Genomic DNA, 72,089 nt, shown 5'->3' with positions numbered 1-72,089 from the left:
AGGCCTCGAAAATGTGAGAAGGTCCCATTGCCCTTTTTTTCATTTACATTAGCAGTAAATGAATTATGCAATTAGTGTCTTGAGAAAATAGATGCAGCCGGAGACGCTGTTATGCCGCTAGTGTCTTGCTGTAAAGTCTCTGCAGATTAACATTTTGTGGACTTTTTTTCCTTCCGATGCTATTGTATCATTCTAGTTCTCATTTATTGTGTAATTCCTTTCAGTCTTCATTTTCTTAGTATAAACTGGGGTAATACTGCCTCACAGGAATATTTTGAGGATCATATTCTTAATAACAGTAAAAATGCTTTGAAGGAATGAATATATTTTCTATTTGTTGCAACTCTTCTCAGCTTTAAAATCATTCATTTTCACCACTCTCTATGTCAAAGAGCAAGTTACGGGTGTAACCCCAATTGTTACTGTTGTATACTGCATATAGTATAGGCCTTTTCAATAAATTCTGCACGTTTTGTATGTTATGTGGTTAAGTACAGAAGGATGATTCCTCTTTCAGACAGAGTTCCTGTTTACCCTCCCTTTAGTAACTGGAGGAAACAGTTCACATATGATTCCTTCAATTTCTTTGGTCTATTTTTCCCATCAGCGGTAGGGATAGTAACAAACCTTAGCTTTGACCTGAACTTCTGCGTGCTCAAATTATAGTCAGCTGTCCACTCTTCTCAGAGCTAGTCTAACTGAAGACTCAAACACTGAAAACACTCAGTTACCTTTTGTAAACTTATTTACACCTAACAGCACTGAGGTACTAAAAGGCTACTCGTTAGTACAACTGCTAGCATGACATACCCATCATACTGGTACAATTGAGAGGGGAAAAAAACCCACTGCCTTATAAAACTTAGGCCACATCTAAGGCAATACATATTGCTCTAGTTAGAGCAACTAGTTTCTATAGTGAGAAAACTGCATTACTGCAGTACGCAAGAGGCACAATGTTCAAGGTTTTGACCAAGTATAATAGTTATACTAGAGTAACACATACTGGTTTGTTAAAATTGATGGGTAAGAGTAGCCTTCTTGTGGCTGGGGGGAAGCTTCAAACATCTGCATTTGTAAACATCTGTAGTGTAAACTATGTCATGTTGGGATATCAATAGGGGAGGCTTGTGACTGAAATAGCTGCAAAAACAAAAGCTCCACATGTAAATACAGTGTTATACATAGTGGAATATGCCACTTTATGCCTCTTAACTTCCAGTGAATTATAAAATATGTGACATGTTATGAAGAATGGGCATTTTACGCATAAGGTCACATAACAATAATGCTTATCAAACGAAAAGCAGGTTCCCAGTAACACATGGTCACAGAGGAGGGCCTACAGCACAGAAAATGCCTTACGGTTGGAGTTCATTAAGCAAAGGTGCATATTCCCCGATGGCTGCCTAATACCATGCCTTTTGCTGTGACAGTCCACCTGCCATGTGTATCTGGCCAACGGTCTACCAACCAAGCCAGCTGGCCAGACAGCTGAATTTGGGAGGACTGATCAGGAAGGAGACCACTAGAAGTTCATGGTACACCAGCATGCAAACAGAAGAAGCAGGAAAGGGGTTAAATGAACAAGGCCTATATGATATTACTCTCGCAAAACCTGAAAGAGGCAATATACCCTAGAAATAGTATAACAGTTCTCTAAAACAAACTTATGACAGCTTAAGTCTACATGTAGGAGCTGACATTTTTTGATTGTTCAAGAGAGTGAAGTAACTTTAAAAAACGTTAAGAAGAAGAAAGTTAAGAAATTTCAAACTTAGATTTTTAGGGGTATTTTGCAAGTGGACAGTAGAAAGAGTCTTTGAAAGACTGGCTAGTTTCTTTCCCACACATCATTGGCCCTCTTCTTCTAGTAGAGCTTCCTAACGAAAAAAAAAATACAGTTGCATTGACTCTATATACTTTTTCATTCCCTATTTCCTTCTGCATTAACTTTTGAAATCGGATAGCAAGTTCAACCAAGTCTACCAAAAGTGCCGGGCGTCTGAAAATATAAAGACTGTGGTTATAAACAGAGATATAAATGAATGCCCCTGGTACCTGGTATCATCTGGTATCCGGCAAAGTCAAATCAGCCTTCTCATGCCTTACTCCTCCCTTGTCCCACAGAACAGCACAGTTAGTGGACATGAAAAAGAACCTGAGGCGTTGAAGAGTGGGAAAGGTTAGGGAACATAACAGAGATTCAGATATTGGTATATAGGATACAAGTTTGCAGAAGTAAAGATCTTAGTTAGCTGTTCCCAGAACACTTATTTGTTTTTCTTCTTTCAAGTACTTGGAGACGGCCTGGTACAGCATGAACCTGCAACAAAGGTAACTAGTCTCACCCTGTAAACAAGAAAACGTAACTACTAGCTGGTGTGCTTATGGCTGGGTATGCTGGGGTCATCACGTTGTCTTTTCTGAAAAAATAGCCAATTCTGTTTTTATATTCAAAGTCTGAATGATTTTATAACCAAAGTGCTCTTTTGAAATAAGATACTGATTTTCAAAGTGATGGGTGAGAATCAAAATAATTTGTATCCCATCTTGGATGCTGCTACTGACTCCGTATACTTTTCTGGGTAATTGAAGCACTCAGTACCTAAAGGAAAAATGGTGGCAAGTGGAAACAAAGTTTGAAGATGCTGCCGCTGCTCAGAGATGGTTTGCCACCCACATTGGAACTGCTCTGGTGTACAGGACCAGGAAACAAAATCACAGCTTCATGTGAGGTATTAGCAGGCTGCTTACAGCAATGATTATCATGTGCAAACCAAGTAGACTCAGTAAAGCTTGGAGATTAAAATATTTTGAAACTATTTTTATTTAGCTGACTGTTGCTGCTGACCTTTCTTCAGCTTCTCTTCATTCCTTTGATCTTGGCCAAAGCCTAGATATGCCAATGACTTATTTTTTTAATTTTTAATTTATGAGCTAATTTTCAACTAAAATTAGAACTAGAAAGTAAACTTAGAATACTTAACAAAATCAGATAATTATTAATATCATCACTTCAAAAAGTAAGACCATTTAAAAACAAATAATACCAGAGCCTCAATGTGAGAGTTAATATACTAGAAAGATATTCGTCCATTTATAAAAGCTTCACTAATGTTACCTACCTATCTAGAATCAGGATTTACTGTTTTTAGCTCCATCCTCAAGTACTGCACCAAACAGCCTGCTAGTTGAAATATAGGCTACTTCAAACATAAATCTTTACAGGGACTTGTTCATTTCACCTGGGTATTTACAGTATTTATTTTGGCTTTAAAAAGTTGTAGACTAATTGAATACACACGTATGACAGACAGCTAAAACCAGAACTTAGTTGAAGTCATTGTTAAAACAGTTACCACTTCCTGCCATCAGCAACAAAGAAGGCTTTACTAGATTCACAAATTAAAATAGCAAGAACTCTGTCTTTGGTATGTCTAGCCTCTTGGCTTTCAAAGTGTGTCACCCTCCTCCTTGCCCCACCCCAAAAAAAGCCAAAAAAGCCCAAACCAAAAACCAAAAACCAACCAAAGAAACAACCCAAAACCCCAAACAGCCCACAGACCTATAACTATCAGGTTCCTAATATGGACATGGGCTAAAGCTACAAAATTTAATAATTACAGTAACCTGTAATTGCACCTTTTTGTTCTGCAGGAGCAGAACAATCTGAGATTGTTGAAAATAGAATGGGAAGAACTGAAAGCATAGGTCAAAGATAAATAAATTCATAACAAAGAAGGGCCATCTACATTCTATTCATATCAGAAAATGTCCTTCCTTTTCCAGACACAACAGAACTATGGGAAACTAAAGACCGGCAGTATCACCACAGCATGAAGGTATCAAAGGCAATTTAGAGAAAACAATCTACTTCTTTCATTACTGGAGTCTAAAATATGACTAAACAAATGAAAAATGTAGAATTGACTGCATGACAAGCTCCTCTTCTTCTCAATAGAAAAGTTCCTTCTTTATTTTAAAAATCCTCTGAAAGAATTGTATCATATGTATATGATCATTCTGACTTGAAAGAAAAAAGGCTATAAAAATGGTATGTTAACAAGAAAACAGCCATGTTTAAAACTATCATCTGACAATTTGTGTCAGACTATTTGTGGCTTGAAGGATCATTACCGTAAGTGTCTTCTTTAACTCTGGATACTAGATATATTATTTTTATTCACAAACACATAAGTGCTTCCTGTGATTAAGTAAGTCTCCAGGAATTAAGTTCTTTCTTCTACTCCAGAAAATAGTCTAAAGCAGTCTACTGTTGTCTCTGCAAGAAATAGTCGCAGGTTTGTCTTCATCTTGAAAACACCAAGGGTTATTGCCTAAGAAAAAATAAAACGTTTACTTCAAATGTTTACACTTTCTCTAGCTAAACATTGAGAAGATAACATTAACAGACACTATGCTTATAAGGCAGGCAAGGTCTACGCCCTGCAGCTGCTTTTGGAGAGAATTAATGCCTCCAACAAATCAAGGGCAATCTAAACAGACCAAACAAAATCATAGTCTAGAGAAAATTGTGAACTTTTCTCAGCAGTCCTGATGGATGTTAACTTTAAAGCCTCATTATAACCATTTAAATGACACTATTTTAACTAATTCTTCGATCTTTTCAGCAAAACATTCAGCAATGTTTCTGTTCAGATGTTCAAATCACGTCCAGATACTCTGTCCAGACAAGGCAGAAATTTGTAAGAAGTTTATTTAATTGTACTATGAGGTGTAACTAAAGTCTTGAATCATACTTGCCCAATTATCAGTTTGTTCCTCAATTTAATTAAACTCATATAGTTAAGAAAATTTATGTATACACTTGTACCAATTGAAGCTGTTATATTTGGTTTAACTTGAAAGTAATTTAATTTACACTGATGTACTTAAATATTTTTAAGGGATTGCATAAATAATTTAAGAAATTTATAAATAAATTATTAGAAAATCTATGCTTAGTTGGTCAAAGTTAGTAAATTTATTTAACTAGCTGCTAGGGTTTTTTTTTATTCCATAAATCCAGTTTCCATGCACTGCAGTTAACAAATCCACCTGCATTTTAAGTATCTAAAGATTAATGACATTTAAAGCCAACAAAACTTTGTATCTTACTATGATGTAAGTAGCTACACACAAAATTGTTTTGAAATAACTACTCCTGATCAGCTGCATGTGAAGACAAACCTAAGCAAGTAGCAGATTTAAACTCAACTGATTTCTAACAAGAGTACTCTGAAAATGGCACACAGGCTAAACAGATAAAAAATTTAGAGTAACTTTTTTCTCCTAGAACTGCATCTTTTTCTCTTATTTATCTTTTAGCAATGTCTAGAAAATAAGTGACTTTTTTGCCACCTTTGTTTTCTTCTAAATCTTTATCTTCCCAATCTTTAGCATTGTGCAGCTGGCTGGCTGATGAGGCCCAACTAGGAGAAGAAGGGCTTTCTGGGTGTGGTAAATAAAAGAACTAGGAGGAGTGCAGAAGGCAGCAAGAAAGATGTAGCGTTTAAGTGACAGGATAATGACTAGCTTACCTGTATAAATTGCTATTGACGGCTTCTTAGAGAATGCAAAATGAAATGGAGTAACCGTAGGGGTAAAAAATGAATGAAAAGCGGGCCAACTAGGCTATGCCTGCTGCATGTGACATCTACTGAGGAGAAAGAAATTCTTTGTTGTTGTGTTATACCTAGTATTGTGGTCTTTGAGCTCTTCAGGACATATTTTAGAATTAATTGAAGAGTAGAAGGAGAAAAATCAAAGTACTGAGTGTGGTGGTGGGAGTTGTTTAGAAAGAAGATTAGAAAAATGGAAGAAAACAGTAAATAACCTAGCACATAGTTAAAGGTTAAGGATATTTCTTGTGTCTATCTTGCCTCACTAAAGACTCCTAGATACAGTATGTAAGGCTTCACTACTTCAAAAAGGAAAAAGCTTCTTTGTTCAGAAGAGCTTCTAAATGTTAAGAACAGTGATACATCTTTTCTTTAACATAAGATACTGTGATAAACATGAACCACTACCGCTGTTAAAAAGATGTGTTTAGATAAATAACCTGAAAACATAGACATTGAAATGGATTGTGCTAATTGCATAACAGTGCAATTGCATAACCGGGATCATGTATTATGTTTTGTCTACAAGCATAAATCCAACTCGGGAACAGCCAGGGGGCTAGGGGTAGGGTGAATCAGTGACACCTTAGGCACAATAAATACGCTCTCACACACCTTGGAAGCATGCAGAGATGCCAGAAACCTGTAATACAGTTTCAGAAAAAGACAGGTTATTCCCATGGGTGATAGCTTTTCTGTAATAACAGAAAAGCTGTCCAGATGCCCTTAAAATGTCTTGTGTCACAGGTATTTTTCTCGATACAGACTAAAAGCTACATGTAACAGAAGTCAGTATTACTTATGGTGTGAAATGCTGCTAAGATAGGAATGTCATGCATACTTTACTAAGCCAGAAGGAATTGGTTAAAGGTATAATACAAACCAGTTCAGCTGTGAAAGAAAAATCTTTCTCTAGCAGGGATGAGGAGAAAGATCTCCAGATACTGCTGCAGCAACTTCTAACCACTCTAAGTTCCTGCATGTGCAGCTGTGTTGTGACCTAGTTCAGCAAGTATCATAGGATGGTTTAGGTTGGAAGAGACCTTAAAGACCATCTAGTTCCAATCCCCCTGCCCTGGGCAGGGACACCTCCCACTAGATCAGGTTGTGCAAAGCCCCATCCAGCCTGGCCTTGAACATGTCCAGGAATGGGGCATCCACAACTTCTTTGGGCAACCTGTTACACTGCATCAGCGCCCTCATAGTGAAAAATTTCTTCCTAATATCTAATCTAAATGTACCTTCTTCCAGTTTGAAACCATTACGCATCATCCTGTCCCTACGGGCCCTTGTAAAATGTCCCTCTCTGGCTTTCTTCAAGGCCCCCTTCAGATGCTGGAAGGCCACCATAATGTCTCAACAGAGCCTTCTCTTCTCCAGGCTGAACAGCCACAACTCTTTCAGCCTGTCCTCGTAGGAGAGGTGCTCCAGCCCTCTGATCACCTTTGTGGCCCTCCTCTGGACCCCCTCCACGCCCTTCTTGTGCTAGGAACTCCAAATCTGGACGCACTACTCCAGGTAGGGTCTCACCAGAGTGGAGTAGAGGACAAGAATCACCTCCCTCAACCTGCTGGTGCTGATTCTTTTGGTGCAGCCCAGGATACGGTTTTTGAGTGGGCCTAGTTTTTGGCTGCCATGGTAGACAAGACGATAGGATCACAGCAGCTCTAACTCCAGTTAATTGAAACCACTGGGAAACCATACCTTCAAAGGGGATTTCCAACGCAGCTGAAAAACTCTACCAAAAGCATCTAAGTGAAGGAAACTGAGGAAGCCAAGAAGGCTATTAAGTAAAATATACCTAAAAAGGTAGACTTCTTCCAAGTGTTGTAATTAGGAGTTCAATTCATATCCTACTTGAAACAGAAATTTATTCTGCTTGAATCTTAAGCCTGCCTCATGTTGCAGTGACTCCAAGCAAGGTTACTGAATGTGAGGCACCTTCATTTCTCAAACACAAATGAAAGCGCATGTGCTGGGGAACAGCACTTTGGGACATATTTAGAAGACTTAGGGAATGGAGGCTATCTTTTGGGTCTAGGCCAGTGTTTTAACTGCTGTGTTCAGGAAACAAACCAATTCATATTAGTGAGCACACAGGCAAGCATATTTGCGACAGACAGGAGGCAGGAAGACATCTCACACCTCTAACTAAATCATGCAAGTGTAAAAAAAAAGCTAAGGACTGATCCTCATTGGAAAGGAGGCAGGTTTAATATAAAAACTACTGGTATTGAAGTGCTGGGGGGGGGAAAGAGTGTTTATAGCAGACCACCTGATAGTAATGGATTATGGTAAAGTTTGCACATAAATGCCTTTCTGGCAAAAAGGTGTTCATAGCAGGTGCAAGTATGTGTGTATCACTTAATTAACCTAAAACAGTCTCCAGAATCTGCTAGCAGCCACAAGGCAGCTCTCCAAGGACATCTGACATGCTGCGCTGCATGTAACTGTGAACAGGATAAAAGTGCTGTGGGTCTGCAAATGGAATCATATATGACAACAATCGTATAATCTTGATAGTACTGTTTGTAAAATTCTTTAGCACTGACTCTGATTATTAATTTATGCTAATGTTCACTCTGTCATATGTTCACAGTTAGTTTTGATAGCTAAAATAAGCTACTACAAATATACTTAGTATAAGTACGGTCATACCTTTCTACTTTGTAGATAATCTTGCAGAACATGAGCATCTTCTTAATGAAGCAGAGGCCCTAAACATTTGGAAGAATGCCAGGAAATTGTGCTCATATTTAAAATGTCAGAAGATCTGGGGCCAAAACCTGCAAAGGAAGCTGTGTATGTGCAATGTGATCAATATTTAAATGTAGAAACAGTCACAACAGTAACTCTAACCATGCAAAAGTCAAAGTAGTAGTTGCCATGTGAAATGGAATACATGGACGTTCTCCCTCAATTCTTTTCCTGAAAGAATAGGTAGTTTTTGTTAATTTCTGTACTAATGGCTAAACCAACTTATTGGACTTATGGGGATACTATTTTATTTTCATTTGCTAACAAAAGTTGATTATTATTGTTGATGTTACTACAGGTTAAAAATCAACACTTTTCATGAAAATTAAATCATGCAAATGACTCAAAGCAGCAGCCTGGAAAGGTATTTTCTAGCAGAATAAAACTATTTTCTATACATGATGTTTTACAGAGGGGTAGGAAGGACAAGAAACAAAGAAAAGAGAAGGATGACAGTCGCTGTATCTCTGTGAATAATCAGGAACTTGAAGAGAGGGAGTGGATAGCAAAAATAGAGGAATTTGACTAACATCTGCCCTCTTTATTGATGTTTAGCTTTTTGGATGGTTAGTAAGAATTGAGTGCATTCTGTAGCTAAGCAACTGGAATTGTTGGAATATATTTAATTTATTTTCCTCCATCTCCTTTCTTCCCTGACCATTTTTTATACATCTCCAAATAAATAAAGTGTAGCAGTTTGTGAGAGAAATTCTGTAAACAGAAAGGTGTTGTGGTTTGGGTTGGACTGGCCTAAAATGAATGACAGATGCTCTGTGATCACATTCTGTGATTCTGTGATACTCTCTAACTTCTCTCCCAAGTGAGAGACGAATGAGAAAGAGATGAGTTGAAAAGAAAATTAAACTACTTTAATGAAATATTAATAATGAAATTATTAATGAAATAAAAAATAATAAAAAGAAAAGATAATAATAAGAAAATAATGAAATATATACAATATACACAAAACTCTACCGAGCTCCCAGGATGATGTCACCAACAGGCACTGGGAAAGTCCCAGACTGGACTCAGCAACAGATGGGAACTGGATTCCAGATCTGGACTCAGGAATGCGCGGATCAGGATCAAAGGCAGGCAAACAGACAGAGTCGTCCTCGGACACTGGCCACTGAAGAAAGAGAGCTGACCCTTTGATCCCTCAGCTTTTATACTGAGCATGGCGCAGATGGGATGGAATACCCTCTTCATCAGTTTTGGGTCACCTGTCCTGTCCCATACTCCCTGCAGGTGCAATCCCTCAACGCCTTTCTGCCTCCAACCCTCCAACAGGGCATATAACAAAGTGAGCTGACCTTGGTTGTTATAGCAACAAGTATAAGTAGGAGCCTCTCTGCATACCATTCCTTGATGTTCATTATAGATATCAGATAGGAGCAGACACTGAAAAATATGACGTTAATTTCAGAGAGTTAGAAGAGCCTTAACTGAAAAGTAAAATTACTGAAAAGCAAATTGGTTCTCTTTTACCTCAAACCAGGATAAGAGATGCTAAATTAATGTATTTCCTCTTATTTGTATTTAGGTGGGGTTGCATTACTAAAGGTTATACTGATTCTGTGGATCATATTGATATGAAAGGTGTAAATTTTGTATTTAAATATCTATATTGACCTATTGGAGTTTTGCAACAAGCTCTAAAACCCAATGAAAACAGTTTCGTTACTTACCCATGCAACTCAAATTATTCATCTAAGTCACATCATTTGTACACCTAACACTTGGCATGTATTATAATTCTTATCAACTTAGTCATATCGCCTCCTTGCTGCAGGTAACTGCTTTGGTCCACAATTTCTGCATAAGGCCCGTCCCTTCTGGTTAAACAAGGTAGTGGCTTTCTACTGTTTCTTTCCTTAAAATTAACAAAACCCTAACAGTAACAAAAATCCTTCCATTAGGGTCTGAACTATCCTTGGTAATGTTCTAATTACCTTAATTTAAAACAGTTACTTTCATTTTGACACTCTTAAACCTCAGTCCCTTGATCTTAGAGTGCTCTCATCTACCACAATAAAATATTCTCTCTCAAGCTGACTTAGGCAAGCTTAAGTGCTTCAATAAGGAACACAGTGTAATATAACCTTCTCATAAGCTTTGAAGCTTTTCTTGTCTGAGCAATTCCTAGCGCATTTTTTTTAAATCTAGGGGCAAAAACTATTCTCTGCCATCAACCATGGATGATGCCTGAGAGCTGGGCTAGTGTATTCGCCTCATCTGCCCTCTGCTGCTCCTCAGACAGCAAGTCACCGTGCGTGGCGGTCAACCCCACAACCCGCTTGGTGGGCAGAAGGCGCAGCTCCAGGAAACCCCCACATCCCAGCTGAAGGGTGGTGGGTACATTGGCTGCTGAGTGCTGAGGCCACCAGCTTTGCTCACCCTGGAAGAGCAACCATTAGGTAAGCTACAGGCCCGAGAAGTCTCCAGATGACTGACTGTGGCTCAGACGTTGGCTCCTGGCCAACACAACTCTTCAAGCTTCAATTGATTTGACAGTGACTGTAACCACTTTCCTCGAGTATGCCCACAGTGACTCGCTTCCTTCAAGCCTCCCCTCTGTTGATGAGCAAACTGCGTTTTCACGGTGATCTTGACCTCTTTCACTCTTGCGGGGCGCTAAACAAAAACACGTCCCAAGGTCTGCTGCCAGGCTGTCCATCAGCAATGATCCCGCAATCCTCCTTTAGCGTGACAGAGCACAACTGCGTACCCGTTTCTCCGAAATGGGAGAGGCAGGTAAGCTGCTTCCTCTTTCCAAGGCCGTCTTCGGCTGCGGTGTTGCGTTGTTTACAGCACGCTTACATTCAGCCACTACTACTTTCCTTTGCCACTCTAGGAACATTCGGATGCACAAGTTACGTGATGTTTGTCTTGTATTTTGGGTTTTTGGGTTGGGTTTGGTTTGGTTGCTTTTTTGTTTGGTTTTTTTTTTTTTTCCCGGATAGCGAGCGTGAGGCACGTTAAATAAACGGCTCGCGTTAATCGCTTTGAAAACAGCGGGTGTTGGCCTCTGGAATGGAAGAAGACGACCATCCCCCAGCCAGGGGACAGTCCGGACAGAGACGAGCGTCCCCCCCGCAGCAGCGCGCCCACCCTCCCTGCAGACGCCCCGGTGCCACTTATAACGGCGTAGTTAAGACTAAGAGCGGCGGCCCTGTTTGTCGCCGGGCTGTGGCTTCGCACCGAAAAACCCAGGGCAGACACACAAACCCCCATCCCCGCCGCGCTGCGCAGACCGGTACCGCCGGGCTCACGGCCGCGCCGCTCGGGTCATGGCGCCCCGCCGGGCCGAGCCGGGCCGCGCCCTGCGCCTTCACACAGGGACGGCGGCCGCAGCTGCGCCGGCCCCCTTCCTGCGGCCGGGACGGAGAGCGGGCGGCGGCTACCGCCAGCCCCGGCGCGGAGCGCGGCCCGCTCCTCCTTCACCCCCCCCCCCCCCCGCCCCTCAGCGGCCCGGTGGCGCTGCCCGTCGCCCCTAGCCGTGGCTCCTCCTCCTCCTGCCGGTCGGTCCCAGGGCGCAGGGCTGACATCACGCCCGGGGTTTCCATCCGACGGAGGGAGGGGGAGGCTGAGCGGAGCGGCAGCGTGATGGCGGCGGTCGGCAGGACTTAAGCGGCGGTGGCGGAGCGGAGCGGCGACCAGCCCGGTTCTCCCTGCGCCCCTCCCTACCCGGTTCGGGGCCCTCATTGTTCGAACGGAGCCCACCCCACCGCGCGGGGCTGCGAGGAGCCGGCGGCCAGCGGGAGGAGCGGCGGCCCAGGCCCCGCCGCGGCCGCAGGAGCAGCCCCCGACCCTGGGCTGCGGCAGGGAGCTCCCCGTGGCGCGTAGCGCAGTCGCGGGCCGGGGCGGCCCTGGGAAGGCCGGGCCGGGCCGGGCGCACGCAGGTAGGCAGAGGCCTGCCATGGCTCCTCTCCCTTTCGCCGGCCGGGAGTTGTGTGGCTTCCGAAGATGGAAGGAGGGGGCGGGCGGTGCTGAGGAGATGGGGCCTGCGGCCCGCTGTCGGCCGCGAGGAGGGGGGCGCTGGATGCCCGGCGCGGGGCTGGGTTCTCGGGCCCGCTCGGCGTTTTCCGCGGAGGGGGGGAGCTGCGAGGGCCGAGGCGGGCAGCCCGTGGTCGAGCCGCTCTCGCTGGCTCCTGCGGGGGGAGCCAGCGTCGAGCTGCCCGGGAGGCAGCAGAAGGGGCCGTGGCTCTCTTCTGGCCATGGGGGGCGCCGGGGGAAGCGAGCATGGAGGACAGCGGCGGCCTTGGAGACGCTGCCGGGGAGCCTTGGCCGGCAGCGGCGCCTGTGCAGGCCGCGCCGCTAGCGGAGGGCCGTCTCCGGGGGCGGGACGCAGCCCTGGCCCGGGCCCCCCCCGGGGGGGGCCCCGGGAACGGGCAGAGGGAGAGCGACCGTGGGCGGCAGGCGCTCGAATCGCCGCCGAGCAGGAAGCGGGCGGCAGGGAGCAAGTTTCCCCCTGTTCGAGGTGTTTCCCAGGGTGCGGAGGGTGCCGGGCCCGGAGGCGAGGGGGTGTTTGTCCCCTCCCCGCGGGCGGCGGGGAGCCTGCGGTGGGGCGGCGCGGAGCGCGGCCTCGCTGCCGAGCCGTGGGGAGCCGCCCGGCTCGCCGCCGCCGGGTGCCCGACCTCGCTTGGCGGCCCCTGCGGGGTTGCAGGGCTGCTTGCTATCACTTTCCCCTCCCTCATCGCCTTTGTTTGCTGGCCGGAATGGCTCGGGTGCCTGAGATGGTGCCTAAGCGCAGGGCATTCCTGACCCCCCGAGCGAGGATTTTACCCCCGCCGCCACCCGAGGAGCTCTGGGTTGGGCAGTTGTGCGTTAAGAGGAGAGCACCTCACGGCAGGCAGCCCCTAATCGCTTTCATACCACTAAATCTGTGAAAGGCGCTGCTCTTTATCTGATTATCAGTGAGTTTATACTTGCAGGCAATTTACTGTGAGCCTAAACTTTCTCTACCTGCATCGGATACTGCAGTGATCTGATTTAAGATGCTTTTTTATGTGAAATAATGGCCATTCCATCTGTGGGATCTTGCTGGTTTGATTTAGTGGAGACACTTGTTTTAATCGGGACAGTCTTTATCTTCCTGCCTCTACCCGCAACTGGATGTAAGCATTATGTGTGTACGTGGAAGTACTTCCACTACGTTTTGTGCATGAAATACATTTTACTTAGCAGAACATTAATATCTTGGATTTTACCTACATGTTCAGGTAGGCAATTTTTCTTTAAAATTTTGATCTACTTTGTCCTGAAGTCAGTACTATGGCAGAAGTTAAACCATGGGGTATAGTGCAGACATGCAGTAAACTGTTCTCCTCACCCTACAGTACTAAAAATAATGTAATTTCCGTAACATTTCCTATTCTGCAGCTAGTGGTTCATCAGAATTTTCCATCTTTATAACACCATCAATGAAAAGTTGCATAAAGAAGCATAGTATCCAGTATGCTGGGACCCAACTGCAGTTGAACAAAAAGCTAGACAGTCTTTACTTTCATGCATTTTGTGTATTACATTTAGTTCTTTCATTTTTTTTTTTAACTGTAACTAATAAAAAGACCTGTTCTTCTCTTGAGAGGAACTTTTTCTAGTTTTCACAGACATCAGGAAAGATTTTAAATTTTTTTTTTTCAGAGAAGAAAATGGTGATAAAATGATCAGTCATTAAAAGATAACACACAAAAAGCTATTTTACAGTTGAAAATGTGACATCAAAGATGATGCCCCCTTTCAGTGTTAGTGAAAGACCACATTATTCTTGGTATCTTTTTAGTTACAAACTTACTTTAAAATTGTGTCAATGTTTTCCTTTATTATTTTAGGTATTTTGGGAGCAATCTTGAATACCTGCAGAGAACACTAGAGCAAACACATCACCTGGAAAAGATACAGAATACCAAGAAGTGGATTCTTGATATCCACCTTGTAACCTGAGTGGACTTTTATTTATCTTTTAAACTTCTTAAAATTTACAATGAATGGGCACAGTGATGAAGAAAGCATAAGAAACAGTAGTGCAGAGTCAAGGTAAGCAACAGCTCATTTCAGTTATTCTTGACTGTGTATTCTCCTATATTTTGTTTACTAAAACTGCTTTATATTTGAACTTGGTGACAAAGCTTCCTGGTCAGCAAGCAGACCGTAGTTAGGAGGACTAGACGTACTTCCTTACAGGTGCTTAATCTGCTTGTTACATTCACATTGCTTCAGCTAAGAATTGTAGTGATCTTTAATACACCTTACGTAATAAAGCTTAAATAGTATTAAAACCGCATCAGCATCCAACAGAATAGTATTAGTCTTTTGAGAGGGAAAAAAAAAAAATGTCTGAAGTGTCATAAGTTGAAACATTGGATTAGAATGTTAAAACAAAGCTGCTGTCTATGAAGTGGAAGGCACATATGCATAATATGTGTTGTATAAAACCCTAGCTAGGGTGGAGCAGGATATAGAGTACTTCATGTTTCTTCCTTCTTTGGAGCTGTCGGAGCAGTATAACTGAAAGTGTTAAGTTTGTATTTGTTTTCTGAAGTGAAAGTACAGTTTTCCAGCTGTTTTTTTAATTAAAAAAAAAATCAGTCCTCTCATGTTGAATGCTTCTAGTATGTGCGGAGTGTTCCCACGTATGGGAGAGACAGATTAGAACTTCCCTGCATCCATGCAGAATGACAGCCAATTTGTAGGAGTGGAATTAAGTTCTCTTGCTAGAACACTGCTAAGTTCAAGAAGTCCCTTCTGTGCTAGAAAGCTTAGATTTCTAAAACCAGAAATATGATGAATGCTGAAGGTTTAAGAAGTCAAAGTAAGCTTGCAAATAAAAAGTGGTTTTAGACTTCTCTTCCAAGAGGTGGTTGTGACTGTGCTGTTAGTCTCCCCATCTGTCTTTCTGCCTCTCACAGCCTGTTGAACCAGTTAGCTGATTCTGTCAGCTAGAGGGTCATAAAGAAAACTATGTTCTGCAGACTTCATGGAAAGTTCCAGTTGGGTAGAGAGAGATCTAAATTATTGCCTCCAGTGAAGATACGCAAGAAGAATATAATTGCCAGCTGCTCAGTCAACACGTGCTGGCCATTAAGCTTGCGTGTAACAGTGTGGGACGAAGGGGAAGAGAGAAGCGTTTAAATGACTTTAGGTGCAAATCACAAGGAAATCTATGAACAGTAAAACTAAAGAAACTTTAATAACTTTTGTGTATTTTTATGTCGAGCTTCCTCTTACATAGAGGAGTGTCCTAGAAGGACGGTAAACTTCCAATCTTGTGAATATACATAATCATTTTTGAAGATTTCTGCTTACAATAAAGTCAGTACTGTTCCAGTTAGCAAACAAATAGGGAGTTTCTTCTAGTAAGGGCAAAAACATTCCTGGTTGTTTAAAAAAAAAAAACAAACTAAAAAAAAGCCTCTTCAGATAAGAAGAGAAACTTGAACAAATAACATTGTGTGAGCAAGGCCAGTCTTCTGAACTACAAGACCTCTAACAAGCATAAACTCACCAGGGACAAGTCTGATGATTTTTGTGTGTGAATTTTCTTACTGCTCGAAACAACCCACCTTACTAAAGATATGTTGGAAGACAACTTTGTATCGAACTGTAAGTGCCCATAAATATAAGCATATCAAAGTTATTTAAAAGCTGTAGCAATTCATAACCTAAACATAGTGAAGTTCCCAGCAACTTTATTAAAAGTAAATATCAGGAGGTTGTATAATACTCAAAACTTGATACTTGCCTGTGAAGTGAGACCTTGTCCTTCATCTTAAATGTCCCGCTGAGCACATCTGAAAGCTTTAAAAAGTTTTAAAATGCTAAAAACTTTTTTTTTCTAGTTTTGTATCAGTCATTAACCCCATCGCCTAATTCACAGCTTATATTCATGTTTGCCATGTGTTATCATTTTGGCATTTACATTGCCATGTAAATGGAAGGTGAAAGCTTTCCATTTTAAATGATGGAACTCTCTTCAGTGTAGCCTAGTTCCATTATTTAAAATAATTATTGCAAAAGGAGTGTCATCTTTATATGACTTTCACCTGTTGTTTAGTCTTTTTTTTCCCCATCTTTTTTTTTTTTTTCTTCTTTGTAAGTTTTCAGAACTCTAGATGGCTTTTACTCGGAGGGGAGTTGCCCTAGAAAGCTGCAACTGCAGACAGATTAGCTAAGTGTAACTTGGGAAGTGTTCCTGTAGTTAGCCTTCAAATCTGGAAATGTGAACTTTACAGAATGGAAGTAAAGATCAGTAACAAAATATGTTTACTAAGCTTCTAGTGGTCTCTTTCCATTCAGAATGCTAGGGAGGGAAGTGGAACAAATGAGGAAAGCAATTGAGAATTGCTGCTGGGAATAAATTGCAGACAAGTTCAGATTCTTAATAGTTGGCAGAAAAGAAGAAGACATGAAGGTGAGTACAGTGATAATCTAAACAGCAGCATTGATGATAACTACAAGAAATCTTTGAAAATTTGTGTCACTTTACGAATATGACACTTAACAAATGCAGTAAAACCATTCGTTTCCCTTTGATGACTGGTGAAAACTTCCATGGCTGTCCTTCTGGAGTGATAGTCTTGATAACAATTAAATATAGCCTGATGCAGGGGAGCAGCCATCATTACTTTACAAAGTAAGAGAAGCAGTGGATCAGGGCTGGATTTAGAAATATACATAGGCCTCATGCATACTGCGTTGGCTTGTTTTATGGAAACACCATGACTTGAAAAAGTTGTGGAAAGACTGTAGTCTTCTCAGCAGTAGGAAGGGCTGGAAAAGGGACTAATCGTAAACCTTCGATTTTATGCACTGCTCAGCATTGTTGTAAGGAATTGTAGCTGTCCTTTACTCCCTCTAACTGGCTGTGAAGGTGAATTATTTCTGAAGTGTGTGAAAGGAATGGCCGATGTGCCATGCTCCTGCACTCCTTTCCAGCATTGCATCTATTCATCTGTCTGGTAGATAAGCAGACAACTTTCCCTTGCTGCAGGTGTTGAGCCTGGAGTTCTGTTTTGCTACAGGTAGAGAAGTGCATCTCTTGTATTTTCATGATTGAATAACTGGACGCAGTGTTTGGATTTTCCTTCCCTGTTTCAGCAAAGTCTGAAACTATAAATCAGTACTAGAACCAAGCATGATGGAAATTGTGGACCAGCATAAACACTATTTCCTAATCCTGTTGCTCGATGTTCTGATTACTGTGTAATAATTACAGTGGAGTCTACTCTCCAGCTTCTTGTTTGCTTGAAATCACTACTCTGGAATATTTTTAAGTAGCTCAAGGTAGGTATCACAGATATTGTTTATCTGGACAGCAAGTGAGTGCAGACACAAAGTCTGTAGCAATACTCTGAGAAGCTGACTGTGGAGTCAAGCAAAGCATCTTTTTGTAGTGTTCTTGAAAGCGTTCTGTTGCAAACTTGAATGTAAGTAAATACATTCTGGTTAGATAGTAATAAGAAAGCTTAATCATCAAGGAAGGGCAGTTATACCTGAACTGCAAGACAAGCTCCAGGTAGAACAGGGACAGCAGAAGTGAAACATTGGTGCTAATTGAATAACAATCTGATTTCCCATCTCTTTGCTCTTCCTATGTTTCCTGCAGAACAAGGTGCAGGACTTTGCAAACCTTCCTTCTCTGTTGGTAAAAAGGGATGTGCTCAGTGCAGCTTAACTGAAAAGTAGCTGGCTGGAATGTATTGTACTCCAGTTTTTGCAGTAAGCAGAAAGCAGCTGCTTACACCAAAGGCTCGTACCATTCTTTACACACTTGAAAGCTGATGTTAATGGGAGATAGTAATTTCACTGGGTTTAATTGCTTTGTGGATTCAGTAGCTTGTGGACTGCAAAAGGTAGTTAAGCAAAGACTTTGTCACCAGGCTTCAATTTACTGTATAAATTCATACCTTTTGTAGGAGGTAAAAAAGATGAATTGGAAGCCACAACTTTTGGTTCTCGCTTTCAAGAAATCTAAGTGGGAGTTAACAGAGATTCCCCAAGCATATTTGTAGAATTATTCCCATGCACTGGCTTCTTTTTGTAAGAAGTTTAATAGATAATATTAATAAAAATGCGTGTATGTAGCATGAGAGAGCATATACATATGTAGATACATACTCATATGTTAATGCATAGGAATTCTCAGATCAACAAAAGTACCTGAATGGTAAAGGAAACTGCTGGTAGAATTTACTGTGAACGGCTAGTAGATAAAGCAGGCTCTTCACTTCTGGTAGCAGTAATCTTCTCTTTGGTTAGTAAATTGCTGTTTTGTCAGCAATAATTTCTTACAGAATTAAGCGTACTGAAGTATGACAGGGTGTCTCGATACAAGTTAAAAGCATCTTTTCACTTCTTTTTGGAAGAGTTCAGATGGAATATGCATCAAAACCAGAGTGTTTTTTGTCTAGAGACCTTTCCAGCTGAAAGAAGAAATTACAAATTCGTGATTCGGCTTTCATTGTGCATGTGGTCTCTAGTTTGGCTTTGGGACTCCTGCTGAGTTTTTCCAGATCCCAGTCTAACCCAGGATCATTTACCTGGCTGGCAAATACCTCTTCCGCGTATTTTAGATTCAACTCCGTCATTCCGAGAGTTTCAAAATTTTATCTGATGCAAGCCTTTCACATTCTTCAAGACAGCAAAGTTTTGTGATACAGGCAGTGTATACACTGGACCTGTCCAGATGTGACCCCTCCAGTGTTTTGATTTTTTTTTAATTATATTCCATTTAATACTCTTTTGCTGATGATCCTCAAGGAGTTTCTGGTAAAGACATCATTGTGTTGCCCCTGGAACCAGCTGCATGTCAACAGATGGTCATATCGCACAATAGAGTAGTAGACCCCTGGAGAACCACTGGTGCCTCCTGCCTGTGAAGGATTTCTGGAACTCCTTTGCGCTCTTAAGTTGTGTGACTTGTGGCTCTCAAATAAAGATTTGCAGTGGGGTTCATAGGGTCATGAAAGTTGGCAGATGGTCAAAGTAGTTTTGAAACATTTGCTTTGGGGAAAGTTTATAGTAGTGGCAGCAGATATTAGTTTGGATAACTGGAAATACAGTGCATCTCTCTGAGTTGTGAGCCCATATCAGGAAAATTCAGTTGAGTTCATGCTTTGTGATAGCCAATGACAGAAAATAACACTTGGTACCCACACCTTTATACTCTTTGTTCCCTCTGCTTTTTAGTGGTGGTGATAAATAAGATAAATCTTCCACCTGCATCTCAATAAAATTAAATAGTTAAGACTTCTTTAAAAATGAAACTTAAAAACTCTTAGATAGCATTTGCCTAAAGAAACTTACTTGTGAACTTTAAATTTTAAGTGTTTGGCATTTAGTGTCTGTTACTTCTGCACATTTTGAATGGGATCTTCATATTCAAATACTTGCCTTCCTTCAACTTCTGGTTTATTTTAAAAACAAGAAAAACCACCCAAAAGCAAACAGTCTGCTGTTATCTCAGATGCTTTTCAAAGACCTTGCGGAAGGTAATCTTTTTATTTTTTTAAGTGTGTTGAAATTTATTTTGCTCAAATCTGTACTCTATTTCCTGCTGTTCTTAAAACAGAAGATTAGCCTAATGAATGCACTTGAAATCAGTGGTGAGAAATTATTTGCTCTTGAATCTGTTATTAACCTATACCTTATACAGGAGTCTACGTGCTCCATCACTTCTTTCACAATGTGATTTGTGTAGCTTTTCATCCTAAGGATTTCTCTTCCTGGTGCCTTGTGTCAATTAGCAGACTTAGTTCCTCATTGTGTGATCCTGTAAGGGGGACCTTGTTTCAAGGGGTAAGCTAGTGAGGCTAAACTTGAGACTACTGAACTGATGACTCTGTGACAGGATACATGCTTTGAGTCTGTTTCGGTGATCTGTCTTTAAGCCTGTCATCTCCTTAAAGCATTCTCCCATTTCATTTTGTAGGTCTTTATTGGGGGGACTGAAAAAAAAAAAGTAAAAACAAATGCGAAAAATTATCTCCTTTGGTACTTTCATTAAGCTATGTTGCATTTCTTGCAGAGTAGTTTGTAAATAAATACTGCATTTGGGCATAAATTCGTCTTGAATATGTAGGGAGTATATGGAGACAGTGTTTGGAAAAAAAAAAAAAAAAAAAACCACCAGACAAATCACTTCAGTGTGTCAAACTTTCATACCAGATCAGATTTGACATGTGCTGCTGTACAAATGGAACTACTTGACTCAAGGGCTTGGGGTGAGAGAGTTTTCTTGACTGTATATCCTAGAAGGTTCTCTTTATAGCCTTCACAATTCAGTTTGTCAATGTGCATGAAACTATACTTTTTCATGTAGAAATCACATCATGAGAACGTGCTACTAATTTTTAGCATATACTGTTGCATTCCTGCTCCTGCAAGTTATTATTGACAGCTAACTTTGTCATCATTGCTGTGGTTTGTTTGCATGATAGAGATGTAGTCTCACTCTAACAGTACTGAATCATTATTGCTTTATCCATCATGTTTGTTTCTATTTCTGTACTCTTACGATGGTCCACTGTTTTCTACAGTCTTGTGTATTGCTGTCTTTGTTTAGTTTTGGGTTATTGTTCTGTTGTTTGGGTTTTGTGTTTTTGTTTGGGATTTTTTTTTCCCAGTTGATCAAAGTACAGCGAATGTAAAGTAAGGTTTCTTATTCAGGAACCTCTAAACGGATACTGCTGTTTTCATTTTACTGGTTTATTTATTTATTTTTAATAAGTAATATATATAATTCGCTTGGAGATGGAGGAGGGAAGAAGGCTTTTGTGATATGTCCTTAGAAGAATGTCCTGGTTTGAGGTAAAACAGAACCAGTTTTCTGTTTTGTAATTTTACTTTTTAGCTGGGCCTCTTCTCTTCTAACTGACTAAAGCCTGAAAGTAACAGCATGTTGTTCAGAAACTGTTCCCTCTCAGAGTGGTAAGACCTGATTATACCAAGGAATGGTGTGCACAGAGGCTCTTGCTTATACCTATTGCTATAACAACCAAGGTCAGCTAACGTCGCTGCTTGCCCCGTTAGAGGGTCGGAAGCGGAGAAGCACAGAGGGGTCCCACCTGCAGGGAGGAGCAGATGGGACAGGTGACACCGAACTGACCAACAGGGTATTCCATCCCATCTGCATCACACTCAGTATAAAAGCTGAGGGATCAAAGGTACAAGGCGCCTCTGGCTCACTTTTTCTTCAATGGCCGACGTCTGAGGGGGACCCTGTCTGTTCGTCTGCCTTTGATCCCTATCCGAGCATTCCTGACTCTAGTTCCAGAATTCAGCTCCTGTCTGTCGCTGACTCCAGTCTGGGACTTTCCCTGCGTTTGCTGGTGGCGCGATCATCATCCTGAGAGCTGGATACGGTTTTGTATATAGAATCATAGGGTTGGAAGGGACCTCTGGAGATCATCTAGTCCAACCCCCCTGCCAGAGCAGGGTCACCCAGAGCAGGTTGCACAGGAACGCGTCCAGGCAGGTTTTGAATGTCTCCAGAGTTGGAGACTCCACCACCTCTCTGGGCAGCCTGTTCCAGTGCTCTGACACCCTCAAAGTAAAGAAGTTCCTCCTCATGTTTAGGTGGAACTTCCTATGCTCAAGGTTGTGCCTGTTGCCCCTTGTCCTGTCGCTGGGCACCACTGAAAAGAGCCTGGCCCCATCCTCCTGACACCCACCCTTTAAGTATTTATAAGTTTTGATAAGGTCCCCCCTGAGCTGTCTTTTTTCCAGACTGAAGAGACCCAAATCCCTCAGCCTTTCTTCATAAGAGAGGTGTTCCAGCCCCTTAATCATCTTTGTAGCCCTTTGCTGTCCCCTCTCCAGCAGTTCCCTGTCCTTCTTGAACCGGGGAGCCCAGAACTGGACACAGTACTCCAGATGTGGCCTCACCAGGGCAGAGTAGAGGGGGAGGATGACCTTCCTCAACCTGCTGGCCACACTCTTCTTGATGCACTCCAGGATGCCATTGGCCTTCTTGGCCACGAGGGCACATTGCTGACTCGTGGTCATCCTGTTGTCCACCAGGACTCCCAGGTGTCTTTCCACAGAGCTGCTCTCCAGCAGGTCAGCCCCCAACCTGTACTGGTGCATGGGGTTATTCCTCCCCAGGTGCAGCACCCTACACTTGCCCTTGTATATTGTATACTTTTTCTTTAATTTTTATTATTCTATTATTATTTACTATTTTCTTATTTATTAACATTTTCATTAAAGTAGTTCTTTTTCTAAACTCGTAAATCTCCTTATCTCCTCCTCTCCTCTCTGGGGGAGGGGGGGGGGAGGGCCATCTGTTGTTCTGATTGGCCAATCCAGCCAAAACCACGCCAAAGAGGGACTTAAAAAAGCAGGAATTCCATTTTGAGTAATGGAGTTAAGTGCCTAGAAGAGCACAAATGTTCTTCAACAGTTAATGTTAGCAAATATTGTATTTCTGTACACATTACATTAACAACACCTCTATTATGTAGCTTAACTTGCTTTGCCCTGTTGTTTCTGCCTACATTTCCTATTCTAGATAGTGTTTATGACTTCTGTTGGCATTTGATTTCTTGGAAGTCCGCTCATCAGCGAAGAAGGTAGGGGAAAAAAGCAAGTTAGACCGCAAAATAGAGCTGGTTAGAAGAGGAGAGGTTAGCAGTACAGGGCCAGAGCGAAGGGAAGACATAATGTGCCATGGTGAAATAGGTAAATTTGACAAACACAGATGAATAGTTAACCAAGAATGAAATATTATATGCTGACTGGTTCTCTGGTTATGTTTAAGGTATGTATGACTCTTCTACCAGAAGTGTTGAATTAAGAAGTTGGGCTGCACCCCTGGATTGCCTGCAGAGCGACTATCTTGACTGTGTTTGGAAAGAGTGAGGGAAAGACAGGAAGGTCCTAATTTATGCTAGTTGCCTGAAAATAGTGGAGATTTTCTCTTACTTTCCAATTTTAATCAGGCTCTTTTGGAAGAAGGAGAAAAGATGATGCAGATGCACAGGCAAAAGACTCATTAAGTTATACCCAAACCATCTCTCTTACTCTACCTCGTGTCCACAGTGTGGTGGGTGTGGTGTCCACTTTTTCCTTTTGCTGAACTTTTTCCAATAAAAGCATCTTAGCCAAAGGCAATGACCCTGGCCTGTATGAGAAGAGAAAGTGGTGAGAAATAACGCACTTTGCCTCTCCTTTTCTGTAAGGGGAGCTCTGAAGAGCAGGGGACCAGAATTGCTGTTCCTGAGATAATATTTGTGTAACAGCATTAGACAGCAGGTGACAGGTAATGGTGACATTATTCCAGTCCTTGGTCAAGGAAATATTTAATGTTCCTTGTATCCTCCCCTAGAGGTAGAATACCAGAATCTCGCTAATTAGTAGTGCCAGTTCAGGTAATTAATTTTGTGGAGGTCAGTGGTGCTACTTTGCACTAATGGGCATTACTTATTGCAAGAACAGTTAGTCAAATTATGGACCCTAGCTAGACTACATCAGATAATACTTAAAGGTCTTCATCTAGAGAAGGAATTGCTTATAGACTATGCTGCAAAAGCTGCAGGGAAAATTAAAGAACCCAATAGGCGAAGAGAGTGACAAAGAAAGTGATCACGGGTGTTATGACTACCTCATAGCTATTATCTCCCTGAATTTATGTTTTAACATCTGTATTGCAGAACTTAGGTTCTGTTTCTTCAATGCAAGTAAACTGTCTTGCTATCGGACAGGGGGGTTTGTCTTTAATGTAGCAACTATTTAAAAAGTCAAGTTTTAGTACAGTGTGAAATACTCTCACTTATCATTTGGTGTGCAGTGGTAGCTTCCATTGCTTGTTTTTAGAAACTACACATTTTCGTCGTAGATTTTTGTCTCCTTTCCTTTTCGACTTCAAGGAAAATTAAACCTTTTCTGGGATTCGGCTGATATAAGTTGTGAAAATAAGAGGTTACTTGTCTTCCAGCTCTGGAAAGCTTGTAGACCTCTCAAGCTGATGAGGATTGTTTATGCCTTGTTATAGCTGGCTGTTAGGGTATCCATTTCAGCAGATCAAGAAAATGTCATCTAAGCTACTGGAAGTCTGTATGAAACTTGTGTGTCATGTGATGCTGGTAGGCATTGCAGTGTAATAGGAGTTCTGTATGCTGTTGCCATTTTTCTTAGTCACATTGGCAATGCTATGCTCCATGGGAAGGGAAGAAGGTACTACACCACGTAGCACATCAAGCACTGGGAAATTTGGCTTGTGGTATGTCATGATGCAGTGTGGAATGTGCATGTACTAAAATTGAAAACTACCAAAACCACCTTTTTCATTTGAAATGTATTTTTTTTTTCTAAATTCTGTATTGATTTGCACTATGTTATACTTATGTTTTAGGGCAGCAGTCTTAAGAAATGCTGCCTTTTCACTCCTGCTTGCTTGTTCCACTTCATCCATCCTTTAGCATGTTTATGAAAACAGAGGCTGTTTTAAAAAGCCAGATCTGTTGCCTCTATGGATGGTGCTGATACCATAGAGGGGATTGGAGAGGGCAGCAATAACAAGGTCAGAAGTTACTGTTGCAGAACCCTCCCCAGCACGTGAATGTATTGGTGAGGACTTGAGAGTGTTTCAAAGTGTGGTAGCTGCTGCTTCTACTTTTGTTATAATTGTGTGAAAATTGCTGAAACTCAGAGCAAAGGATAGGAGCAGTTAAGGGGAAATTTTTAAGTTCCTTGTTCCTAAATTCTCCCTGTCTGTGAGGAGATAATAGATGTAAATTTTCTTCTTGAATGCATGTGTGTGCAAATGTGTGTACCTTTTCTTCAATAATTCTACTTTCACTTTTAGGGTTAGCACCCAGAATACTAGGATTTAATCTGAATTACTGTTCATGTGGAAGGGGGTCATAGGTAATCCTGTGAAAGGGATTAGAGATTTATGTTCATTTCTAACAGCCAAGGCTTGCTGGGTGAGGGAGAAAGGAAGACTTCTCTCCCTTATGTTTTTTTAATCCCTTAGTGCAGTGGTCTCCAAAATTTTTGTTCGCACATTGTCAATATTTGAGCATGCACCTCCAATGTAGGTATAGTTCATTTATAAATTATATACATGTACTGCTGTACTAATACCTACATTATAAAACATTCACAAGAAACAGAAATTTTAAAAGGATGAGATAAAGATTAAATAATATTTTAAAATACTTTGTTAATGGCAAAACTCCTTTTTGCACTTACTAAAAAAATTCTTACGAATATTCTTATTTATTAAATTTTGGTTTAACACTTTGTGATACAGTGGTTTGAAGGTATGGGTCTAAGTTCAGTTTATTTTGGTATTTAGTTTCAATAACCAGCATAGCTCAAAAAGATACCTCACAAAGATACGTGGATCCAAATGGAAGAAATGTATTGTTAACTGCACTTACTAAATCATGATACTAATTTTTTCAATCCCATCAACTAATTATGCAAAGGTTTTTCTTAAAATTTGTCTAGTAAATTTCCATCTGCCCTAGAGTCAATCAGTTCTTGCAAATTAACCAGAAGGGATTGCAGATTTGTGTTTTTAACAAATGGGTTCAAAACTCTCTGAAACATTTTGGACGATTTTTAAACAGGTTAGAAATTTCTGTCTCCAGCTTTCTAAGTGTACAGATATGATAGCGTTTATAGGTGACAGACATTGTTTTTGGCAATAAAATCTCATCATGATGGAAACGTTTCTAAATATCTGTTTTCAAAATGCTCTCTCCATAGCATGAGTTTCTTTTGAAAAGCAGTTGCTTTCTCATTGTTAAAATGTCACCTTCACCTGGAAGTGATACACTAAGTGTGTTTGTTTATTTTTTCAAAAATATGTGCTAGCATACTAGCTAAGCAGCATACTACTGGGACCACTTGTTTTCACAGAAAAGGTGAGCAAATTTGTAACACTTGTCTATTTATTTTTTTTTTTTTAACAAACAAACAAAACCCCCAGACTCCATCAAAAACAAATCTTCAAGGTCAACAATGCTTTTAAGCAGTGGACCTCTCTTAGTTCAAAAGATTCTTATGGTCACTCGCCATCTCATTACAAAGTATTGTAAAAATTTTACTACTCAATGGTGGTCTTTTCATAAAACTAACTACATCAGTGACATCTTTTCACTTTTTTGTACACTTCTAGCTCCAGATTGTTTGCTCAAATAGCTTCCCTGTAGTTGATGAAGTAGATGAATTTCATATGTGGTGCTGTCTCTATCAGCCTTCCTAGAATCTGGTTTTTATTCCAGTCAAAGCAGCCACTCCATCAGTGGTGACACTTGCACAGTTTTTCTGTAAATTTTCTGTTTTAATGTTGAGAATTTACCATTTTCAGGTACATATTTCCTTTAGGGGTTCACAAAAAAGTAGTTCTTCGTGTATTTCATCAATGAAACATAATCTAGCAAATACCATAAGTTAGGACGTGTCAGAAGCATCTTTCCTTTCATCCAACCATGGAGCAAACCTCCTACAGTGCATGATTTGTTCTAATACTCGTTTCTTCAGATCTTCACCAGTGTTTTCTATGCATCTTTCAACAGTGCTTGCTAACCAAGAAATGCACTTTAGTTTGTCACTGTTGTTCTCCATGCATAGTTTTAGCCATTTTTACAGCAGCAAGAAGTAAATTCTCCAATAGCATGTGGCATTTTTGTCCCTTGCTCTTAGGTAAACAAACCTCAAAAGAGGCTTCTAAACATTTATCATTAAATTTAGTGAAATTTTGTGAAGTACAGGATTGGGTATTGCATGACTTGAAACATTGCTGGAAAAAAAATAGAGGTTTGTCTTTGTGTTCTGCATGGTTAGTTTTCAAATATCTTTCTGATCGTGATGGTTTCATACTACCATTAGCTAATATCTCAAGGCACAGTGTGCACTTAGGGCGACGTTAATTCTTAACAATAGTGGATGTAAATAACATTGCAAATACTTTTGATAATCCAGGGGTTTTTTGTCCAACTTCTTGTCAGATGCAATTAGATTGTAATTGTTTTTTACCTTGCATGTGGCTGATGAAGAGCTTGCACAGGAATAGAAGAGTCAGCTCAGACACTTTCTTGGTGTTCGCTTGCAGTATTAGCATTCTCTTCAGTCCACTGTTTCTTCGCAGGAGTTTTTTAAAACACTTGTCCATTTTGTGAGTGTTAGTTTGGTTAAAACTAAGTAATATAATCCATAAATCCATCTAACCAGGCAGAGGCAAACGGCAGTATGTCACGGTGCACAGAAAGGGAATGAAGGAATGCTGCTTGCGTTGCTGTCACCCCTCCACATTGTGGAACACATACTTCCCCCAGGACACTTCATGTACCATATGTGACACAGGACCCGCAGGAATACAGACTAAGTGAGATTGCCTGTGTCAATCCATATGTTAAATGTTTGTGGAGCTGAATTTGTGATTTGATTTGTTGGGGTGTTTTTCTGGGTTGTTGGTTTGTTGTGGTTTTGGTTTTGTTTGTTTGGTTTCTTGTGGGTTTTTTAGATTAAAAATAAATCTAAATAGAAGTTCCAGTATTTTCTTTAGATACCCCCCATGGGTTCTCTTGTGCACCTCCTGGGTGTGCGCACCCCTCTTTGGAGACAACTGCCTTTGCCTGCCAGTAGTTTTGTCTTGACAATTAAGTGTGGTGAGGCTAGGAGAGGGGGGAGATGTTTCTCTTTAATGATCACCTTAGGGGTAATGCTGCAGCTAAAAGATTGGCTCCTTACAGGATGGTAAAGCCTCTAGTTAAATTCTGGCATTCCTCACATCAGTTAGCAGAAGTATGGATTGTCTTTCTCACCAGGGAGGCTGGCTTTCAGAGATAGGTTTCTCAGTTAAGTCCTGAGGCAGGGTGACTCTGGGTCCTGCTCATGTGATGATGAGAAGCAGTGGCTCATTGTTAAATTTTGTGTCGGTCAGCACTACATGTGAAACACAGAAATAACAAGCCAAGTACAGATAATGTCCCAGCAATTTGACATCTGCAGAGGCAAAGTGCTGGAAAAGGTTGGTCTCTGGATGCTGAATTGGTATACCAGCAGTTTGCTATGTCATATATGCTGAATAGAAGTTGAAACTGAAAACTACTGCTATAGTAGTTTTCCAGTAAGACTTCATTTTTAGTACTCCACATTTTTTCATTATGGACACTGCTTAAGAGACATAGCTAGAAAACGCCCCAGAAACATTTTACTTTTCTATTTCTTGTGAGATGAAAGGTAGTTTTTTTATTCTTCTCTTTACATAACACTTCTTCCTTTGTTCCCGCACAAGTCTTTGCATATTTTGATGGCTTTCTTGGTTTTTAGAAAAAGTTAGATAGGTCTGTGTTTTTACTCTATTGCTGCTGCTTTCTTATAAGTATTATTTAAAAAATAAATAAGGTGCTCCTTTATATCAGAAGTCGATTGGTAGTCTCGCAAGCTAGTAGTTTGGTCTGATGCTAGTCTAAAACTGTTTCCCGTGAGAGATTAATAAAACCAAGAAAAACCCCAGTTAGTGATCAAATATATTCTTTCTTTCTGTCTGCCTTGTAGATGTTTGCCTTTAAAAATAATTAAGAAATAAGTATTAGGCTGAAAATTGCCATTCAGTTTCTGTTTGAATAGGTAGCTGGTCCTGTTAGGCAATAGAAGGGGTTTGTGGTGTTGATACAGAAAGGTTTTCTTTTTAACTGCTGGCATTTCCAGATAGTTTCTTTGAGAGCAGAGGCAGTGACTTTGGTAGGGGGAATGGCTGAACTAAGTTCCGTGTTCTTCAGCCTTCTCATGATGACACATCTGTTAGTGTAAAATCACTTATAATTAGGTAGTAATAAAAAAATCAGTGTCATAGTTTAAAATTATGATATATTAGTGTTACACATTAAGAAAGAAAATTATCATTAGAAGTGCTAGATCAAACTTTTTTTTTTTCTAGTGCAGGAAAAGCAAGGACATAAGTCTGCACCCAGAAGCATGGTATTTTGATACTGGCATAAACATGTTCTGGTTTGGATCTTGGAGTGCAGTGACTTAAGTGATAAAAAGAAAAATACCAATTTTCTCTCTAACTTTGAAAATATTTTTTACACTGAAAACTGAGCATTTAACCTGTAGCTCTTACTGTATGGTGTGTGATTTGCCTCAGGTTTCCCATCACTGTTACTATTGATTTAAATCCTTTAAATTTCTCAGAGGAGAGTCCTTTGATGTGCAGACTGTTACAGCTGTTGGGGATTTACATGTCACGAAGTGGTGCTTAGTACTGTCTCACCAATCTGTGATGTGTCTTTATTGCATACGTTTATGCAGAACTTACTAATTTATTGCGTCATTTCCTACCTCCTTTGCAAATGAGAGCTTTAGGTTTCTGGGTTATAGTACTGTCTTAGCAGAGGTTGTGCCTCCAAGTCAACATTCTGCGGAACCTCAGGTTGAAACATGGTATGAAAGGACATGATGAAATAAACATGCATTGGTAGTCCTCAGAGCCTGTCAGTTACTAGTCCCATGGCCAGTGAACAGGAGGGTTCTTCGCAATTCAGTAGAAAAGAAGTCATATCTGTTAATCTTGCCTGGGTTTTTTGTGTGTACTGTAGTTGCAAGACCTCTGGGAGCATGTGGTGCACATAAGGAAGTACATAGGCAGAAACTCTAGTGTAGTTTCACACATCTGTATTAATGTGGATGATGAGACTTGAAATAAGCTCTGCCCAACACAGACTAGTCTTGTGTGCTTGAACTCCTATAGTGCTTTTTACTAGTTAATTTCAAACTGGTTTTAAGCATGTATGAATATTGCCATAGCATCTTAAGATTAGATAAATGTTTCCCTAGTTTCAAAACTGCTTGCTGCTACTCATTTTGTCTTTTCCAATTTTCTTGTGCTGATTTAACACTGAGGGATAAGAAAACTTAATAAGACATTATTGATGCTATGCCTTTAAATGTTGTTTTTCTTTGTTCTATGTACCGATTAGCTGTTAGTATACGGTAGTGATCCTGCATTGTCCTTCGTACCTGGTATCCTTAGGGCAGCCTTAAGTCAGTTGTGCTGAACATTATTATTTGTTCTTTCTTCTTGTGTCTTGTAATTTCCTTCCTTTCTCTGCCCATCCCTTGCACTTCTACCGGCAGGTTTGTTTTGTATTTATTAGTAAGGTAGTTGAATATTGCCTTTAAAATTTTTACTCTTGTTAGATGTAACTGTTAGTTGATATGCAATTAGGTTGTATTAGTCTGCTCTTGTCCAAATCAGGCCGGTTTGTTGTGAGAAGCAGGCATTACGAAATAGCTCTTACTTTGCTGGTCCTGCTCGTAAGCCCAATGGGAATACATTCCCAGTCTCCCAGCTTTGTTGAGAGCTAGCAGGCAAGGCAAAGAGTTATGTGTTTTGTCTGAATAGTGAATAGTCTATGATCCACATCTGTTGACAGGTTGTTATTATTTAATGGAGACCTTACTTGATAGCTAGATGGTCTCTTCGTAAAGAAAAAGATGTGGAATTAGTTGGGATTTTTGCATCCAGCTCCAGAGCTACTAGCATTCTCTACTAGACTTTTTTTTCTCCTTTCCTAGTCCCTTTGTTTTTGAATTTATCACTTAATTCCTGTGGTGAAGAACATCAAACCACGTAAAATTTCCCATCAACTGTGAATCTAACTGATGTGACTTTTGCTTACTTACCTAAGTAAACGGGATTAATTTTTTTCCCTGTCATCTCTCCACCATTGTCTCCTGTAGCTGGTTTACATGTTTTTCTTAACGTTGGCAAGTTGTTTGACCAAGATGGCTTATTCCAGTGTCAGTTCCCCCATGCTGCCTTAGAAAAGAGGTACTTTGTTTTGGTTGCCCCTGGCTCTATGGGCAATTGAACCTATGGTTAACACTATATCGGTGAGTATGAAATATTTTGCTACTGTATGGAAAGCTAACTTAATTGCCATCCTTATGGCTTAGTGGTTTGCATCTTTTTTAGATTTGGTAATCCACATTATTATTGCCCTCTTTGAGCAAGCCTTGTCCTGCATGGAAGTATTTTATTCCCTTCCCCTCCTCCAAGGTTATGTAGTATTTACAGCTTTATCGTGGCTTTTTGTCGCTGGGACTTGTCTGGCTGGTATTTACTTGTGTCTCAAGATTTCTCTATGCTAAGTCTTCTTCCATTTCTCTTCATTTATAGTTAGTGCTGACTTCCACAGTCCTTCTGACATTTACTTATGGCACTTATGGCTGAGAAATGCTGGGTTTTTTTATAATGGTCTGATTTACCCAGCATTAAATATAAGGCAATATTTGTGTTCAAGAACACTATTAACGTAGCATTGGAAGATCATCAGAGTGCCATTAATTTATGGTAAACAGTTTAAACTCCAGTTCTATTCTGTAATTGGTGCCCTGCTTTATTTGGCAAACCTGCCTGAAGTAAGGCCAGCACCGTGCCTGAAGTAAGCCTTCGATGACATAAATAGGAAGTTTGGGAGCAGTCTTTTTGCTTCCCAGTTTTCTTCTCGGCAGGTGCAAGGAAACCTAGCAGGCGGTGTGTGTCTCTGTGTCTCCCCCTTCAGAATAAGGAAGCTTCACCATGGTCTTGTTTCTCTTTCTTTCAAAGTTGACAGTTGCTGATTGAGGTACATTCTACAGGAGTTTGTTTAGGAATAGCTTTATTTCTTCTCTACGGGTACAGTTCTGTTGGTGTTAGCAAAAGCAGAAAGAGGGAAGTGATTTTTGTTTTGTTTTGTGATTTTAAAAAGTTGCCAGTTAAGTATGTTCTGGGGCAGAGAATGATGAATCTGCCCTCTACACTCCCCCCCACCCCCTGCCTTGTCAGCCAGATGAATGGTCCTGGCAAAGATCTGCTAGATTTGGATACCAGCCATTCATTTTTTCATTTTCAATTATGGCTTCATGTTTTCTCTGTCTTTTAAGAGTTTGCAGTCAATGTGTACATAATTTGAAAATACTTTCTCCTGTGATAGTGTGATTCTGATGTTTTTTTTTCTCATGATATCCTTGAAATATAGTAATATTAACCTAATGAGGAGTCTTACTAAAGTTTTAACTCAGCTCAGTTGTTGTAGAAAACCACATTTTTCGAAGTCTTTGGATGGTCATGAAATAAATATTTGTCTTTAATTATTGTGCTTTCTAAGTATGTTAAATCTGTTGTAAAATTAATATACGGGTGGATATTGTCAGCTCAAGTATATGCCAGTGACAAATTCAGAGTTGTTTGCACAGGGAGTTTTGCTTCTCTTATTGTAACAGAAAAATGCGGTCTGCATAGCTTTTTTTTTTTTTTTTTTGTTCAGAGAGAGAGATGTGCTTCTAAATTATTATTTTTTTTAAGGAGTACTGCTTATCTATAAAGATGGAAAACAATCTTTTATATTTTAGTTGGACAGGTCTTTGTGGAGTAGCCTTAACTGTTAAGAGGTGTGTATGTATACATGTGGTTTGATGGAGCTAAACAAAGGTTTCAGAGCGCATGGGGGTGGAAAGTTTGTGTGGGTAAGAACTGTTTGTACCACTTCTATTTCCCTTACTTTACTGCTCCATATTAATTTGAACGTTCTTGCTTTTTTTAGGCCTCTCAAAGAGTATCTGATTACACTCTGAATTCTCATTTCTTGTTTACTTTTAACTTTATTAATCTCAACTTATTTAATCAACTGCATCCATTTGTGTGCTGCTCATTTGTCTGGTCTGACTTAACAACTGATTTATAGGTGAAGCTAAGGCAATTTTTTTTTCTTTTAATCCTGTTACCTTGGCAATTGTGTAATATCCTCCTGACTTTTCATTGCAGCCAATCAGATGATGATTCCGGGTCAGCATCAGGTTCTGGATCTGGTTCAAGCTCTGGAAGCAGTAGTGACGGAAGCAGCAGCCAGTCAGGCAGCAGTGACTCTGACTCTGGTTCAGAGTCAGGCACTCAGTCAGAATCAGAGTCTGACACGTCTAGAGAGAAGAAACAAATTCAAGCGAAACCGCCAAAAGTTGATGGATCCGAGGTAAACAAAACATAAATAAACCCATTGTGGGGGAAAAAATTATTTAAAAAATCTTTCTGTGCGGTTAGTTTCAAGAGCAGTTTTAATTTAAAAAAAAAAAATAAAAAGAGGCAATTAAGTGTTTTTAATTAGATTTTAACTTGGTTGACTTAGTGAGTGCATGTGCTTAGCTGTCTTAAAAGTTGGGCTAAGTTTATCGAGGATAAGTACTTGAATTGATGCTTTTAAAATTCTCAAGTTTGTAAGTATTTTGAGTTAAGTGCTTACCTAAATTTCATCATACTGAAGCATGCACTAATTTACTGGAACTTGTGGAAGACAAAGACACACGTATTGTTATTTCTGAAATTCTTCTTTTTTCTTACATTATTTCTCTAATCTGTTGTTTCCTTGTATCAGTAAATGATTGTATAAAAATTTCAAGCTTACATACAGCTGTCTTTCTTTATCAATAAGTTAGCTAAATGCAGGGAAAAGTGGTGTTTAGAAATCTCTTAAATCCCATGGGTCAAAATACCTGCACTCTCCTGTGTTATATGGACTTAATTGGAGACGTTATTTATGCAAGGTAGTCATATATTAGTTACTTCAAGAATTTAAGACTGTTAAGGATTCTCGGTTACATTTTTGCTCATGTACTTCAGTAGTACTGTATGAAACAAAAATATATCATCTAAGTGGTCTGAAAAGATTTATCTGGGTCAGCTTCAAAATTTACTTTATAAATGTTTTACCTTAAAAATACATATTTTATAAATAATAATAATTTATTACAAATGTTAAACCTGCACAACTATTGTTATAAGTGCTGTAGAAATTCTTCTGGCAGTTATTATCTAACATTCGGTTTTGCAGAAATCTTACTACTTTAAAATGCTATCTGATATTATTAGTACATGCAGTATTTCGTAGTGAATTTTTTTTAATTGGTAAAATTAAGATCAGTCTTAATAGCTGTGCTATTCAGGAAACGTAAATATGTGGTAAACTGGAGATTTTCAGTATGTTTAACTAATGCTTGCATCTCTTTTCCTGTTCAGTTTTGGAAGTCTAGTCCAAGTATACTTGCTGTGCAAAGATCAGCAGTGCTAAAGAAGCAACAGCAACAACAAAAGGCAGCCTCATCAGACAGTGGCTCAGAAGAGGTGAATGACGTAATTTAGGTTTTTAAAACATAAACATGCCTGTCTCATCGTCTCGTGTTAGAATAAAATTACGTAGAGTCAAGTTGTATTCTCTAAGTATGCGTAGAAGTCTGGTTTTAGTCTATAAAAGGAACATTCAAATAACTGACATTTTCATAAGGAAAAGTAAAAATATCTCTAGTTACTTGTTTTCAAGTGAGCTGTGCCAAAATTATAGCAGCCTTGATTATGTGGTATTTTTAGGTAGATATTCTCTGATGTGTGGACAAAATTTTCAAGCCACATAGTACTGACTTGCATTGTATTTTTGGCTTCTTGAGTTTTGTAAAGATAGTTAAAAATGCTAAAAGACTCTTTCAGCTTGCTTCTGTGTAAAGCTGCTGTGGTTTTCAAAAATTCCGTGTGGAGTAGAAAACTTCATTTTTGCCATTCCATTTTTTTAACATTTACTACAAAAGAATTCTTGTATTTTTAGAACTACATCTGTATTCTAGGTATTTTAAAACCTAAATCATATGCTAAAGAGATGTTGACTTTGTGCAGCAGGAACATCTTTTAAGGACACTTGTGGCTATGAAATGGAATTTATAAAGCAAACTTTTTGTCTTTCATTACAAAAATTATGCATTGTAGTCACATTCATTTGGATGGATTTCTGGGTTTGCCTGGTTTAGCAGCTCATCATTAAAACTTCAACACAGAACTTAATCACCTATCATTAAAATTAATTTACAGCAGTTGTTAAGCATTCTCTTTCAGAAAGATGTTTTTCAGGATAAATCTTAATCTAAATCTAAACTTAATCTTGGCTTTAGGAAAATCTAATTTTAAGAGGGTTCTTATTTTTTCTTTGAGCGTAGAGAAAGAAGAAACCCATTATCCTCAAAATTTTCTTAAACTGGTGTTTAGATGTGAATGAATATAGAAGGTCAGAAAGTTCCTGAGGCTAGGAGATTTTATTGGGATTTTGATAGAACTATCGTCTTGATTAATTTAGGGCACCTTAAATCATGATTGTTTTTACATAGGCACAATGGTTACTTTTTTAAACAAAGTTTTTTTGGTGATGTTCTTTAGAGCTGTGCTGGCACCATGTATTCATCGGTGGATAAATACAAAAACAATAGCAGTCTTTATCTCATTCTGCATTAACAGCTACACTGGGGGTGATAAAGAGGGTAAAACATGAATAACATGCCTCCGATGTGAAAGTGGGAGCTGATTTATCTTTTTAATGTTAGAAGTACTTCATTCTTTTTGAGATAATGATGTGGTGGGTTTTTTTTCTTCACCTGCAGGACTCATCAAGTAGTGAAGATTCTGCAGATGACTCATCCAGTGAAACCAAGAAGAAAAAACATAAAGAGTAAGATATTTTCATAAGTAATATCACATAATTTTTTTGTCATAGTGACATATGCTTATAATTCATGCTTTATTTCTGCACACTTGAAATGATTAAGTTCCCTTTTTAATTCATCTTCATCTTGCATTTCCAGTTTTGATAAACATTTTGGAATATTTAAAATAAACTCTCAAAGGAACATCTATGTCATATTAATTTGTGAGCAAAAGAGTCTGAGCATTATTGTTCAAAAACATTCATCAGTGCTTTTATTTTTAAAATACTTTGTTGCAGTTTATTTTTGAGCTGAAGGCTGTCCCTAAAAATTCTTGTAGAAATGGGAAATTACTTAAGTATATTGTCCCACAATAAATTTAAGATAGAAACCCTTAGTCAATGCCAAATTCTGTTGTTCCCCCTCCCCTGAACATGTTTAAAAGTTAATATAGGTCTGATAGTAATGAACTTTACTGGCTAGCATAGAATTTTAACTAAAAATAAGCTCCTTTTAAATGATAGATCAAAAAGTTGTGAAAAGGCTTATACTTTGTTATTGTGGCAGTGAGATGCAGTGACCTGTATTTTTTATGAATGGTACATAAAAATTGAACTGTTCTATCGTTCCTTTTCTCGCAATTCATGAAATCACTCCAGTGTTCAAGGTTGCCAGTATAATATCTTAAGGAAATGGTAGTTGAAAAAAAAAAAAAAAAAGGGACACACACACACACACAAAAAAAAGGCACTAACTCTGCAAAGTGGTACTGCCCTAGCCATGAGTTATTATTCACAGTCTTCTGTTAGTTAAGAGTTTGACTGCATCTGATAGGATACCCCATTAAAGGAAGGCTATTTAAGTTTAGGAACTCATTAACAAATGATTTCGTATGTCCAGTGCTTGAATTTTTGTCCTATGGCTCTTCTGAACAAGTATGTCTGCAGTTATTATCTGACGTGCAGATTAGAGATTTCTCCATATATAATTTGGTACATGATCAAGCCTTACAGTATGGTGCTTTAATATCTGTTTTTTATATTTCCAAATAAATACAGGTTATGGATTTGTGTTAGTGTTATTTTAATTTACTGTTTTCAGAAAAAGTATTCTAATAAGACATTCTGTACTGTTGGCCATGTGCTGTCTGCACAATAGACACATACATGTATTTGTATTGAATGACTGGAGCAGTGGAAACGTAATTTCTGCCAGAACCCAATGTCCTGCAAGACAGGAAAGAGAGAAGAGAGGGATCAAAGCAGTGGTTCTTAGGCTTCCTGATCAGAAATTTAGGGAAGAGATTTCTTGGTAATATTCCAGCTTTGAACATTACTACTGGTCTAGCACCATGGTCAAGTAGACCTAAACTGATGTTAGTGTAAAGATTCATCAATGTTAAAATAATGTATACCAGACTTTTTCTTTCTTTTTTTTTTTGTCAAGCTATTAAGATTCAATTTGTCCATATAAAGTCAGATTTTGAAGCAAGATACTGTTGATCAGTGAATACGTCTTTCCTGTTGCAAAGTAGATCTCAATTGAGCAGGAGCAAGGAGATCCTGCTGCTCAGTCACAAGTGTCGTCTTACTGAGAGTATGCTGCTTGGTTGTGAAGCACTGATTTGGGAGCTCATAGGCGGCTTTTGGGCACCAGTGCCACTCACAAGTTGCTGCAATTCAAGTTTTTCCATGTATTTCTCAAATCTGCTTTTTTTGATTCCTGTGCAAAAGTTCCTGATTCTTTGCACGGTCCACAGGGACCACAGGCATTAGACAATATGGGAGTCTCCAGAATATAACATGACAGTGCTTTGTGATTTCAGTATATGTAAGTTCTGATAAATACGTACCTTTCCAGTTAGACTTTCTAAGTGCTTTGTTTTCTTAATGTCATGTTAACTCATTTCTTCATGCTAAAATTTATACAGAAGTCCAGATTCTTGTTTTATTTTGGGTTTTAAATCTAGTTCTTGGTAACAGAAAACTTGGTCAAACTCCCATTGAAGGTATTGGGCATTTTTACTTATCTGTTAATCATTGATGACAATTTTCTGCATCGTCAGCTGAAATAACTGTTACAAGATTTTTATATCTGTGAACAACATTCAAATCACAGCAGATACCCTGTGGATGAATACCTGATTTAAAAACAAACAAACAAACAAAACAACAAAAACCCCAACACCAAAGAAATACCCAATGTAAGTTACTCTTTTGTCTTTCAATATGTACAGTGAAGACTGGCAAATGTCGGGATCAGGGTCAGTATCGGGAACTGGTTCCGACTCTGAATCAGAGGAAGATGGGGAGAAAAGCAGTTGCGAAGAGAGCGAATCTGACTATGAGCCAAAAAACAAGGTTAAAAGCCGTAAACCTCCAACCAGGTAAGAAGTCATGCATTTGGATACTGTGGTACTATTTCTAATAAGCAATTGAGTATTTGCTACCATTGTACACGTGAATGAAAACATTCTTATTTAAAAAAAAAAAAATTGTGTTGGTTGGGTTTTTTAGCTACGTAAGATGTTAATATAGTAATGCTTTCTAGTGAATACCTTCCTGTCTGCTGTAACTGAAAGTGGAGTAACTGAGCATTCATGAAATACGTGTGTTCAGAAAGCAATACAGAAGATTTATAGCTGTCCCTGTTTAAACATCAGTATTGTTTATACCTTATTGTCTTCAAGAATTAAGTCAAAAAGTGGGAAAAAGGGTGCAGTACTGAAAAAGAGGCAGCTTGATTCATCAGAGGATGAGGAAGAGGAGGAGGAGGATGATGATGATGATTATGATAAGAGAGGATCTCGTCGCCAGGCAACGGTCAACATTAGTTACAAAGAAGCTGAAGAAACCAAGACAGATTCTGATGATCTGCTTGAAGTTTGTGGAGAAGATGTCCCACAACCTGAAGAAGATGAATTTGAAACTATAGAGAAGTTCATGGATAGTCGAGTTGGCCGAAAAGGAGGTATTTTTTTGTGTGTCCATGTTCTTAAGATCCTAGAGTGGATTGTGGTGCAACTTCAGCAAATGTTCTCAGTTGTATGTCACCTCTGGGGTTTATAAATGGCAGTAATTTTAAAATTATCAAAAAGTCATCTTGTTTTGTCTTTCGTATTTGTAAGGATGTTCCTTTTTGAAGTCCCTTCTAAGTGTTGCAAAGTAAAATGCAGAAGAATTGCATATCTAAGCAGAAAATAAAAATGAAGTGGAAGATAGCTCTGTATTGCATAAGTGCATACCATATTGTTATGCCACTGTTTGTACTGTTTAGTGTTATTTGATCAGTATAGATTATATACAGTGGAGTGGAGAAAGTAGAATAGATAGGAGAGATGACTAGTAACTTGAACCCTGAATGGATTACTCTTAAAAGTTTATTTTGTGAATAGTGGTAGGCATGTCATACTTCCAGCAATAATGGGATCCAGCGTCTAGCAGTTCTCCTTATGTGTTTGAGTCTGCAAATTAGGATTCTGATTATAAAAACAACCCCCCAAAATACCCCAACCCTGGGCCCCTTGCACTTCAGAGCTACCGTTCTCCATTAGTTATACCCCAATCGTTAAAGTTTCTGGCACATCTCAGAACTTGCACTCTTCCTTTAAACTTTCTTCTCCCATGCTGTCCCAAATTCTAGCGTATCCTGCTCCAATGCATGGTGTAACTGCTGTAGTCAAAACCAAGCTTCTTACATTCTTCCTGCCCAGATGATGTTGCTGCTGGTGCTGTCTTTTGCAGTTGCCACTCTGTGGCTTTATCTGGTCCCTGGAGCTTGCTGTGATCATTGCCTTACCTGGCTGTCTTCAGAAATGGGCCTGTTTCCTGCTGCTAGTGTGCTTCAGCTGTGATACAGACTGTACTTCATTAAAAATTTTCCCAGATAAGATAACAAAGGCAGAAAAAGTAGTAAAACATGTTTAGGAAGAAATAGATTTATTGTATCCCTTAGAAATAGGTTATTGATATCTTAGGGCTGACCAAGCATGATAGATGTCCTTTGTATGCTCAGAGATGAGTGTAATATAATAGAGAAGACAACAAGCAGTGTTAGTGGAGCATTGCCTGGTGATCACTTTAAAAACTAGGAATGCAAAAAAATTCTCACGAGGAAAGATAAGATATTGTAGGTTAGGTGGAGAAGTTTTATTTGCCTTTTTGATTCTCTTTTGACTACTTGTGCATGTATTAACATATCTATGTCATAATCATTCAAATAAGAGTAATGACATGAGAGATGTAGATAACTAGCCAAGTATATGCTCATCTAAAAGTATCACTAATTACTTTCTGCACTACATTTCTTACTGGTTAACTTATGACAATGCACACTTAATTAAGGCTTATGATGTGGTTTCTTTCTCAGCCACGGGTGCTGCAACCACCATCTATGCAGTTGAGGCAGATGGTGACCCAAATGCTGGGTTTGAAAAGTCAAAGGAGCCAGGAGAAATACAATATCTTATTAAATGGAAAGGTTGGTCACACATCCATAACACTTGGGAAACTGAGGAAACGCTCAAGCAACAAAATGTTAAAGGAATGAAGAAACTGGACAACTATAAGAAAAAGGATCAGGAAACAAAACGATGGTGAATATTTTCATGTAGACTTCCATGATACTTGTTTTGTAACAATGTGCATGTTCTGTTGTATTTCTGAGACCTGTTATATCCAGGGCATAATTTCAAGTGTCTACACAACAGAAAGACAACCTTCAAAGGTTGAAGCCTCTTTAACATGTTCCTTTAACATAATCTTCTGAACCTGGTTTTAGTGTGTGTGTTTTAAATGGAGTTTTAACAAGATGGGTAGTTTTAAAAATAAATGATAAATTGTACTTTTTACTAATTTTGTGGTTATTCTTTGATCAGAGTTCTTCAGGAATCACTGCAGAGATTAATCTGATGGCTTATGGGCCGAGAAAATACTAAAGAATTCCATTTTCTTGGCTCAAACCTGAGAAGAAAAACCTGAAGAAATCCATACATTTTAAATTCACCTTTTTGGTGTTCAGTTTTATTAGTATGTTTAAAATTATTGGTTAATACTGGTGGGATTTTTAGCAAATTAATAATAATATGAATTCTTATAGAGTGAGCTACCCTGAATACTGTTCCAGGAAGATAGCCTGTAAAGTATACTGCTTCCTGTTGAATTAGCTCCATGACTACCAGTAGCTGTAGTAGCTGTGTCTCTTGATAAGCATTCTCGATGCTTAATGATGAGGCACATAAACCAGATACAACAATTTTGTAGTAGGAATTTCTAAGTTGTCCCTTCAAAGAAGCTCTCTAAGCAACGTTTCTGTGATGCATACATTCAGGGCTTTAGAGTTGCCAAATTTTCTTAGTTTTAGAACGCTACAGTGTAATAAGTGTTGTAAATTAATTCCCACTACAGGCTGAAAAATGCTTCTCCAGAAGATGTGGAATATTACAACTGCCAGCAGGAGCTTACAGATGATCTGCATAAACAGTACCAGATAGTGGAAAGAATAATTGGTATGTTACAAACTTGCAGACAGAAAACAGTGTTGAGAATTCTCTATGTTCACTGTTTATATATTGCTTTTATAGTTAAGAAATTTAGAATATGACTATCACTAAGTTTTTAATCCAAAACTAAACTTTGGATGAAAAGTTGTCATAACGTCTGTATTATGAAGCTAGCTTATGTTGTCTTACTACCTAAAGTGAGTTTTTTCATAAGATACAGAAGTAAAATGCTGATCAGATATCTGTGGTGCATTTCTGTAGCTCATTCAAATCAGAAATCAGCGGCTGGTTATCCAGACTACTACTGTAAGTGGCAGGGTCTGCCTTATTCAGAATGTAGCTGGGAAGATGGTGCGCTCATTGCCAAAAAGTTTCAGGCACGCATTGACGAGTACTTTAGCAGAAATCAATCCAAGACCACTCCCTTTAAGGACTGCAAGGTGAGTATGTAATTTGCAGTGGATTAGTTGTACTGGGTCTGTCTGGGATGGAGTTAATTTTCTTCATAGCAGTCTACATGGCCCGTGTTTTAAATTTGTGACCTAGACAGTGTTGATAACACATTATTGTTTTGGCTGTGGCTGAACAGTGCTTGCACGGTGTAAAGGCCGCCTCTGTTTCTTGCTGTGCCCTTCCCACCGTGAGTGGGCTGTGAGGGAAGACAGCCATTACAGCTAACCCTAACTAACCAAAGAGATATTCCATGCCATTTAATGTCATGCTTAACTGTAAAACTGGGTGGGCTGAGCAGGGGCTTCGAAGGTAGCTGTTGCTTGGAGACTTCATGATCATCAGTCTCCTGGAGAATTAAGGTGACTCTCTTTCTGTCACTTGTGGGGTTTTTTTGGTTGTGGGTTTTTGTTTTGATTGGTTGGGCGTTCTTCTTTCACCCAGTAAACCCCTTTATTTGACCCACAAGTTTTTCTCACTTTTGCCTTTTCAGTTCTGTCCCATGTCCCGCTGGGGTGGGGAGTGAGTAGGCAGCTGGGTGACGGCTTAGCCGCTGGCCAGGTTCAAGCCACCGGATCAATTGTGATAATAAAAATCTGAAAATCTTCTAAGAATCCAGAGATAAGATACCTATTATGAAATAATTTTTGAAGGTTGCTCAGAATAGTAATAATGATATATAGTAATATATGTGGAAAATATCACTACTAAGTAGCTTTTTGTCGATAAAAAGCATTTTTACTGGCATTCAAAGATGGACTTGTTTAGTATTGTAGTTCATTTAACTTTGAGTGAGTTAATGTCATTCCCATTGTGAAATTTAGATTAGCAATCAAACTTAATTTCATCTTGCAAATTGGTTCATGTTTTTATATGGCTTAGTTTTCATTGGTGGATAAAGACTAGACTTGGTGACCCAGTAGATCCCTACTGCTATTTTTCTATAGGAAGACATCTTGGTGACTTCAGTTAGTAGTAGGACTGATGATCAGTTTGCTTTTGACAGGTTTTAAAGCAGAGGCCAAGGTTTGTTGCACTAAAGAAACAACCATCATACATTGGAGGACATGAAAGTTTAGAGTTAAGAGATTATCAGCTAAATGGATTGAATTGGCTTGCTCACTCCTGGTGCAAGTAAGTGTAGTCTGAAATGAGTTTTCTGTTTGTAAATTGTAAGCATTTGTAAAACTTTGAAATTGATTTTTCTGTTATTTTTTTTGAAGGTGGAGGGTTTCATACAGTAGCCTCAAAGTAGAGGTCTGAGGGGAGTTGTTTTGCTCTAAGTAGTACCAAAGCTTATAATTCCATGGCTGTTCTCAAAAAACAGCTAAGCTCTGTTGTTGCTTTGCTTTTAATTTCATATGGGGTTAAGTCATATTTTTTTTAAAAAAAAAAAAAAAAAGAACCTACAGCAGTAAAACCAAAGCAAACGCTTCTGAAATGTCAACGTTGGTGTTATACTTTTAAAATTAGACTGATGAGGAATACTTGCAAGCTTTTTGTTAATTTAATTCAAGTATTAAGAAGGGAGATGAGAGGTGGAAATTGTTTTTATGGGAAAACCATGGAAATAAACTTCTTCAAGATGTATATTTGCAAAATCTTGAAAAATTGTATGAGTAGTTTTTATGCTCAAAAGACAATAATTTCTTCTTGCTCAATTCCTCCCCATTTTTTTTATTTATTTATTTTTTAGAGGGAATAGCTGTATTCTTGCAGATGAAATGGGCCTGGGTAAAACAATACAAACAATTTCTTTTCTGAACTACCTGTTTCACGAACATCAATTGTATGGCCCTTTCTTGCTGGTTGTGCCACTTTCTACCTTGACATCTTGGCAAAGAGAGATTCAAACTTGGGCTCCTCAGATGAATGCTGTAGTTTACTTAGGAGATATAACTAGCAGAAATATGGTGAGTATTTCTCCTTATCACTGGAAAGGCTTGTAGATAAACAAGTCTCACTTCATATTCCTATCCTCTGCTAATCTCCATATTTTGGTTAGGACTGAGCAAATACCGAGCAACTATGTGTTTTAAGGTGCTAATTGAAAGTTTGATTTTTGATCTGATATATATGTGTATGAAAGATTCCTTCCTCCTCAACAGCAAATAGGATTAAAAATTTAGTCTTGCATTTGAAAACATAGTATCTTCTGCCATTTGATTATTTAGGTGAATGTAGTAAAAATAAATACGTAAACCAGTCACGATCTTAATTTATCTCTGGAAAGGTTGTTGTTTGTTTTCTGAATGTTAGTAATCTTAACTATTAAAGTGAAACATGTTTTGTAGAAATTCTTTGCTGTTTATTCAGAAGTTTAAAAAAAATTTTTTTAGAGTATGTAGGCAGGTTGGAAGTTCAGTCTTGTGTGTATTAATATGTTGTGCTTCGATTTTGTGTTAATATTATTGTATGTCTTTAAACATTTACATTACTGCAGTACTTAAAATCATCCCAGTCAGCAAGATCTTTTTTTCTTTAGCTTATACTTCACTTGATTCTTTTTCTAGATAAGAACTCATGAATGGATGCATCCACAGACCAAACGATTAAAATTTAACATACTTCTAACAACATACGAAATTTTGCTGAAGGATAAGGTAATTGCACTTCTTCAGGGAGATAAAAATCATTTCTGCAGTGTAGAACTCTCTTTAGGCTTGCATGTATTTGGTTTGTGGATCATTAAATTTATGGAGAGTTTCATAGCTTTTGCTTTTGGAACTATGATAGTGAGTGTTTGTGTTTTTGCCTTTTTTTTTTGTGGGCGTTGGTTTTTAAGCACACCTAGGTATTCTGTATGTGTGGTGAGGCTTTCAGCCTTTTTGCATTTCATTAAGTGGATAGCACATCTTTTTCTCTGTTTTGGTTGGAATTCTCATTGCTGTAGTAATGTGCTCCCATGTTCAAGAGCTCTACTTCTTTGCCAGCCACCATGAGGGAACTGAAAAAGAACCCAGCCCCTAGCCCTAAACGTGATACAGAACTCTGAAATCGCATATAGTTTTTCTTTGTTATTGTGCATACAGTAGTATGTGTACATGTATTTATACTGTCTCCATAGTGGTAGCACAGAGAATTATTGTTAATCCTTCTAACTGTATATGGAAATTTTTATAGATAGGCAAGAAGCAGAACATTTTTACTTCATTTGTTTGTACATGGTGGGAAGAAAGGGTCAATGGTGAATTTTTTTTTTTTTTTTTTTTTTTCCCCTGTCATGTAAAAATTAATGTGAGTCAGACTTTTCACCATTTTTTTCCTTTTAAACTTAATTGATACTTTCTTGGGATGCTTGCACAGCTTTTCATTGAATCTGGCAAATCTAAAAGCTATAATTAGTACTAAAAGCATACAGCTGTCCATATTTTATTGAAAATAAACCAGAAAGTGATGGTGTTTGTAGCTTGATTGTAAGATGTGGGAAATCATGCAATGTGTTTATTTGTGTAATGTTCCCCCCCTCCTCCATTTCTTTAAGTCATTCCTTGGTGGTCTGAATTGGGCATTCATAGGAGTTGACGAAGCTCATCGTTTAAAAAATGATGACTCTCTTCTGTACAAGACTTTAATTGACTTTAAGTCTAACCATCGTCTTCTTATTACTGGAACGCCTCTGCAAAACTCCCTCAAAGAGCTTTGGTCTTTGTTGCACTTCATCATGCCAGAAAAGTAAGGAAGAGTTTTACATGATTCTTTTAAACATTTTTTTGGTCAAGTTTGTTATTGTGAAGTAGTGTAGTGATTTGAAAATCCATAGACGTAGAGAATCATACTGAAAAATAATTTAAATATTCTATATAAAGTAGATGCATGAATTTTTTTCATGCTGCTGCTGGTAAGTAACGCTGGTAGCAGTTGTCACCCTTTTCCATTTTAGCAGTCAAAAAAAATGATGGATTGATTTATGGGTCAGAATTTGGAAAAAAGGCTTCATCTTAGCCTAGGAGGAAAACCGTATGGATTTGCTCCGGGGAAATAGAATGGAATCTTTTCTGTGTTAGTACTATTAATGAAAACAAACTTGTACCAAGATGCCTGATATCCTGGTTTTCTCTTATGGTTTGCATACAGTAAGCTTACTGTATTGACCTTGTTTTGTCCTGACCTTTGTTTATACCTAAGATAAATTACAGCTCATTTGTGAGATCGTGTGTTCCTGTCAGACATCTTGTAAATGCCAAGCACCATAGCTCCATTTAATTTGAGCTATGGATTGTAGTGACATCTTCAGAACCTTACACGCAAAGTCACTATGGTCTGGTACCCATTCTTCATTTGATTATCATGTCTGTTCTCGTAGTGTTTTAGCAGAGGATAGTTATTGTTTCGGCTAGACCACACAAGCTGCAAAACGTATCTTAAGTATTCTCTTCTTCCCTTGCACACCCTCCAACCATGCGGCTGGCTTTTCATGCTGCTCTTGATAAATGTAATAATGGAATTTTGTATTTCCACCGGGGAAGTCAAAATTCAGTAGTTTTCATTCTGTAAATGTTTTTGGAAAATTCCATTCTTCTATTTACAGGGAAAGTATTTGGAATGTCTTGTGAGATGAAAATTCAGAAATTGGATAAATTAAACAGAAAGGAATGGGGAAGAAATCCAAATGTGTGTGTGTGTTTTTGTGGTATATTTATACATTTTCTGTGTTTGTGTTATCTTCTTGAATTTTGCTTCTTCAGGTCATTCACATTATGTCACTATTTTGCACTCATTCTTTATTATGTTCAAGGTTTTCCTCCTGGGAAGATTTTGAAGAGGAGCATGGCAAAGGGAGAGAGTATGGTTATGCAAGTCTTCACAAAGAACTTGAACCGTTTCTACTGAGAAGAGTTAAAAAAGATGTAGAAAAGTCTTTACCTGCTAAAGTTGAGCAAATTCTGAGAATGGAAATGAGTGCATTGCAGAAGCAATATTATAAGTAAGTAACACTACTTTGTAAATTGTGCTGTTTTAGTGATACGTCTACATGCAAATTACTGGAGTATAATAGTTTTTATAATGCAATTTGAACTTGAGGCTTCTAGGGTTTCACAACAGTAAAGTTCTGTGAAGCATGGACTCAAGAACTACGCTGATCTGTTTATTCATGTAACTTCTTTTGTTAGGCATCCTTGTACATTCTTTTGGGAGCTGCTTTTTTTTCTTTAGCTTTTGTATATTTTGAGAGTTTACATCTGTCTTGCTTCCACATATAGTTAGAAATTACTTATATTGTACATCTTATATCGTAGGTGGATTTTAACCAGGAATTATAAAGCCCTCAGTAAAGGTTCAAAAGGCAGTACCTCAGGCTTTTTGAACATAATGATGGAACTCAAGAAGTGTTGTAACCATTGCTACCTCATTAAACCACCAGATGATAATGAATTCTATAATAAACAGGAGGCCTTACAGGTAATGTCACTTTTTAATTAAAAAAAAAAGTTCTGTTTTACTTTAATTATTTACACAATTTTATAGTGCTCTGTCAGTTTATTAATTCTTATTGAAGTACATTAAGAAAAAACAGGTTCTCTGGAAAATGGGCATCCTGAGTTTTACAGGTAAGTGAATTGATTTTTGTTTCTTAATTGGAACTGAATAATGGGGCTTTGAGAGACATGGTCTAGTGGGAGGTGTCCCTGCCCATGGCAGGGGCTTGGAACTGTATGATCTTAAGGACCCTTCCAACCCAAACTGTTCTATGAATCTATGATTCTCTGACTAAATAAAATATCCCTGATTTTAATTACAATCAAAGTAAAAAGGAAATAGTTTGAAACAGGCTGTGTTATTTTCATGCAAAATAGTCTTGAGACCTATTTTAAACCAAAGTAAAATAAAGGAGCTAAGCAAGGTAAATGTAATGTGAGTGGCAGTGATATGATACACCAGCAATTTATGTGATAGCAGGAAGTGATCTATAGAATGCTTTTAAGCTTTTTTCTGTAATCAAATACTGTTCTTGGTATGCCTGCAAACAACAAAAGTGAAAGGAAGTAAAAGTAAAAAGGATCTAAAGCTCAGTCTGATTTTGTTATTTTTGTTGTAACAGATGAAAACAATTATCATCCCCACCAAAGACAGTGTGTTTTATTTTTTTTTTAAGTTTTAAGTTGACTAATATTTGTACCGAAACTGTTGAGCAGCCCAGCAACAGATAAGAAAACTGTTGTTGTTAACACAGTTTACACCCACATAAATATTTAGAAAGATGATTTTTTTTTTTTTCTGTAAGCTTTCAAGTAGATGATTTAAATACCTTCCCAAAGCTACTAGTTTGTGCAGTGACAAGTGTCCGCCTTCTTTCTGGCATAAAGTATAGAAGCACATAGCTCAAAAAATAGCATTCTCCAAAATTCTATCCCACGTGAGGCCTAGCATTTTCAACATTAAATTTCACATTTGCTTGAGTTTCTGTTCTGGTGATTCCCAATAGAGCTGAGAAGGATTGTCGTGGTTTTGCCAGATTGGCCAATCAGAATGACAGATGGCGCTCCCCCCTGCTCTCTCTCCAAAGAGAGGAGAGGAAGAGATAAAGAGATTTACGAGTTTAGAAAAAGAACTAAACTACTTTAATGAAAATCTTAATAAATAAGAAAATAGTAAATAATAATAGAATTTTTTTAAAAAGTATACAATATATGCAAAACTGTATCCAGCTCCCAGGGTGACGATCACATCGCCAGCCAACACAGGGAAAGTCGTAGACTGGAGCCAGCAACAGACAGGAGCTGAATTCCGGATCTGGAGTCAGGAATGCCCAGATCGGGATCAAAGGCAGACAAACAGAGAGAGTCCTCCTCAGACGATGGCCATTGAAGAACAGAGAGCTGACCTTTTGATCCCTCAGCTTTTATACTGAGCGTGGCAGATAGGGCGGAATACCCTGTTGGTCAGTTTGGGGTCACCAAAACTGTCCTGTCCCCTCCTTCCTGCAGGTGGAACCCCTCTACGCTTCTCTGCCTCCGACCCTCTAACGGGGCAAGCAGCGACGTTAGCTGACCTTGGTTGTTATAGCAATAGGTATAAGCAAGAGCCTCTGTGCACACCATTCCTTGGTATAATCGGGTCTTATCACTCTGAGAGGGAACAGTTTCTGAACATGCTGTTACTTTCAGACTTTGGTCAGTTAGAAGAGGCTCAGCTAAAAAATAAAATTACAAAACAGAAAACTGGTTCTGGTTTACCTCAAACCAGGACAAGGATTAACAGGCTTTAGGTGGGTTATAGTGTTAAGCACCACAAACAAGATTCCTCTCACTTCATCTTTCCTGACAAACTTGATTGATAGGCATTGTTTAAAAATACTCAGAGGGTTAAGCAGCAGTACGTATTTCTTTTTAAAAGATGGGAAGTGAAGAGAAAGTAGTACTAAAGTAATTTTTTTTCAATCTTCTATTTTATTGGTTCCCTAATTTTATTTTTTACTTGGCATAAAGAACTTGGGCCTGCATCACAACTTCTTAAATTTTTAAGCCCATGCATTTACTTAATGTTTTGATGAGATGTTAAGATGTGACTGTAAGAGAGGGAACTGGACAATGATTTCCTTTAAAAATATGTGAGTTGGTAAGCCTGTTGATTTCAGTTAGAATCAACTAAACAAAAACCAGAGTAAACTTTCATATTCAGTTAATGCTGCATACTAGTGAACTTATATAGCAGTATTGTCACGTGAATTTGGTGGATTGATTTTTTTTAGTTCTAGGAGAGTATATATTGTATGCATGTTTTAAACTAAAATTTTGAAGGAATGTCAGAATTTGTCCTTTTTTTTTTTTTTTTTCTTCCCATGTCAATAGAAAGAAAAGCAAACCTCGGATGAATGTCTAACCAACTGCAGTGTTTATAGTGCTGTGATGAGCTTATTTTCTAATATGTATTTCTTGGGTTTTGCAGCATTTAATACGTAGCAGCGGGAAACTAATCCTTCTTGACAAGCTACTGATTCGTCTGCGAGAACGTGGCAACAGAGTTCTGATTTTCTCACAGATGGTGAGGATGCTGGACATCCTCGCAGAATATCTGAAGTATCGTCAGTTTCCCTTTCAGGTAAGAATCTTGGTGGTAGTAGCCAAGAAGCTTTCATCTTGAGTACAAGAAAAATCTTTTATTTACTTTGCTGGTGACAGAGCACTGGAACAAGTTGTCCAGAGGTTATGGAATCTTCATACTGTGTGACATTCAAAAGCCGCCGGGACCTGCCCTTGGGCAACCTGCTTTAGCAGGAGTTAGACAAGATGACCTCCAGAGGTCCCTTACAGCTTTAACTGTTTTGTCATCATGGGATCTTTATCACTTTACTTAAGAAAAGATATAAGAAAATGTCATCTTTTTCTAGAAAGACTGGCAATTGCCATATACTAAATAGTATTTTGAAATTAAACAAATGAACTAAAAAATAATATGAAGTGTTGTGTTACTTCTATTTTTTTACTCCACATAACAGTTTTGGCAGAGAATCCAAGTTGCTTTCATTTTTAATATATTATAGGAATCTCTTTAACTATAATATTCAATCTCTTTAGAGACTTGATGGATCAATAAAAGGAGAATTGAGGAAACAAGCACTGGATCATTTTAATGCAGAAGGATCAGAGGTATGGTATTTTTTCCTAAGGAATCTGTTTCATTTTTTTCCACAAGAAATATAAAAAACCACTGCACAAAAATGAACGCTGAGACAAGTGAGGAACATATCAATAAGGTTGAAAATTCATTGTTATTGCCTAGGCTATTGCCAGGTTTACATCTGGGCTTTTTTTTTCTCTAAGAAGCGGTTAAGTAGAAAACACATAACTTATGAAAAGTTATTATCAAAGTAATTTTAATTACTATATAAATGCTGCAGAAATTTAACCTCAGCTTTGTTGCTGTGTAGAATTTAATCCAGCAATGTTTACAAGAGCATTGAACTTACACAAGCAGTTAGCATCAAAAACATCCTCTGGCAATGGGCAGAACTAACGTGTACGTCCTTGCATGAGCAACGATTTTTAATTGTTTCAAATCTGGCCTCTGTTGTCTTCATTTGTTACACCTCCTTACTTGCCCTGGAAGAAATAGTGAAGAACTGATTTCTAGCCATTCTTTGTGAGCAACGTGTGAATATTTAGGTATCTGTTACAGATTCTTTCTTTTCTGGATCAGAAGATTTGGAGTTTATTTAGCATTCATAATATGCAAGCCATTACATACCTTTGATCAGCTTAAATCTTTTGTCCTCCACTGGCAGATTTGGGGGAGGGGAGGTTGGCTTAGTTTTGGGTTTTTTGAATCAGTAATTGAAGGATAGTGTTTGCCAGTATTGCTGTTGAGCTTGTTTCTTCTGTGATGGAGGGAGAAGAACTTAAATCCATAACGTAAACTTCAGATATTTGTTAAATACAAAACTTTATTTCTCATTCAAATTTCTGGCATAGATGTTTTTGCCTTTTTCTGAAATCTTTACAGTTACACTGTACGTTCTTTGAGTTGAAGAGGTATTTAAACTTCATGCATTTCAAAAATGGAGGCAAACTATGCATTTGTGCAGCAGAAAGATTCACAGTTGAATTTTTTATTTCTTTCTTGAAAATTTAGAACATTCTGTGTGGTTTTTGGCCATTACTGAGCTAAGGGCTACGTGGAAATTCTAACAGAATTCTCAGGATTCATCCCTGAGTGTAATAGTTGCTGTTTCCTGGAACTGTACTGAGAATGGGTTGTGGTTTGGGGTTTTTTTAACCTGTTTTGTTTTATCTTGAATTTTATATGTTGATTTATGGCATGTCTCAAGATCCCTCTGCAGTCCTTCATAGTTGTCTCTGAATGAATAATTCTGTATCATCATCAGGCTTTTTCACCTCGTTGCTTATGCCATTTTCATATTGTCCGTGAATATGTTGAACAGCATTGAACCTGGCAGAAGACTTTTGCTCCCCATCTCTTAAGCAGTCGCCTGTACGCTCGAGCATCTTCCCTGCTCTGGCATGGCTGCTTAGTCTTCTAGGGCTTGTGGCAGGGGCCATGGGAGAGGGTCTTTGTAACATACAAGGCTTTAAGAGTATGGGTTTTGTACTTTTTTTTGCCAGTCTTCTGTTTGGTTGGGATTTTTTAGTTGGTGATCATCTTGTAGGATGCTGCTTCCTTTAAACTGTTGATAAGTCAGTAACTATTTATGAAAGAAATTGATATCATATAGAACAGTTGTGGAATTGGTAGTATGTGATTTTGTAGTCTGTGCCACAGACTGCATAAACAAGCATCTTATTGTTTCCTTATTTTATGATTTCAGGACTTCTGCTTTTTACTGTCTACCAGAGCTGGGGGATTAGGCATCAACTTGGCATCTGCTGACACTGTAGTTATATTTGATTCTGACTGGAATCCACAGAATGATCTACAAGCACAGGCTAGAGCGCATAGGATTGGACAGAAGAAACAGGTACACACATTCAGCTTTAAGCTCCAAACCTGAAGAAAGGTTCTATACAGTAGCTGTCCCCTCTCTGTCTGCACCATTCTGTCTTCGTGTGTTTTTGAGAATAACTAATACTTGCTGCCCATGTCCAAAAATGTTAGTAAAGCTCATTTAACTTTCTTTTTTTAAAATCTCCCTATGTGGAGCTGTGGTACGTGGATGGGAGAAGGAAAAGAGTTAAGGGCTTGTCTTTCCCACGTTCATTGGCATCACGTCATTCTAGAAAATAACTGCTACAGCAGGCGCTTCCCCCTTCCTTAAACTTTTCTTAATTTTCTTCAAGTTTCTTTCTAGCAGAAGACATACAGTAATAATTGGAAATACAGCAGTTTTGCCTGTGGCCAAATCACTGAAGTTTAAAAAAGACAGGTCTAAGAGATTGTTTCTCTGTTTTTTCTTAATCCTTATGTAAAGACTGTGGTAGCATGATTGAACTAGTATTTCATATTGGAAAACAGTCAATAAATTCAAAGGTATGTAGTGAAGAATGAGATTTCTCCTTGTTGTTGATTACTTTTTTTTTAAATATACATAGGTTAATATTTATCGACTCGTCACAAAAGGATCCGTAGAAGAAGATATTCTTGAAAGAGCCAAGAAAAAGATGGTGTTAGATCATTTAGTAATTCAGAGAATGGACACTACAGGGAAAACCATACTACATACAGGCTCTACTCCTTCAAGGTATATTTGTATTTATTTCCATACCAATTTACCCTTAAGTATATTTGACAAGTAAGTAAAAATGTAAGTTATTTCACTTGGTTAATGAAAGGCAAAATAAAGTTAAATTAGTAAAGATGCAAAGTATATTGTCTTTATAGATTTTATTTGCATATTAAATATATATGGTAAAAAAATGCAGTTTTTATTTAACAGTAATAAAACAGATTAACTGACTCATGATTATAGCGAAATTTTTCAAGTTACTAAGATAAAATGTTTTTCCTGAAACATCCTTTATTTCAGCTCAACACCTTTTAATAAGGAGGAGTTATCAGCAATTTTAAAGTTTGGTGCTGAGGAACTTTTTAAAGAACCTGAAGGGGAAGAACAAGAGCCGCAGGTAAGTAGTGTTTCTGGTCTAGATAGATAAAACAACCAAAAATATGTATGAATGATTTCATTATAAAGAGAAACTACTTTTCTCTTTTAGGAAATGGATATAGATGAAATCTTGAAGAGGGCAGAAACTCGGGAAAATGAGCCAGGTCCATTAACTGTAGGAGATGAGTTGCTTTCACAGTTCAAGGTATGGCTCTGTTCCCTCTCTCCTGCCACAATTACACTTTCCTTTATAAATGGATCTATTTTTCTTTCATGTACCTGTCTGTCTCCATTCTTATGAAACAGATGTCTCAGTAAGTCAACCCTGTATGTCTTTTTACTTAAAATGTGGTTTCACTTACACAAAGTATCTACCATTAGTATAAACATTTAAAAATATATGATGTATTTTGCTAATAAAATAAGATATATTTATGAATGTGTTAATGATTAGAATTCTAGGTAGTTTTGTGTTTTATTTACCACCTTTGTTGTTAAGCAGCTGTGGATTTGTTGAATGCAAAATAGAAAGCTTGCATTTCTTAGTCAGTGACATCTAGAAATAGCTTTTAGCCCTAATGTAAACTTAAATGCCAGGTGTTATCAGTTAAATATATTATAATTTGAGTGCAAAAAAAAAAGGCAGAACATGATGTATTTGCTTAGATCAGCAGATTATTAAATAGCTGTCCTGCTGATTGTTCATTTGCATCGTACTTTGTTTTCTAGAGTGTATTAATGTTTGGTTAGTTTTATTATAGCTTCACATTAACTCAGGCACTCAATTGTTGTTAGCCTTTTTTTGAAGGAAGTTAAAAAACAATCATACAGCTATTGGGGAGGTGTTTCATTATGCATCTCTAGTAGTCAACTTTTAAAAGAAGAAAAAGATTCTCATCTTTTCTCATCGTAGCCCAGGTTGCATGGAGTCTGTCCGTTTCATAAATGAATAAAAATACTTTCATTAGAGACAGTGTTTCACAAAGCGTTTTGCATATATAAATTTTATATATATTATAAAACAATAGCCTATATAAAAATACGTAAAATATGCCATCTAGAAATTTGTTTTTCTAAAATGTTAATTGCTCAGTTTTTTTAAAATAAAGTCATGTATTGATTTGGTGAAAATACATATATTCTGATATACAAGGTGGCCAACTTTTCCAACATGGATGAAGATGATATTGAGTTGGAACCAGAAAGAAATTCAAGAAATTGGGAAGAAATAATTCCGGAACTCCAGCGGCGTAGAATAGAAGAGGAGGAAAGACAAAAAGAACTTGAAGAAATATATATGCTCCCAAGGATGAGGAACTGTGCAAAACAGGTGTCTCTTGGTTCTGGCTGACTTGTGCTTTTATGTTGCTGTTGGTTTACTCTGTTGGGAGTTGTTGGGTTTTGGGGTTGTTTTTTTCCTTTTCTCAACACATATTTCTGACGGGCTAGGTAAAACTTTACTTAGGTTTGTTAATCATATGGCTTTGAACTACTTATTCTGAAATTTCAGATCAGCTTTAATGGAAGTGAAGGGAGGCGCAGTAGGAGCAGAAGATACTCTGGGTCTGATAGTGACTCCATCTCAGAAAGAAAACGGCCGAAAAAACGTGGAAGACCACGAACTATTCCTCGAGAAAATATTAAAGGATTTAGTGATGCAGAGATCAGGCGGTAAGATATGGGGGACATGCACATTTAAAAGGATAAGACAATTTTTATTGAAAGTACAGAAGGCGGTTAATTTCTCCTGAATTTTTGAAATTTTCGTTATTCTCAGCATGTAATGTTTTCCCTTCTGTGCTTTGTGGTTCTGACATAGTGAACTGTTATGGCAAGATTCTGAATACATTTTAATGAGGGATAAAACTAGGTTTGAAAAATATTCTAGATTGTTTTAAATTTGTTAATTCCTGCCATCCATGAAGACAGTGATTTTAAAAAAACAGTTGTTACAATGGGTGGGCTTTTCTTTTGACATACAAGCAAAATAATCTGCTTCCCATCACTTTATCCAAAAAATGCAGTCCTGAAAGAATATGTAAAACTTTTCTGGTGACAACTACAAAATTTTAGTGGGTTTTGTTTTCTTTTTAAGCTTCTTGACACAGTAATTGAATTACTGTTCTATCGTGCATTTTTTAAACTAAAAAAATATAAAATCCTATTTGAATCTTGTACAACAGGCACCTTCAATATTTGGTGCCAAAATATTTTTTTGGTAGAAGGAGAAGGAACTCTTGGTTTTCTGAAATCCTACTTTGCGTCTGAAATTCAAGTATGCATGTTTTCCTAAAATGCTGTAAAGCTTTAAAAAATATTTTTAGTTAGAGAAGTAACTTCAGTAATCCTTTTTGCCTTTCCATTTTTTCTAACAACACAGCGAATTTGTACTTTTTTCAAGGCCGTTCCCATGCTTGCACTAGCAATTTGAGGCCTTAATTGTTGAGGAAATCTTCTTTCTTTTATTAAATTATTTTTATTTATTTTATTTTTATTTCACTTCCTTTCTATCACAGGCATCAGCAGTTTCTTTTCAGTGCTTACACATTCCTACAGAGAGTATCTTTCATGTCATATTCTCCAAAATCTTCAAATCACCTATTGCAGGCTGCTTCTTTTACTATATAAGGCATGATGTGCCCGAAATCTCTATTTACTGTAAATGCACATTAAATTTTTATGATTAGACACATCCAGCTGCTGAATCTTCCGTCTTGTGAAATTAGTAAAGCCATTTCTGAAATAAATTGTACCCTCTATTGTTTTATTTACATCAGTTATTAAGCCAGTAAAACTCTGACTTGGTTTGGGTTATCTGGATATAGTAAGCTGCCCTACCCTCTCTCTCTTTTTTTTTTTTTTCCTTCCGTTGTCTGTATATCATTATGCCAAGATTAATAGTTGTATTAATAAAATTTTAAAACCAATGTAATTAGTTAAGAATACATTTAAATGGCTATTTTTTTTTTTCCGTTACTAGGTTTATCAAGAGTTACAAGAAATTTGGTGGCCCTCTTGAAAGGTAAACTTGTTTGATTATTATTATTTCTGTATCAACTTCGAACCTTTGTTTCCATAAAAATGAAGAACAATATGCCAAGAAACACTAGGCTAAAGAGAAGACAACAGTGTCTAGTCTTTTGTTTTCAGTATTACATGGCTGTCTTAATATCTTCCCTTCCTTCATGTATGGTATGGTATGTGTGCAACAGCCACACAATAAACTGTTCAATTTGCAGGACTGCTTTCTCTCTTTATACTTTACTTGCCGTCTTGTTTAATCTTCATTGGTGGTAATCATTCAGTTGTCTTGTTTGACAGCCTGTTGAAAGCCTATCAGTTTATCCACTGTGACCGTCAAAGTTAGTTTTGCATTTTCCTTATTGTCGTTTCTTATCTTTAAGCTTTCTTATTCTGTATTTTAAGAAAAGCTTACCGTCCTTATTTTCCTTATAAATGTTTATATGAACATATGATACATAATCTTTCATTTTCTTTTTTTGAAGAAATGTACAGTAATTTAAATCAACACTATAAAGTTAGGGTTCTTTACAGTTCTTGGTGTATTGTCCTCTGATACCTGAATGACTTTTTTTTTTTTTTTTCTCGGATCAAAACTGTACACAGCATAGTAAGTGCAGGTGACTGGTATCTTACATGATCATTTCTCTATTTTCAAAGTCTGAAGCAGTCATTCACAGTTACTACAGTTTCACAGCTATAAAAATGTTTATTCTTTTATTACAGGTTAGATGCTGTAGCTAGAGATGCTGAGCTAGTTGATAAATCAGAGACAGATCTCAGACGTTTGGGAGAGCTTGTACATAATGGATGCATTAAAGCTTTAAAGGACAATTCATCTGGACAAGAAAGAGCAGGTACAATGTGTTCAGGGGGCTTAGGGGCACCACAAATGTCAGGAAGTCTGAATTATTCTTGCACTCTGATCTGAGCATAACAGAAAACAGTTCTGTTGGGGGAAGATACAAACAAAAATGTTGGCATGCTGGATGATTTTAAAAAAGGGTTGTAAGAAGATTACTTTTTTTTTTCCCCTTTCTGTGTGTGAATTCTCACTGGAGAAAGCAGTTTGGTTAAGAAAAGGTCATTCAGTATAATTAAAAGTTTGCTGCTATAGCATCAGTCTTAGTTGTTTTCTTTACATTTTTTGGTATGATATTTGTAAAGGTAGATATTTTAATAGCTTTGTCATTTTTTTTAAGGAGGTAGACTTGGGAAAGTTAAAGGCCCAACATTCCGAATCTCAGGAGTGCAGGTGAATGCAAAGCTAGTCATCTCTCATGAAGAAGAGTTGGCACCATTGCACAAATCCATTCCTTCAGATCCAGAAGAAAGAAAAAGGTATTGATTTATTTTTTTTTTTAAAGGAAGTAGTAACTTCAATTTTTTTTCAAGTTTTACTAGCTATTTTCAGACAACATTGACTGAAAGCACACTGTGACAGCATTGTCCCTCTATTCCCTGTAAGGACTGGCAGCAGTAACCTGCTCCACATCTGTTCGTTTGTCTGTCTTCCTGTGCTATAGAAGTCTGTACCGGTTTTGCCTTCTCAGTTGTATTTACTGAGGACTCTGTTCAGTTACTAATAATAATCTATCTATGTGACACTATCTATCGAAGTGCAGCAGAGGTAGTTATTTCTGCCTCTGTACTTTTTCCCTTGCCACCTTGTCTGTCACAATCCCTAAACTATCCACTTAGTTAGCTGTTAACACTTGGATGGTTGTTTATGCTTTTTTATTCACGGTTAGCCAAGTCTGTGGTACAGCTCATGGCCACAGACTTCGCCATGAAATTCTTCATATTTTAGTCGTAATCAGCTTTAAAATACATTTCAGTGGTGCTTTCAATAAATATTTTATAGAAATGTTAGGAGAACGTAACGATAAGTATTTGGATTAATTTCCTAAATATACCAGCATCTTAGCAGAGAAAATAAATCTAGTTACATCACTTTTAGTATGCTCCTTTCCCCCTTGCTAAATGTCGAAAGTAAAAATCCCTTATTTGTCTTTAATTTATTTCTGTTAGATACGTCATCCCATGCCACACCAAGGCTGCTCATTTTGATATAGACTGGGGTAAGGAAGATGATTCCAATCTGTTAATAGGCATCTATGAATATGGTTATGGCAGCTGGGAAATGATAAAAATGGATCCTGATCTCAGTTTGACACAGAAGGTATGTCGTTATAACATTTCATAGAATCATTTAGGTTGGAAAAGACCCTTGGGATCATTGAGTCCAACCATCAACTCCAGTCTACAAAGTTCTCCCTTACACCATATCTTTTAACAGTGCATCTAAACGAGTCTTAAACACATCCAGGGATGGTGACTCCACCACCTCCCTGGGCAGCCTATTCCAGTGTCTGACCGCTCTTTCTGTGAAGAATTTTTTCCTAATGTTCATTGAGGACTCTTGTTGTTTAGTTAATAATGCTACTAAAAACAGTTACTGAAAGAGCTCATTTTACGATAACTGAAATTGCAGGGACATTATACATCACTTGTACTTCTTAGTATCCGTCTTGTGCTATATTACTAGATTTTAAGGTCTTCTGTATTCAGTTGAAGTATTCCTTCTTGCAGTCAATTGTATTGCCATGTTTCCATGTAGTTGGGACATCTCTCATTTGAATTTCTCTTTTAAGTATTTTGCTTCTCTATTTGAGACGTTCTAGTTTTGTCTAGAGATTTGATTAAGTTTCCCCACCCCACTTAATCCCCAGGGTCTTCACTTGAAGCTGTCTTTCCGTCACAGCACTGGTGAGCAACAGGTATTAAGGGAAAGACCAGAGCGAAGTAAACTTTGTGACAGTGCCAGCAATCTATGGCTTTGGCATTTGAGGAGCTAGGGTTGTGTCCAATTTCGTTCAATAACGATTCCTACTCCTGCCTTCTATTAATTTGCCTGGTTTTTTGGAACCACCCATTTCTGTTTTTTGACTTCTATAATACCTCGTGGTGAGGTCTGCATTTAGAAGATGAATGAGACAGAGCCAGGAGTTGTGTGCCAGAATTTCTTAGATTAGGTATTGGAGTGGAAACAGAAATCTGAGTCTGGCTTCTTGAGTTTGTTTTAAACTGGGAGGCAATTTCCATTGGCTGCATGATTGGAGAGAAATGAAAACATTTAAGAAATTCCCCATTGCTACAAGTATGCCGGTGTATTTATTAGGTATAGTTGAAATGGATTGTTTTCCACCTTCTTTTATGCAGCTTTTTCTGTTCTGTGTGCACCAGGCTAGCATCTTCCAAACTTGATAATATGTACTCATAGCTGTGATACTGCCATTGTTCTCAGATTTTGCCTGATGATCCAGATAAGAAACCCCAGGCGAAGCAGTTACAAACTCGTGCAGACTACCTCATTAAATTACTGAATAAAGACCTTGCAAGGAAGGAAGCACAAAGGCTTGCTGGTGCAGTAAGTAAAACTTGGCATTCGTTATTGAGATAAAACAATATGCATATGGACATGGTAGCTGATCCTCTTCTTGGTTTTGTGTTGTTTTTTTTTAGTTCTGCTCCTTTTCTTTGTGTAGTATTACTCTGTATTGCAAATCATATTACACAAGACTCACTCAAGAAATTGATTGTGAGTTTCATATTGTATTATTCTCTTATTATTTCTATGTATTCTCTAGTGTTGCACTATGCTCTGTCTCCAGTCCTGAGAAGAGTGGTGATGATTAATGGCAATAAGTAAAATAAAATGAACTCTTTATTTGATGTGAAAACAAATCTTTTTATTGCAACTGCTGTTAAAGGATGCTTGTCAGTTGACATATTAAAGAGACCAATTTGCATTCAGGGCAACTCAAAGAGGAGGAAAGCAAGAACTAAGAAGAATAAAGTGACAAAGGCTGCAAAAATAAAAGAAGAAATAAAAAGTGATTCTTCACCGCAACCCTCAGAAAAATCTGATGAAGATGATGATGAGGATAACAAGGTAAGTATCTCCCATATGGTAAAGGTGGCTATTCGGTTCTTCCTATTACTGTCAATTTCTATTTTATCTTCTGCATGTTGCATCAGTACAAGCACATATAATACTGTGTCTGTTTTAATTTGATGATTAAATTTAATAATTCCACAGCCAGTAGCTGTGGAATTATGAGTAGTTTTCCAAATTATATTACAGAAAAATGTTGTGGTCTAATTACAAGTGGCATTGCTCAGTTTCAGTATTGTTTAAAGACTTCAGCATTGTATCTGCTAGAAATGCAAACCTAATGTAACACACAATTATAAGTGTTGTAACTACTGATGGATATTCTTCAGGTAAAGTTTTTTTTTTTATTTAGGCTCAGGAAAAAACATGAAGGTCAATTAGAATGAGCAGCACAAATTAATGATACTTCAAGACTTCCATAGGAAATCTCCTGTTAGGTCATGGCTTTTATCATCCAAAAAGACTGTTTAACCAACTATTTAACCTTGTTGTGTTCTGTTACTTCTGGTGTGTTCCTTTAGGGCTCTACTTGTGTTGGGTCTTTTTATTTCTAATATTTACACAGCAGAAATCATTACAGATAAAAATTTAGGTAAAGTTTAGGGTCATGTCATAGCTAATTTTATGACTTTGAAAGTAGTTGAAATAAATCAGTGCAAATCTATACGTATCATTAAAATACTTTCTACTTGGTTTAAAATAAGCTAAATTGAAATGTCTTATGTAACCATTTTAAATAATTAAAAAACATTGTAACTGTCAGCTCACTCTAGAGGAGTTTTAACTCTTTATAATTAAAACTGAGTCAGCTTTAGAAGAACCATGATATATCTATAAAAAAATAATCATTTTTAACTAAAGCATTCCTGTATGTATTTATATTGTACTATGAAGAATAAAATGTAAAGCCAGAGAAAAAAAATTAAAAATTTGAAGGTAGACTGGCTTATGTTTGTCTGGAATGTAAGGCTAAGAACTGTAAACGTTGTCGCAGTTCCCAGTAAATTAACATGGACAACTGAATCCTAAAACTAGTAAGTGTTCAGTCTAGTTAAAAAAATGAGTGTTAGACTTCATCTCCACTCAAAACAGAAGATGCTGCCAGTCAGTTGATTGACTTGTTATGTTTTGGTAAAGTGCCTAGAATCCTGTCCCCTTTTGTATATTTCACAACAGTTATTCATCACTTCAATACTTTTGGACATAGACTGACAATTGCACTTCCAAAAACTGAACCATACACAAGAATGGGCTTTCACCATCTAAACAGCTGGGTCTAACTACTTAGCTGCCATACTGTGTACAATATTTAAAATTTAACTGTTTAACTGCTAGAACATTCAGCAAACTCTTGAAGTCATTGGATTTTTGCTGGGAAGTTTCCATGATACCTAAATAATGAAGTCCTGGTTGGGCTAATTACTTGATACCTCATCTAATTAACTTGTTCAGATTCATGTATTAGGCATTCTTTCATCTGTTTTTCTGCAATGGATTCTATATATGCCTTTCCAGGGTGTATTCAAATGAATTCAAAGATCATAATGATTCTTGCACCTGTACATAGTACTTTTTCATGTACTGTACTGTATTCTTCTGTGTCTGAAAGGATTTGAGCTTCCATCTCAAACTTTGTAAGTGAATATTATAAAGAGCAGTGGAGAGTGGTATTTTGTCCACCTTTGAATAATTAAATGGGCCCCTATCAGACAATCTGTAACCAAGACTTTTTTTTAAAGCATAGTAAAAAAAGAACACCTCTGGAAAAGAGGAAGTTGGGACTCTGTTACCTTCTCCTGTGAGTGTTTAATATGGGATTGGTAAAAAGTTACTGGGACAAAGCTGACTAGGACAGAGGTCTTCTATCATCTCCTTCACTTGAGTGTCCTAACCAACCAGCTCAGTTTTGTGAGACTACTTCTTTTGAGTTTGTAGCTTTTCAGAGCCTAACTACCTTTTAGAGGGACAGAATTCTAAGTTAAATGGACATAACTTCTCACCCCCCACTACCACTGCTAAATCAGTACTTGCTTTGTCACATCAAGGAAGTGAGTAGTTCTCATCTTTCTTTACAGCTGCATTCAGTTCTATTTGATAGGTGTTACATCTATGTCCAAAAAGAAAAAAATGCACAGATAAAAAGTATGTTTTAATCTGATAGTTACAAAACTTGTATAGATAGGAGCTCAGTTTGATGTGACGTTATATGCTTGCATATTGCAGGATGAGATTGTTTCAGTGAAACAACCACATAAAAAAATTAAAGCAGAAAAAGAAAATGAAGAAAAGCCTGAGCCAGATATTGGTATAAAGAAGGAAGCTGAAGAAAAAAGAGAGACAAAAGAAAAGGAAAATAAGAGGGATTTGAAAAGGGAGAAAAAAGAAAAAGAGGATAAGAAAGAATTAAAAGAAAAAGATATTAAAGAAAAGAGAGAAAACAAAGTAAAAGAATCCACACAGAAAGAAAAAGAAGTAAAGGAAGAGAAGGTAACTAGGTTTACTTATCTTATATAGCACTAGAAAAGGCCACTAGGTTTATGTGACTGATTTTGAGATGAAAAGGTATGATCAGTTGTCATTTCATTGAAGTCTTTTACATCATTTGAAGTTTTATTTTTACAACCTGAAACCGTGAGGGCAGGCATTTGAAATGGCAAATTACATCTTCAATGATACGTATCTTAGTTGGATTGAGAGTACAAGTGTGTGCAAGAAATTCTTTTATTCCTTTTCCATTCTTCTTTTCCATCCCACAGAGAAAGTAAAATACACTGTCATTGAACATCAGCATATTTTTTGTTCTTATTATTGAAGAGAATGCAGTAGTTACGGGAATTGTCATGTATTATAGGATAATTCCAGAGCCAAAATAAATTTACTTAAATATTTTTATATCTTGTTCTTAGGTAAATGAAATCAAATCTGAAAATAAAGAAAAAACTAAAAAAATGCCATTGTTGGATACTCCAGTTCATATTACTGCAACCAGTGAACCAGTTCCTATATTGGAAGAATCAGAAGAACTGGATCAGAAAACTTTTAGCGTGGTAAGTCCCTTTTTGATAAGTTAGTGTTTGTACTTGATAGTCTAAATGAGGACAATTTCTGATGTTCTTGATTCTATTATTGGGCACAGTAACACAGGTGATCTTTTGCTAGTAAAGTCTCAGATCAATGAACGTTACTGACACTGTACTAAGGTAATTTTTGTCTTCATTCTAGTAGTTTTATTTTGTTGTTTACTGTATTTATGCAGGATAGTAGGAAAACTTATCCAGTGGTCGGTATGCTGAATAGATTTAGAATATAGACTTTAAAGATATATCCTCAAGAATAACTTGTGTATCCTGCTTCTTAAAGAGCAGACATGAATGAACTTCAGAGCAATTGCTGGTGTCTTGGGCTTTACCTTATCATATACGCCTTTCTTCTTTATAAGATAACAAAGTTTCAGCACTTCCCTCCTAAAGTATTGCAGACTTAAATTAGTAGACACAGGAAGGAACAAATGCTAAAGCCCTTAGAAATACCTTGCTGGAGTCATGCCTCTGACACCAAAAGAATTTTGTTTATTCCCGACTTCTAAGAACAGAATCAATATTAGAGGGCAAAAAAGGTATGTAGACACAATTTATGTGAAGTTTTATATGTCGGCTGGGGTCTTTGGAAAGGTATTAGTGAATTACTTTGAGCAAGTACTCTCCTGGGGGTGTTTTGTCGTTCAGATTTCAACAGTTGGTTGTTTCTACCAGGCAGGTTTATTGGGGCTGCTGTGGGTGCTGGCTGTGACGTGCAAGTAAGATTGAGTATGGCAGTGCCTGGTCTATGTATAGTTTTATGCTAAACGTTCCAAGTATCTCACCTGTGATTTCCAGGATGAGCCTCTAGTGGTTCAGATGGATATGTTTGTGTGGCTAAGTGACAGAAAATCACTTGATTTCATGTACAGTTTTATTTTTCTGATCACCTCTACATTTAAGCAGTGCACTCGGTAAGCTATCTTTTAAAGGCTACTCAAAGCTGTGCCTAGTGCAATGTGTGTAATGCAGCTGCTTAATTACTTAGTGGCATGAGCTGGGGATGGAACAGCGTCCCCGATTTTTCTGAGTTGTCCTTAGATGCTTACATGGTAATGGCAATATTCCACTTCATTTCATTCTAAACATTTACTTCCTTTAATTCTTACTGGGAGTAATTCTACATGGGATTTGTGTATAGAATTTTTTTTTGTTCAGGTTTTTTTGTTCTTCTGGAATGTATGTTTATCTTATGCCATGGTCAGATGCAGTCTAATTAGCATGTATAGCTACACTTTCAAGTGGAAACTACTACTGTGGGCTTTTCAGGCTTAACTATTTGTCTCTTTGTGACAAGATTGTGCATTTCATCTGTTTACCATGCCATTGTAGTTGAAAGGTATTACTAACTAAGTGTCTGTAATTTAAATCATGCTAACTGGTTTTATCTTCATTTATTATTAAAACATCTGATACAAAGTGTGAAAAGTCAAGAATGCACATATGACATATAATTGTGTTGCCATCACTGTTGTTAATAATCTAGTCGTACCCTAACTGGCTTTAGTCTAGATGACACAAGTTCTGATACACTCTGCGAGGACTGAGGTTTAAAAACTCCTCAGAGAAGCAGTCTTGATCCTCTGCTGAATGCCAGGTTTAATTGTTGCAGCAAGTATCTGTTTGAAATGTAGTGAACACTCTCATACTTAATTCTGACATTGAGTTTGTATAGCTTTCAAGGTGCTAAAAAGTATGTCTTGTCCTATATGCTTGTGCTGAAAGACATAACTAATTGTAAAACCCAGTTGTAATGAGTTCTTTTCCTCAGAAGATCCCTTATATTAAGTAAGTGCTTTCTTAAATCCTTGATATCAGTATTTTATACAATCTAATGCTTTCATAGAGGAGTAAATTTCCAGTTGGGTTTAAAATACAACTTTCTCCAAAGAAAACCTGTAAAACACTTTTAAAAGCTGTGAGCAAGTCTTGCGTTTCATTTGGCTTGTAACAGTACTGTCTTTGCCTGTATATGTATATTACAGTAACAGGTGGGTCATGTTTTAGAATACATTCTTTTTTATTTTAATTAATACGTTCCTTTTTTCCATTTTACAGTGCAAGGAAAGAATGAGGCCTGTCAAAGCAGCATTGAAACAGCTGGACCGACCAGAGAAGGGCCTTTCTGAAAGAGAGCAGCTGGAACATACTAGACAGTGTCTTATCAAAATTGGGGATCACATTACTGAATGTCTAAAGGAGTACACAAATCCTGAACAAATTAAACAGTGGAGAAAGTAAGTTATTCTCTGTGTTTCTTCTTGAAAAAGGAAAATCTGTAATTGCTTCTATTAAGCAGAATAGTTCTTAATTATGTCACTTGTTTCTTATTGTCTCTTTCTTGTATCTTTCTGCTGTTTTAAGTAGGAATCTATAAAAAGATGATTGTAGATGGTTTTGACTTAACACTGGATTGACTTTTTCATACTGATTAGCAATGCATTTTATCCAGTAGGTGGAGTCATCTGATTTCTTACAACAGAAAGCAAACACTATACGACTTGTAACTTTTAAACTGTGTTTAATGGAGAAGCATTTTTACCTTTAAGGATCTGGGGTTTTTTATTTCCTGCTAAAAATAGGCAGTTCTAAATTTGTGTTGAATTTTTTAGGATTTTGAGTTGCAGAATTCTTTATTCTTCTTAAAATATACTCTAAAATTAAATTACATATTACATATTAACTATGACTTGATAAAAGTATCATAATGTACTCAGATGTATTTCAAATATGAAAGAAGAGTGCATCTTTATGAGGTGACAATTTAAATAAAAAAATGTTGTTTTGTAAACTTCTTACATTTCATTGTTATGGTCTTAATGCAGTTAGAGTTACTTTTATTGGAATGTGCACTTTAATCTTTTATGGTTGAAAATATATCCTGCACTTCTGAATACAAAAGTCAGTGCTTCATTTCCTTGAAGACTTCTGTTCGTGTTGAATGCTGCTTCTGTTTTTACTTGCTTTACTTCAAAATATTAAGGTGATCTGAGGTACAAAACCAATCTTATATTGCTCTCTTAGCATGTAAATTTGACAAAAAGAATTCCAGGCTTTAGATCTGTTACCTGTGATCAGGGAAGCAAATGGTTTCTTTAGGGTTTTGGCATTTTGACAGCGAAAGTCTTGTTTGTTCTTTCATTCCTTTGAGCACAGATTAGGCACAAATTTACTGCCATGCCACTTCCATCCTCTTTCACAGTTCTTATTTGATTTCAAAATCCTTGACCAGGCTTTGGAATTCTGTGGAGAAATTCTCTCACTGATATTTTCATTATATAAGGCTTGTAGGTCAAATGTCTTACAGTGTAAGAGATTTCCAGTTTGGAAGAATTTTTACTTACTTTACTTACTTAGATTTTTATTTACTGAGTGGTAAATACTAAAAATTCAAACAAACTTTCAGAAGACATACATAAACTGATAGCCACATTCTTTAGCAGTTTCACAAATCATTCTCTTAACACAATTGTTATTAGTAATGCTTTACCTACATTTTGCACACCAAAGTACTTAACGATAAGTATTAGTCTTTCCAGTGTTTGAAATAAAGTTAGGTAATGTTTGCTGTGCAGCTAGGCAATACTGTGTAAAGTTTATAGTGTTTCTGGTTTACTGACATACTGTTCAAATAATTTCAGTTAATTCTATATCCTATTGCATAATACAAGAAAAAAAAATGTATAGAAGAATTATAACTTCTCTTTTCTTCTTCCTCAGAAACTTGTGGATTTTTGTCTCTAAGTTTACAGAATTTGATGCCAGAAAGCTGCACAAACTGTATAAACATGCAATCAAAAAACGCCAAGAATCTCAGGTAGTATTTTCAGATCCTTTCTAAATATACACATGTATGTATATATTTTAAGTATTATAACTCTTTTATTATGTTTAAAGGATTATAAGGAACACAGAAATACACTTCAAGTAGCATTTATGTTTGTAGTAAAGTATTCTCTTTTGTTAGGATTTTTTCTAATTAATTCAGATGAACTATGGGATTTAGCAATGAGTTTCTGTACTTGTCTCTTTTAGCAACAAAATGACCAGAATATTAGCAGCAATGTGAATACACACGTAATTAGAAATCCAGGTAAGAAACCTTTAAGTATACTCTTGTTAGATATCTTAGTTTTCATGTTTATTTCATTTCATGTGTCTCCTAGATGTGTCTCCCACACTGGTACGTATCATAGAGATAGGCTGATGAGAAAAACTTCACTAGTTTGCTGATGAAATCCAGCTGAGTGCAGACTGTACCAGCTTGTACTTACTGGTTTTAGTAGCATGTTATTTCACCATCCTTTAAAAAAAATTTTGGAAGTGTTTTTGCGTTCAGTTTTGGGGAGGGAGAAAGGTCTACCCAATCTGTAAATTTCTTGGAAATTCTGTGCTTATTTGTAGCTATTATAATGTCACTACTGTGTAAAGTGAGCAAGCTACTCCTTGAAGTCATAGTTTATAATCAGTTACACAGGCTGTCTTTTACTGTTGACAATAACACTGATTTTTCTATGCTCCCACACCTGCTCCTTGTAATACTTGCTTTTGTCTTGTGTTATGTAACACTTAGAGTATATTTTCATGGACTTAAAATCAGCATAATGTATTTCAGAAATACCACTGAAAGTCTTTCATTAACACGGTGTACCTTGAAAACTTATTCATGCTAAGGCCATCCCTTCTTTGAGAGGAAGTTGCTGCCATTCTGTCTAAATTTGCCCTACTAAAGGCAGTTCTGCTCACTGCTCATTTGGACCACACTTAGCTTGACAGACTGAATGGAGCGGTTGAAAAGTTCAGTTTCTGAGTCCTAACATCTACATTCTAGCTTGCTTCCCTCTTACTTCTGAGGTTTCTTTCACTTCAGCTTGCATTAGTGCATTTGTCTTTCAGCTATTTAGGTGTTGTTTCTGTCAGATTGTAAGTCACTTTCATACTGCCTGACATCTGACAGGTAGAAGTGCCGTTTGAATTAGGTGAAAGAAAGACTTTATGAGACTTCCTTTTAACCTTTCTTTTATTAAACAGATGTGGAAAGGCTGAAGGAGAATACAAACCATGATGACAGTAGCAGGGACAGTTATTCTTCTGATAGACATTTGTCACAATACCACGATCATCATAAAGACAGGCATCAGGGAGATGCTTACAAGAAAAGTGACTCTAGGAAAAGGCCCTATTCAGCCTTCAGCAATGGAAAAGATCACAGAGACTGGGATCACTACAAACAAGACAGCAGGTGAGTTTCTTCAGCAATTTTAAAATCTGTTCAGAATTCCCCTCCTGTTTTTGTAGTATGTTTGTAGCAAGCACCAAAACATCTTTTTTGAGTAATGCAAAATTGCAACTATGATATCTCTCTAATGCAGTTCTGTTGATTTCATAGAACCACAGAATGGTTTAGGTTGGAAGGGATCTGAAAGATCACCTTGTTCCAACCGCCCTGCTGTGGGCAGGGACACCTCCCACTAGACCAGGCTGCTCAGAGCCCCATCCAGCCTGGCCTTGAACACTTCCAGGGATGGGGCAGCCACAACTTCTCTGGGCAACCTGTTCCAGTGTCTCCGCGCCCTCATAGTGAAAAATTTCTTCCCTTTATCTAATCTAAATCTGCCCTCTTCCAGTTTGAAGCCATTAGCCCTCGTCCTATCACTACCTGCCCTTGTAAAGAGTCCCCTCTCCAGCTTTCTTGTAGGCCCCGTTCACATACTGGAAAGCTGCTATAAGGTCTCCCCAGAGCCTTCTCCAGGCTGAAGAGCTCCAACCCTCTCAGCTCGTCTTCACAGGAGAGGTGCTCCAGCCCTCTGATCGTCTTTGTGAGCTTCCTCTGGACCCGCTCTTGACGTAATTGTGGCTCTTAATGTGTTCTCACTAACACTAATACAAATAATATCTATTTATCTATTTTTTAGATACTACAGTGACAGTAAACATAGAAAGTTAGATGACTACAGGAGCAGAGACCACAGGTCAAACCTGGAAGGAAGTTTAAAAGACAGCCGGGCTCATTCAGACCACCGTTCCCATTCAGACCACAGGATACATTCAGATCATCGTTCCTCTTCAGAGTACAGCCATCATAAATCTTCTAGGGATTATAGGTACCACTCAGACTGGCAAATGGACCACAGAGCTTCAGGTAGTGGCCCAAGGTCACCATTAGATCAGAGGTCTCCTTATGGTTCAAGATCTCCCTTAGGACACAGATCTCCATTTGAACACTCATCAGATCACAAAAGTACACCTGAACATACATGGAGTAGCCGGAAAACATAACAAAGACTGACATTTTCTGGACCTTCTTTTAGCCATATACAGTAAACTAACACAGTAATTGCCTTACATGACTTGAAAGATACAGACTGGATATTCTATCAGTAGCAGTATTGTTACTTCTTTCCAGGATGCAAGGTCTATTATCCCAACAGAAGAAAAATATTTTTGTATTTAAAGTTTATGCTGCACTGTGCTGCAAATGCTGTGGCACTCTTTTTTAAGAAATGGAAGATGTTTACTTTTACAGGGACCTCAACACTGCCCCTTTCAGACTGGATCTTACTATAAAACTCTTCATGTCAAAGTGGTTTTAGGCTGAACATGTTTTAAATTATGTTTGTAAATGAACTTTTAAACACTGACCTGTGCTCATATTTCAGGAAGGAATGAGGAGTTTATTTTCTTTTGTTTCTTAGTAAAGAACTCTCAAGGACTTTGTTCACTTTCCAAAGCTACTTGTTTACATTGTACACTGCGACCACCTTGCCGCTTTTCATCACAAGCTTGAATATTTAAATTCTGTACCTATAACTGTAAAATAGCCAGGATTTCTCCTGTTTGTGATCAGTTATAATGCCTTTTTACAAAACAAACAAAAATAATAATAATAATAAAAAAAACCACAAACAAATGGCTGTAAATTATTGTAAATTAATTAAATGAGCTTTTTTCCCCTCTCAGGCTTTTTTTGACTGTTCCTTTCCCCAACAACTCAGGCCTTCTTGTCACAAGTATGAAACAAAATCAATGTACTTACATGTTTTAGTAGAATATCTTGATGGAATCACTGTTCAGAATGTAAAAATGGGGAAAGGGAACATTTTATTCCATTTAGTGCTCCTTTTTTATGGATACTTTAGATACATGGTTTGGGTTTTTTTTTGTTTTGTTTTGCTTTTTTTTTTCCTATTAAACTGTCAGTGTTGTGATTGTTTGTAATGAAATGGTAAGAAATACCCAACTGAACTGTGCTCTGGAAAGCTTTTCAGGTGCATTGGTTTTAAAGAAGGAGTGTTAACTATCTGAACACTTCAGAATCCAAATCAGCCAAAATTTATTGTAAATCCATTTGTGTTCCCTCTTCAACTTGGGCAATAATGTCAAATGTGCTATGCAGCCAGTTAATATTTTAGAAGATTTGAATTACTTTATTGACAGAATTGTTACAACGCACACTGATTGTACATAGATAACTTCTATCTGACAAATTAAATTTAAACTAAAAGGACATGTGGGCTCTTGTAGTTTTCTGCTGTGTTTTTCTCTACAGCAATGCTTTTTCTCAGGTTTACCTTTAAAAGCATTAAACTCTTAAGCACTAAATTTTAATATGTAATGCGATGATTAGGGAAGATACTTAGCCTGGCCTCATGTGGTTGGAGCTGTATCTGTTGCTCCAGTTTTTCTCTGCTCTTGCATTGTTGAGCATTTTTTCTAATTAAACGGGTTTATATGAAAGCATTTCTACAGCACCAAAATCTGTCCAGAGTATCTGTTAGGATCTCAGTGTAGGCACAGTAGCTGCACATTAAATTTTAAGCCTGTTTAATGTAGGATGTGACTCAGTTAATTAATGCTGCTTCATTTCTTAACTCTTCATCTTCCCAGGATCTGGAGGGTTTTGAGTTGTTCTGCTTTTGAGCTGAATTGCTGAAGCAGTGTTGAGGCAGTGGAGCGTTGTCTGATAAGGCTGTGCATGGGTGCCATGCGTCTTCTGCTTCCAGTGGTGACAGTCGAGAAGTTGGAGCGTCTCCACAAGCACTGGCTGGTTCTTACTGCTTGGGTATTGCACAGATCCATCAGTAGAGCACAGAGAGAACAGTCCCACCTGAGCCGGGTTCACCATCACTGTAGCCGTATGCCGGCATTGTGGCTGAGCGTGTCTAACATAACACGGTTAGTCTGCATCCATTTTTGTTAAAGGTGTCTCAGGTGTCTCTGAAATAAGCAAGACAAAACACTTGGTGGCTTTGATGATTAGGATCGTTGGCAGTTAGTCTACTTAGGCTGTGTTAACTTTCATTCAATTGTATTCACAGATCTACAAATCACACTTGCAACTGTTTAAATTTTCCCCCTCTGGTTTCAATTAATTATCAAGTACAAAGTTTGATGGTGGAGATAGCTTCCGTTGCTTACGATGCTGACTGTTAACAGTGTATTTTACTATTTAGGAGAATCCCATGTCCTCTGTAAATAAGCCATAAATAATTCATTTTCCATGCACACAGATTCAGTCCTTCTTTTGTTTATTTTTAATGAAAAGTCTTCAAGGAATGTGTCCGGTTCCGAAGCATCCATCAGATACTAATGTTGCCTGTCTGTAAGAGATTTTGGAAAGTAAGAATTCTGGTGACTGGAAGAGAACTCCTTGTATGGCAATTGATAAAGATTCAGGTGTTTCATCTACCATGCATTGAAGTCTAAGATTTCCATTTTAATCCTGGTATGTATTTCTAGTCTGCCA

General features: G+C 37.8%; 1 protein-coding gene across 2 annotated transcripts; it reads left to right on the top strand.

Annotated features, from left to right (window-relative positions):
- Positions 1–11,927: 11,927 nt before the first annotated feature.
- CHD1 (chromodomain helicase DNA binding protein 1) lies at positions 11,928–70,253 on the top strand. Of its 2 annotated transcripts, XM_074571129.1 has the most exons (37): positions 11,928–12,283; positions 14,216–14,420; positions 33,148–33,352; positions 34,393–34,497; positions 35,796–35,863; positions 38,074–38,223; positions 38,527–38,807; positions 40,206–40,431; positions 41,243–41,343; positions 41,599–41,777; positions 42,794–42,921; positions 43,484–43,700; positions 44,301–44,390; positions 45,272–45,462; positions 46,526–46,714; positions 47,028–47,190; positions 49,678–49,830; positions 50,307–50,378; positions 52,055–52,204; positions 52,776–52,924; positions 53,210–53,306; positions 53,397–53,492; positions 54,441–54,617; positions 54,798–54,958; positions 56,268–56,309; positions 57,035–57,165; positions 57,511–57,649; positions 58,340–58,490; positions 59,616–59,738; positions 60,126–60,263; positions 62,490–62,753; positions 63,173–63,313; positions 65,402–65,580; positions 67,064–67,160; positions 67,379–67,436; positions 68,375–68,585; positions 69,259–70,253. In XM_074571129.1, the coding sequence occupies exons 2-37, from the start codon at positions 14,368–14,370 to the stop codon at positions 69,620–69,622; spliced, it is 5,439 nt and encodes a 1,812-aa protein (XP_074427230.1). In that variant the 5' UTR covers positions 11,928–12,283; positions 14,216–14,367; the 3' UTR covers positions 69,623–70,253. The 2 variants fall into 2 exon arrangements, with proteins under 2 accessions (XP_074427230.1, XP_074427231.1); XM_074571130.1 differs by lacking the exon at positions 62,490–62,753.
- The last annotated feature ends 1,836 nt before the right edge of the window (positions 70,254–72,089 follow it).

Source organism: Larus michahellis, chromosome Z (genome assembly GCF_964199755.1).
Source record: "Larus michahellis chromosome Z, bLarMic1.1, whole genome shotgun sequence".
Classification (NCBI taxonomy): Eukaryota; Metazoa; Chordata; class Aves; order Charadriiformes; family Laridae; genus Larus; species Larus michahellis.
This window is presented reverse-complemented; position numbering and strand designations above follow the sequence as displayed.

Bases quoted from the DNA above. Each gene is read 5' to 3' on its own strand.
- CHD1 (XM_074571129.1), top strand. From the start codon at position 14,368: ATGAATGGGCACAGTGATGAAGAAAGCATAAGAAACAGTAGTGCAGAG. The intron at 14,421-33,147 runs GTAAGCAACAGC...TTTTCATTGCAG, and splicing joins AACAGTAGTGCAGAGTCAAG to CCAATCAGATGATGATTCCG. The intron at 41,778-42,793 runs GTGAGTATGTAA...TGCTTTTGACAG, and splicing joins CTCCCTTTAAGGACTGCAAG to GTTTTAAAGCAGAGGCCAAG.